The sequence below is a fragment of the Clarias gariepinus genome, chromosome 28 (genome assembly GCF_024256425.1).
Source record: "Clarias gariepinus isolate MV-2021 ecotype Netherlands chromosome 28, CGAR_prim_01v2, whole genome shotgun sequence".
Lineage (NCBI taxonomy): Eukaryota > Metazoa > Chordata > Actinopteri > Siluriformes > Clariidae > Clarias > Clarias gariepinus.
In genome coordinates, this window is record NC_071127.1 from 18,824,832 (window position 1) to 18,896,920 (window position 72,089).

General features: G+C 39.0%; 2 protein-coding genes and 1 long non-coding RNA gene across 3 annotated transcripts in view; 1 reads left to right on the plus strand and 2 right to left on the minus strand.

The window, feature by feature from the left end:
• Positions 1–7,906: 7,906 nt before the first annotated feature.
• On the minus strand, positions 7,907–30,585 carry npvf (neuropeptide VF precursor). The gene is made up of 5 exons (XM_053489713.1): positions 30,432–30,585; positions 14,476–14,529; positions 13,538–13,632; positions 9,286–9,677; positions 7,907–7,994 (listed from the first exon to the last, which is right to left on the minus strand). Exons 1-5 carry the CDS (start codon positions 30,583–30,585, stop codon positions 7,907–7,909), a joined length of 783 nt encoding a protein of 260 aa, XP_053345688.1.
• Positions 30,586–57,497: 26,912 nt separating this feature from the next.
• LOC128515879 (uncharacterized) lies at positions 57,498–58,749 on the plus strand. Its single transcript, XR_008356714.1, has 2 exons — positions 57,498–57,601; positions 58,395–58,749. It is a non-coding gene; the product is annotated as an uncharacterized LOC128515879 (long non-coding RNA).
• A 5,993-nt stretch (positions 58,750–64,742) lies between these two features.
• The window catches only part of oxnad1 (oxidoreductase NAD-binding domain containing 1), a 14,079-nt gene continuing 6,732 nt past the window's right edge, over positions 64,743–72,089 (minus strand). The window contains exons 6-8 of the mRNA XM_053489780.1: positions 70,771–71,001; positions 65,444–65,552; positions 64,743–65,296 (exon numbers count right to left, since the gene is read on the minus strand). Coding sequence (XP_053345755.1) covers positions 65,139–65,296; positions 65,444–65,552; positions 70,771–71,001 — 498 coding nt within the window. The 3' untranslated portion in view covers positions 64,743–65,138. The remainder of the gene's footprint in view (positions 65,297–65,443; positions 65,553–70,770; positions 71,002–72,089) is intronic.

Sequence of the window (72,089 nt, forward strand, 5' to 3'; positions counted from 1 at the left end):
TGTAGGCTCCTGAGTAAAGGTGCTGCTCATGCCTTACAGGCTGTGTGCTTAATAAAGTACTCCCAGCCATTGCATTGGGTAGCAAATAAGCTCACTCGTCTCTCCAGCATTCTTCCTGGCGTAAAAACGCTACTATATATATATATATATATATATATATATATATATATCCTGCGTTGCAGGTTGGTCTTGCGTTGCAATGTTTGTTGACTCATTCAGGCAGGCAGAAATCTACACATAAATTTTTAAGTTAAAATATTGGTGTCATTTTGTTTTAGGTTTTTAACACATACTTTGTGTGTTCATAGCATCATTTACACAAGTTTAAACACAGGTGTCGTCAAAAATAAACAGTAGACCTTATGTTTTGAAACACATGCAAAAATGACAACTTCTGAACACTAAAATGTTAAAAATTCTTAAGGCATCATTGATTAAAAAGTGTATCCACCAGTCAAGGGCCAGTCACTACACTGCTATACATAGACCGCTTCTATTACAAAGTTGGAGTACACTTTCAACATGTGTAGAGATCATCCACAAACAAATTGGGGCAAATTGTTCCTTTTTCATGTTGTGATTATGTAGCAATTTATATACTGTAGTTTTCCCACAGAGGGCAAAGTTTTAAACACCTTGGGGCTCGTCTTGAAAATCACAAGAATGTTCTTTGTTTTTTTAAAGGATGTTCTTGATTTTTGTTTTTGTGATTATGAATGTTAATTATGTAAAAATTTTCTTGTGTTATTTGTGATCAGTTAAATGAGAGAAAATTATTACATTTATTTGCTACTCATTTATCATAATTAGCAACATTTTCATAATTATAGTAAATTAAATAACCACCAAAGTCTAATTAACTGGGTATTTCAAACATAAACCTAACAGAATCTACATATTTCATAACTAAATATTACAATGTGCTAAAAATGCTTAAACATAAATATAACATAATATTGTTACATCTGAGCCACCTCAGTCCTGGGGAGTAAGATCTGGCTCACCCGTCTACTGAGCCGTCGCTTTGTCTCCCCCTAGTGTGTCTGCGTGTGTAACATGTCCTCCCTAATTCCTAGATTACCTGCACCTGTGTCTACCCCGTGTGTGTCCCTATTTATTCCAGCCGAACCCGTAGCCCCTCGTCTGTTCACTGTTTTCATCATGCTTTTTGTTCCCCCATGTGTCTGATCATTGTGTGTTTTTGTCTTAACCCAGGACTGAGGGAGTCTGCAGGCGGAAGACCTTTATGTTTCGCTCACGGAAAAAGTTCAAGTTCAAGGCTGACCCTGAGGCAGCGCTGAGTTCCTCGCAAGGCTGTAAATCCAGTCGTTTGGTGTGACCTAAGTACTCTTCATAAATTCCCGCCTGCAGACCCGGCCTGGGGAAGCTCGTCCCCATTCAGTTTTGTTATCTTTGGTTTCGTTTTGTTCGGTGTTTTTTGGTTTGTGAATAATAATAAATATTCTTAATTATTTCCAGCCCTGCGTTTGCGTTCCTTCCCGCCATAATCATGACAGATGAACAGACCTTTTTGAACGCAGCAGGGACACCCCTCCCTGAAGATGAACCCCCCTACCTTAATTACGTCCGACGACAGCAAGGACAGATTGACGCGCTGGCGAGGTCAGTTCTCGATCTGTCGCGCGGCGTCCAGAGCCTCGCCACTGGCCCGTCCTCACCGCAACGCCGGTCCGCACGCTCTCCACCACGCGCAGCCCCACCGGAGAGATACGCCGGAGACCCCGAGGGGTGCAAGAGATTTCTTCTAGCCTGTGAACTCTATCTGGCCGACTTCCCTGACCTTTCAGAGGGGAAAAAGGTCAGTTTTGTCATTCAGCAGCTAACGGGGCCGGCGATGGATTGGGCCGCGGCGGTATGGAACGCCGGCGGGAGCACCACTTCCAGTTACCCACAGTTTCTCCAGGAATTTCGCGCGGTTTTCGACCATCCGGACCACGGAAGGACGGGGGAACAACAACTGCTGAGGCTGAAACAGGGACCATCTACAGTCGCGGACTACGCCGTAAAATTTCGGATCCTCGCCGCGGAGAGTGGCTGGTGCGACAAAAGTTTGCTCGCCAGGTTCCGAGATGGACTGCACCCCGACCTGCAACTGGAGCTGGCATGCAGGGACGCGGGCTTGTCACTAAATGACAGTATTCAACTAGCGATTAAGCTGGACCAGCACCTCCGTGGCCATCGCAGATCGTATCCAGCGAAAGGAACCAGCGGAGGGTCCGAACCGCGTCGACAGCTCAAGCTCAGCAAAACCCCCGTCGAACCGCACGAACCGAGCCCACCCGGAGCCAATGGACGTGGGCACATCCTGCCTGTCGGCCCAGGAGAGACAACGAAGGCTGTCGTCAGGGCTATGTTTTTACTGTGGGGGGGGCACACACCAGCTTCGTAATTGTCCGTTACGCAACGTAACTGCCCACACCCCACCGCGCACACACCACAGTTTTTGTGTACAAGCCACTTTATCATTTAATAACCATTCTATTTCTGTGTTTCCCTTAATAGATTCGGGTTCGGCTGGAAACTTCATCTCATCTGCAGTCCTTTCCTCGCTGCAAGCTCCAGTGTCGAAGCTTCCACACCCGATCACAATTAAAGCTCTAGATGGCAAAACCTTAGTATATTCACCTGTTGAACATCTTTCCGTGCCCCTCCGGTTAAAATTTCCCGGTCATGCAGAGGAATTAAAATTCTTTGTGATTCCTCAGCTAGATCAAGCCGTCGTACTGGGTTTACCATGGCTCAGTTCTCACAATCCCAATATCGATTGGGCAGGCTCACGCATCATTTCCTGGTCCCCAAGATGCGCTAAATTCTGTACACCGTCCACGTTAACGGTCCAAACCACCACTATTGAAAGTCCGACCGCCCAGGTATCGACCACTGTGCCATCTGAGTACACTTCGTTTAAAGAAGTATTTAGTGTTAGGGCAGCCGCACGACTTCCCCCTCACCGTCCGTGGGACTGCGCGATTGATCTCTTGCCGGGGAAAACACCGCCTTGCTCACGCATTTATCCATTGTCCGTGGCGGAAACACGGGCCATGGAGGAATACGTGACTGAGGCTCTCAGTCAGGGGCTCATCAGCAGGTCCACGTCACCTGCATCGGCAGGTTTCTTTTTTATTGAAAAAAAAGGCGGGGGTCTTCGTCCATGTATTGATTATCGAGGGCTCAATGCAATTACAGTAAAATATAAGCACCCCCTGCCCTTGGTACCGGCCGCTATCGACCAGCTCCGCGGCGCGTCCATTTTTTCCAAACTCGACCTCCGCAGCGCCTATAACCTCGTTCGTGTTCGCAAGGGAGATGAATGGAAGACTGCATTTAGCACGACATCAGGTCATTACCAATATAACGTGATGGCTTATGGACTGGTAAATGCACCTGCGGTGTTTCAGGGGTTCATGAATGACGTGTTTCGACATATGTTGAACCGTTTTGTCATAGTGTATTTAGATGATATCCTAATATACTCGCGGTCATATGTCGAACACGTCCGTCATGTAACTGCCGTCCTTCATCTACTAAGGGAACATGGGCTCTATGTGAAAGCAGAAAAATGTGAATTCCACAAGAGTGAGATCGCATTCCTCGGCTATCACATAGGACCACAGGGGGTCGAAATGGATGCGACCAAGGTAACGGCGGTGCAACAATGGCCGGAACCCAAGACAGTAAAGGCGCTACAGAGCTTTCTTGGGTTTGCTAATTTCTATAGGCGCTTCATTAGGGGCTTCAGCACAATGGCAGCACCGCTCACCGGTTTGTTAAAAGGGAAACCACAACGGCTACGCGCGTTTTCGCTGGAAGCACGTACGGCTTTCCAGCGCCTAAAACACGCTTTCACCTCTGCGCCTATTCTAAAACTGCCTAACCCAGAGAAGCCCTTTTTAGTCGAGGTCGATGCGTCGGAGGTGGGGGTGGGAGCAGTGCTGTCACAGCGCCACGGCCACCCAGAAAAGCTCTACCCCTGTGCTTTTTTTTCACGGAAATTGACACCTGCCGAGCGCAACTATGATATCGGGAATCGCGAACTGCTAGCAGTCAAAGCGGCGTTAGAGGAGTGGAGGCATTGGTTGGAGGGGGCCAAATATCCATTTGTGGTACTAACAGATCACAGGAATCTAGAGTACCTCCAACAAGCAAAGAGACTTAACTCTCGTCAAGCCCGATGGGCGCTGTTTTTCACGCGCTTCCATTTCACCATCACGTACCGTCCCGGTTCAAAGAATATAAAGGCGGATGCGCTATCCCGCTGTTTTCCGACGCCGGATCCGAATTCGGATCCTGAAACCATACTGCCTCCGTCACTTGTCGTGGCTCCGGTAATGTGGGATATCGACTCGGAGATCACCCAGGCGACACGGTCCCAACCCGTGCCGCCGGGGTGTCCACCGGGCCGAACCTACGTCCCGGAATCACTTCGGGAACGAGTGACGATAGAGGCACACTCCAACTTATCTTCAGGACACCCCGGCGTTTTGAGAACCTACCATCTCCTGGAACCAAAGTTCTGGTGGCCAAACATGCGGGAAACCGTGAAAACAGTAGTTTTGTCTTGTGCAGTTTGCGCAACAACCAAAACCTCTCGATGCTTGCCAGTTGGAAAATTAATGCCCCTGCCCACACCGAACAGACCATGGTCCCACGTAGCCGTGGATTTTGTAACGGATCTGCCGGTGTCAAAAGGGTACACTACCATATTAGTCGTGGTTGATCGCTTCTCTAAGGGATGCAGATTCCTCCCATTTGGCCCACTTCCAACCGCCCTCCAGGTGGCAGAAACCCTATTCGATTCGGTGTTTCGCTACTACGGTATTCCGGAGGACATTGTTTCAGATCGTGGTCCCCAATTCATCGCGAGGGTCTGGAAAGCTTTCTTCCAGAAGTTGGGGACCACAGTTAGCCTAACGTCGGGTTATCACCCCGAATCTAATGGGCAGGCAGAGCGGACTGTTCAGGATCTCGGGAGGTACCTCCAGGCATATTGTAGTAGTCGACAACATGAGTGGGCAGACTGCTTATTCTGGGCGGAATATGCGCAAAACTCACTGAAACACTCCTCGACCGGCTTAACGCCGTTTCAATGTATACTGGGGCACCAACCACCGCTTTGTCCATGGGATGCCACTCCCACCGATATCCCCGTGGTGGATCAGTGGTTTAAGAAAGCGGAAAAAGTATGGGAGGATGCGCACACAAAGATCTCCCAAGCAGTTCGCCGTTTTAAAAAATTCGCCGATAGACGGAGAAGGGAAAGTCCTCCGCTCCAGGTAGGAGATCGAGTGTGGCTCTCGACAAAGGACCTTTCCCTCAACCTCCCATGCCGCAAACTCTCCCCTAAATACATCGGCCCCTTTCCCATTGTTACATGCATTAACCCCGTCTCCTTTAAGTTACAGTTACCTGCACATATGCGTATTAACCCTGTCTTTCATGTGTCCCTTCTCAGGCCAGTAGTACGAGGGCCCTTGGACGGAGGCGTCGCAGAGCCTTCGCTCCCCGGGGCTGTGGAAATAGCGGGCGCCCCTGCGTTTAGGGTCAAAAAACTTCTAGACTCCCGGAGGAGAGGAGGTGTTCTGCAATACTTGGTAGATTGGGAGGGGTACGGACCGGAGGAGCGCAGCTGGGTCCCGGCCCGTGATGTGCTAAGCAGAGAGCTCATTACAGAATTCCACCTGACACGGCCGGATCGCCCAGCACCCCGACCTCCGGGCCGACCCCCCCGCCGGCAAATCCCGCGGGTCGGTGGGTCCCGACTCCCTCCGGTCACGCAGAGAGCGCGCCCGCACCTCTCCCGGGCAGCCGGTCCTGGGAGGGGGGGTAATGTCACATCTGAGCCACCTCAGTCCTGGGGAGTAAGATCTGGCTCACCCGTCTACTGAGCCATCGCTTTGTCTCCCCCTAGTGTGTCTGCGTGTGTAACATGTCCTCCCTAATTCCTAGATTACCTGCACCTGTGTCTACCCCGTGTGTGTCCCTATTTATTCCAGCCGAACCCGTAGCCCCTCGTCTGTTCACTGTTTTCATCATGCTTTTTGTTCCCCCATGTGTCTGATCATTGTGTGTTTTTGTCTTAACCCAGGACTGAGGGAGTCTGCAGGCGGAAGACCTTTATGTTTCGCTCACGGAAAAAGTTCAAGTTCAAGGCTGACCCTGAGGCAGCGCTGAGTTCCTCGCAAGGCTGTAAATCCAGTCGTTTGGTGTGACCTAAGTACTCTTCATAAATTCCCGCCTGCAGACCCGGCCTGGTGAAGCTCGTCCCCATTCAGTTTTGTTATCTTTGGTTTCGTTTTGTTCGGTGTTTTTTGGTTTGTGAATAATAATAAATATTCTTAATTATTTCCAGCCCTGCGTTTGCGTTCCTTCCCGCCATAATCATGACAAATATTAAGATTTACATAATATTTTAATAAATCTTATGTTTAGTGGTAAGGACATTTTACTTGACAATCACAAATGAGATGTAGTTAAATGAGATGTAGTAAAATTTACGCAAGTTGTAACTGCTTTTCAGTATATACACACCTATTAGCCATAACATGACAGTGCTACAGCAGGTCATGACAGTGCCAGGTCAAATAACATTTTTATCTTATTACATCTGTCAAGGGGTGGGACATATTATGAAGTAAGTCAGTTCGCAAAGTTCATTTGTTGAATTCACGACAACTTATCTACCAAAAGTGGGCCAAAGAAGAACAACTGGTGAAGCAGCAACAGGCTCAAGAAAGTACAAGACTCATGCGGTGGGGAATTCATGCTGTACCCAGTAGGGTCATAAACATGCATGTCTGGTGCATATGAAGTAGACAGATTCTAGTTAACATAAAAACAATTAACTGTGAACAAAATCCAAACTGGTCTGATGTAATATCAAACACTTGGAGTACAATTCACACACTATATGTAATAATAAATATACTAAAGCTCTTATCACAGCTTTTGTAGAAGCACATAAACATAGACTTTGTGCCTGAAACAATTTGACCTAGGGTAATATGCCCACTCCAGGGAAGATACTGTAAGCAACTGTTAAAACTGTCCTTTTCACTGTAGAGTGGTGAATTTTTTAGTTTTGAACTTGTTGACATGGTTCCTGGTTTGACCCTTCCTAGGATAATGAGCAGGAACTTGACTTAACTGACGTGATTTTCATAGACGTAGTTACAGTATATGATAATTAACTGATCTTGTCCAATTGATTAGAAATAGCTGGCTGCTACTCTCCTGACTGTGATAAATGAAGGAAGTACTTTTTATTTTTCTGCCAATTTTTCAAGGTTACTTTGGTTTTCCTGTGGATACTTGTGTGTGCATGTTAAGATGTCATAACTTCTTTTTGTATTATCTTTTCTTTACATTTTTCATGTTCCTTAAATTGAACACCGATTTTGTTGATGGTAGACAAGGGAACTTTCTTTTGATTATCAGTTCAAAACATTTAAGCTTGGTCTATTGCTATTTCAAAAGACAAAAAAAAAAAAGTTATAATATTTGTATCCACACACAAACACACTGTATGACCTCTGGTCCACTACCATCACCTGTAACTCATGTACCTGCACACATCCAGTATAGTCCTGCAAGACAAACCTGGTTTTACAAGGTGCACTGTAATGAAACAATTGCTGAAATAATTTTTGCTTCTGAATGAATCACTGCTCACTTATGTTTTGCCAAATACATGTTTACTTGTATTTATTTATTTATTTATTAATATTTATTTGTATACCATTTATTTTAATTTATTCATTTCTGATTATTAGGACAGACATTATCAGTCATAACATTATCAGACATTATCAGTCATAGGGGACATAAGTGGACTTAAGAATACAAATGAAACAGGCAGTGCGTTGCAGACATGTAATGTAAAGTTTTCTTAGATTTCTAAGTGAATGTATGTTTTACTATTTAAAGCTGTATCTTCTTTTTCAACCATTTCAATCATGTAGTCATGGTCTTGTATCCTGGGGGAGAGATTAGATATTACAGTTAGTTACATTTTAATAAGCAAGAAATAAATGATAAAATGCTTAATAAATATTTAAACCCTTAAATAGTTTATTTGTATTATTTTATATTATTGTGATACATACATAAAAAAACATCTAAGGACTTTGAGCTTTGAGTGAGCTTTTTCCTCTTCTTTTCAGTAAATTTTGAGGCATGTGTTTATAGAAAGTACTGCTCAAAAGTTTGGGGTCACTTGCAAATTTCTTTGTTTTTGTTTAATGATTTATTTTCTACATTCTACAACACTACTGGGGATTTCAAAACTATAAAATAACACATATGGAATTTATTTACATAAAAATAAATGTAACAACAACAAAAACAACAGTTAGTTGTTATTTTAAGACACAGAGGTCAGCCTTTCTGTAATAGTTCTTGCAAGAACAGTATCATCAAGTGCATTTGCAAAATCCGTCAAGCACCATAATGAAACTGGCTCTCATGAAGGCCATCCCAGGAGGGCGAGACCAAAACCTACCTCTGCCGCAGACGAGAAGTTCATTTAGAGTTATCAGCCTGAAAAATGACCAATTAACAACCAGCACCTGAGATTAGAGGCGTTATGAAGTCTTTACAGAGCAGAAGTAGCAGAAACATCTCACCATTAACTGTTCAAAGGAGATTAATGCATTTTTTGGACGTTTTCAGCATTCCTTTACAATGTAGAAAAAAAAAAAAAAATCAGGAATGATCATGGAGTTAGAAAGTGACCCCAAACTTTTGAACGGTAGTAAAAGTATATATCTGTGACCTATATGCTCATGCCTCACTAATATAATATGCTCCCAATGAGAAGGGTCCTGTTGTATGCACAAATTTTACGATATTGTCCTTTTCTGCTTTCCCGGAAGCACTTAACAAAGAAGCCATAAGATGCTTGTCAACAAAAAGCAGATGATTTTTATGCTACATATGATTTACTTTAATATTAATTACTATAGGTTATTGACACCACTGGACATAATATCAAATTGTATTACTGAAAAGAACCAGTTTTTTTTTTTTTACTCTTCTAAATAGATTACAAATTTGCATGTTCATGATATAGTACAAGGTCAGGGATGGCTCAGTGGTTAAGGATTAGACTACAGATCAGAGGGTCCTGGGTTTAAACCACAGCTTGCCACTGTTGGGCCCTTGATCAAGGCCCTTAACCCTCAATTGCTTAGAGGTAAAAAAAAAAATATATTAATTAAAAAAAGAGAGATAAATAAAGAATGTATAGAATTAACAAGTAAATCTTACCTGTCTTTAAGTGGTGGCATTTGAAGTGTGTGTGCAAACACAGCTCCTGGATTCCTGATCAAAAGGTTTCGCTTGCCAAATCTCTGGGGAAGAGTTGCGGAAGGTGGACTTTCAGCACGGCGGCACATTGTACACCATAGACCAGAGCTAGGCTTGGTGGTTCTTGAGCGACCAAACCTCTGCGGTAGGTTGATAGATGACTTGGGCATCCGTTGCATGTGTACAGAGTCACGGCCAAAACGGAGAGGCAGATTGGCATGAGTATGCGCCGGTTTTGCCAATAATGGATGTAGGCGAAGGATGGTAGGTGAGTCAACTCTGCCGCTGCTGGTTGGAGCCATGCTCAGTGTGGAGTCATCCATTTCTAGACTTCGGGGAAGATCTCCATTGCTCTTAAAAAGATGTTGACAGACAAGCTAAGTATTGTGAAATAACAGATATAGGTATGCTTGCCTTCATTTAGTTTAGAATGTCTATACAGAACATCAGTTTTCATTAATCAAAAATAGTTTTGTTTTTTCCTTTTAGATTAGCCTTTTAGCTGACCATGCAGGCCACTGTGGCGCAAAAGTGAACAAAAACTTAAAACTAGACTGCATTCAGTGACATGGAAGGCGAAAATTATCTTTCTAGCAAGTGTAAAAGTTTGTTCCACAGTTGTATGCCTTAAATTACAGATTTAACCATGCTGTAAAGAACACCACAAACAGTAAAACTATAACTTCCTGTCTTCTTGAGTCATTTCAATTATGCTATAATTGTGCCACAATGATGCCATAAAGCTCCACTTTCTGTTTTTGAGAGCCACTGAATGTATCTTTTGAGTCACTTATAAACAAGGTTAGACCAAGGTTGTCAATAAATGTCTGTTATATGTTTAGGCTATTAAGTTTTTAATATAAGTATTATCAGCAGAAGGTGTTAATTTTTTGGATTTCCTAAATTTTTTGATGACCCTCCACAGGTGCAGTAACAGGATGTTGGTTCTAGTGTTTAAATATTTAAATCTTTTGTGGCATTCAACATTTTCCTAATAAAAGGACACTGAAAAATTTATATATAATATGGTATTAATATGGTTTTAAGACTTTTTTTTTTTTTTTAAGATTATTATTATTATTATTTATTACCTTTATTCTTTATTACCTTTCTTAGTTAACAACTGTGAGCACCTGTAACCGAGCATAAGCAATTTCCCTCTGGGATTAATAAAGTTATTTGAATCTTGAATCTTGAATCTATATAATAAATATTTTATCATACAATTATTATACATAAAAAGAACTAAAATTCTTCTTCATCTACTTAATAATAAAATATTATTATTATTATTATTATTATTATTATTATTATTTTGTATCTATGCTGCAACTGTTTAAAATTGCTGTTTAATTTTTTTCATTCATTTTTACATCTACTATTATGACATTTAAAAATGTTATAAACTGTCTCCTAGATGGCCATGCTTTGCTATATTTTGTGTTTTATAGCTTGCAGTAGCTACAGTCTGCTATTGCAGTGCCACAAAAGGATTGTAACGGTGTTATTTTACTATCCAAAAAAACCCTGCTCAGGAGTGCTTTTTTCTATTTTCTTTCATTATGCTGTTATCATCAGTATATACAAAACACCAGATACACGAGTAACATATCCTGGATGCTTATTTGTGATTTCTTGTGTCTAACCCTAGACTCAGATCCATCAAAAGGAGCCTAGACACTGGTTCCATGGCATTTATTGCTGATGTGAAAAAAAATGCTTTAAAACTGATAGGACAGCACTTGACAGATGGATAATGACCCAAAACATATCACAAAATCAACACAAGAAAAAAAAATGAAATATTATTTAAGGGTCGAGCCAGTCAGCGCACCTTACTCAACAAAGACAAAAATCAAGTCAGAAAGACCCAGACACTAGCAGAAACACAAAACAACTGCAGTAAAATCCTAGCAAGGAAAACTTGATGTCTATTTGTTTTTGACTTTATTCATTAACAGCAAAGGTTTTTGGCATCTAAGTATTATTTATAATCCTTATGTTTATTATTATGCTTCTAAACAATTAAGGTTTTTGTTAAACCCCTTAAGTTAAAGCTCAAAGTCTGCACTTTAAATACATCCTAACTTCTTAGTTAAAAAAAGAGAGAATTGTATCCTTGCCTAAATATTTGTTAAACATGACTGTGGATTAAAATTAATTGAATTAACAAAACAAACCCAAGTACCTGAAAATAAAAAAATATATATAGCCATAACTTGGCCCCCAATCTCGTGCAACATTGTTGTTACTGATGGTCATTGCCTTGCAAAGAGTTCTACAAATTCAGTATATTTTATGTTTTAGATCTTAAAGGTCAGTAGTACTATTAAGAAGGTCCAAGTAGTACTATTTAGTTCAGTTTTTCTCAAACATTTTCTGTCATTCCCCACTTAAGGGGGTGGGTGAATTTTCAAGCCCCACTTGTCAATAAAATGATAACGAAATCAGCCAAGTGTACTATTTATTGAAATATCAATTTCTAAACCAATAAGATCAAATAACACCAAGTTCAAAACAGATCAAATACACGTGCAATTGTTATAACAGGCTTACTTATCTAGAGCATTCTTTCAAAGAAGTCGAGTGGCTTATTAACGTGACTGGGGTGTGTTGTCGATAAGTGTCTTCCTACTTTGTCTCGTGCTGTCTGCTGCCAGCGGTTTAAGACCCAAAACACACACAGGTCTCTCCTCTGCCCCCACCATCCCCACCATGAATCCAAGCGCAACATACAGTGGGCTTCATCATGTTTTCCTTTCGACTGGATTTTTGGTTGATTAGGCTGATAGTGCTAAATCACCTGCTTTTTTGTGGTCCATGTAACAAATGTATCCATTGACGTTATTATGCTCACTACATACAGGACGCTACTGACCCGGTTTGTGTCCGCGGTAAAGTTAGTTTTATATTCGCATCTCCGAATTCAATAGCTGCGTAAATAAACCCGCGAATAAGATACCCACATATATTTCCTCTCTACATTGTCTTTAAGCTCCATCCGCCTTAAATTATACATGTTTAAAAGCATAAACATCGTTATTCTCTACGGCGCAACGAATGATTTACGGATCATCGCAAAAAGCCGCAAAGCAACAAAAAGCGTAGAACAAGATTGATCTTCCCTTCTGTTCAGCGCCTGAAGGATCAAAAAGCAACTTTGTTGCCACACTGAAAACTAGAAATGCCAGACTAGTACTGCCTGATAAAATATAAATGTTTAACAAAAATACAGAAACATCAGCATACACATTGGAATAAATTAAATTACATATATAATACAGAATGTTTCCTTATATATTGTTCCTCTGCAATTAACATGCCGACGTTAAACCGTTATTGTTGCACTATGCACTTTTTCTCTGATGTTATTTTAATTTACTTGTATTAATGATCCATTTCTTTGCGTGTGATTGTTAAGTTCCGAGTGTCCGATCTTTATTGTCAATAAAGAAAAGCATGAATTAGAATAGGTACTTTCCTATTATTTTCCACTAATTCTCTCCCGTTCATTGCGCCCCACCTGTCAGGTCTGTATTCATTGAGCCCCACACTTTGAGAACCATGGATTTACTTTAACTTACTTAAACAACATACTCAAAAAGGCTTAATTATTGTAGAATATTTACTGCATACACAAAAACAGCAGTCAAAATGTTCCTTCCTTAAAATAGGAACCTCATGAAAGCAATCCTCTGGTAAGATACTCAAACCAGCCCATCTAGGACCACCAACAGCAAATTCATGGTAACTTAAGCTTGCTAAACGCTAATGCTAAAGCATTACAACCATTCAAGCTGGTAAAGAAATAAAAAAAAATTTAGGCTGGGAAGAAATAACATTGTCAACTTTGTTCTCCTCGAACTGATTTACACAATTATCTATATTTTGTTGGGTTAAATGGTATTACTTTTCAAACACAGCTGTAATTCTGGCTTATGTATAGTACATATATAATATATAAATCATAACACTGCATTTTTTTCATCAAAACAAACCACTCAAACTTTTTCAAACATACTTTTTTCAAAGTCAATAGATGGTAAAAGAAAAATACTATATAAATCATAGAATTTATTGTTGTACTATAAATCAATATGACATATTATACCTAAAGCTTAATTAATCTAAAGCTTTTAAGCCTAAAATGCAAACAACTAGACCCACTTATTTTTATACTTTTAATGTCATAGTCTGTGGAAAGATTGCTTACCTTTGAAAATATTCTTCTCATGATTGTGTTGTTGTTGCCAGTAAGTGGAAGCTTGACAGTACTGACATCAGGAAAGACCAAACTACTGAGGATGCCTAGTGTTAAAGAGAGTGCAGAGCAAGACATCTTCTAATCTTTGTCAGAATGCAACATAATCCAGCCTATTTATATTTAAACACACACACACACACACACACACACACACAAATAAATAGATTCCATACAGAGCACAAAAATATAGAAAGGAAATTTGCGAGCAGTACCATTATGTGGATTCACTAATTGCATTCTTAGGTGCATCATAGCAACATGAGAAAGGATGTAAAAATTTATAATTTTTTAGGATGGTTCAGGAGGGTAATTTTAGTATGCAGCAAATAGTAGGTTCTGCTCTCTTCCTGATTTCATAATTATCACATCCACTTAGCCATTAAAAGTATTGTCCAATATTTCTTTAAGGATGCTCTAAAACACTGAATGCTATTAAGTACTTGTATAAATAAATAATGTTTAAAGGATTATAGTGAAATTTTATTTATGGAGAATTGATTCAGTTTTGTTGTCACTGCAAAATAGGTAAAATTTAATGGGGTGAATAATTTTGAAAGTACTTGAGGGAAAAAGTTGTTATTTTGAGAATCTGACAATTTACTAGATTGAGCCTATGGGATGCCCACAACATCTTAAAGTTAGGGGCACTGAAAACCTGTTTGGTAGGTGAGGCCCTGTTGGTAGGTGGGTTTTGGAACATGAACTGCATTGCATTGAGCTAAATGTGAAACATGAATTGTCCATTTGGCCATGGTGATTATGTAATTCTAAAAATAATTTTATTTTTAGGGCTTTGTAGGAGAGGGCCATGAATTTGACACAAAAGTAAATGACATATATTGGGTTAGTTTGTATATGCCCAGTAAAGTAGATATTGCTAGCCACACCTGACCCTGTGGATAGACCAGGTCTCGAAAAGCCACCACATAAACGCCTTTTGCCTAGTTTTCCAGACAATAAAAAAAAAAAACTAATGTATTTCCAGTGTATGGCAAATAAAACAATATTGTCATTTCTAAGACATTATCAAATGATCTGCATTTAGTCATTTGGTCAGCATATATCTGATCATAATGGCTCACTTGGCGAGGATGCAAGCAATTGACCTTAAGATTGCTTAAATAGCATAATGAATTCTGCTGCAAATCATTAGGATATCTCCAGTGCACAGTCTGTTTTAACTAATTATACTTTCTTTTAGATGTACTGTATTCATACTATAATATAACATTTTGAGTTAAAATATATTAATATTTGGAGCTTTTCATATCTTGATAATTCTTTGCAAGTTCAGATATGTTTAGATATGACATATGCAGAAGGTCCTTTTCAATTCAATTTTATTTGTATAGCGCTTTTAACAAATTGCCTCTTACGTCTGACGTTACAAGGCGCTGTCTACAGTAAAGGTCCTGAATTAGCTGACATCGATTGCATGCCATAATAGACAAATATATAAATGAAATCACCAAACTGTCACTTATATTTTTTTTCAATTTTCAATTCAATTTTATTTATATAGCGCTTTTAACAATGATCATTGTCTCAAAGCAGCTTCACAAAAATAAAAGAAATTCATAAAAAAAATAATAATAAAAAAAATAATAAAATAATAATAATAAATTGTGTATGTGTGAGAAAAATGTGTCTAGATAATAATGAAATAAATGAATGAAATGTCTCTGATTAGCAAGCCAAGGGTGACAGCGACAGTGGCAAGGAAAAACTCCCTGAGATGGCAATAGGAAGAAACCTTGAGAGGAACCAGACTCAACAGGGAACCCATCCTCATCTGGGTGATAACAGATAGAGATAATATAACATCATGTGTGTTATGCAGCTGAAAGTACAATATAACAGAAATTCTTTAAATTAACATGAAGTCCAGTTTACCATAGGGATGAGTCAGTAGGTGCAGAGGGCAGATGGGGTCACAGGAGCAGGATGTGTAGCTTCAACCATAATAAAGCAGAATCCAGCTGGAGCTGGTCCTTCTCTGGATGCCTCAGGATCCCCGCAGGGTTGGCCTTTGTCTACTGAAGCTGGTACAATCTCCAGATGCCTCGGGATGGGTAGAAAAATACAGAACAGATGGAGAGAATTAGCGTAGTTGCCATTCAGGATAGATATACTGAAGTATGAAGTTATGGAATGAGTTACGCGTATGCCAGATTAAAGAGATGCGTCTTGAGTCTACTTTTAAACTGGGAAACTGTGTCTGAGCCCCGAACACTGTCTGGAAGGCTATTGCAAAGCTTCGGAGCTAAATATGAAAAAGCCCTACCCCCTTTTGTAGATTTTGAAATTCTGGAAATTACAAGAAGTCCAGAGTTTTGTGATCTTAAGGAGCGTGGTGGATTATAGCGTTTCAGAATACTGGTTAGGTATGTGGGAGCTAAACCATTTAAAGCCTTGTATGTAAGTAATACTATTTTGTAATTAATTCTAAACTGAACAGGTAGCCAGTGCAGGGATAATAATATTGGGGTTATATGATCATATTTTCTGGATCTAGTGAGAACCCTGGCGGCTGCATTTTGGACTAACTGAAGCTTGTTTATTGAGGATGCAGGACAACCACCTAGTAATGCATTACAATAGTCCAGTCTGGAGGTCATGAATGCATGAACTAGCTTTTCTGCATCAGATACAGGTAAGATGCTCCTACGTTTGGCGATATTTCTAAGATGGAAAAAGGCTGTTTTTGTGATATTGAAAATATGATTTTCAAAGGACAAGTTACTGTCTAATATTACGCCCAGGTCTTTTACTGCTGAGCTAGTAGTAACAGTACATCCTTCTAAACGCAGGCTGAATTCTGAAAGCTGTTATGTACTGTTTTTGGGCCAATGAGTAATATCTCTGTCTTGTCTGAGTTTAGTAAAAGAAAGTTATTGGTCATCCAATCTTTTATGTCCTGGACACACTCGGTTAATCTAGACAACTTAGGTTTTTCGTCTGGTTTTGTTGAGATATGTAATTGGGTATCATCAGCATAACAATGGAAACTAATCCCATGTCTTCTAATGATGTTACCCAAGGGAAGCATGTATATTGAGAACAGCAGAGGTCCTAAAACTGACCCTTGTGGGACCCCATATTTCACTGGCATTACACCAGACAGTTCTCCATTTAGATCTACAAAATGGTATCGATCAGACAGGTATGATCTAAACCATTTTAATGCCTGTCCCTGAATACCTATGTGATTTTGTAAGCCATCTATGAGAATATTATGATCTATAGTGTCGAATGCAGCACTAAGATCAAGTAAGACTAGTATTGAGATGCAGCCTTGGTCCGAAGCTAAGTTTATAAAGCTCTTCCTGTCCTATACCTGTAAACACTGAAAAACTAAATGTGAAACTTTAGGCTGACCTAGATCATGAGATGCTATTAGAGCATATATTGCACATATATATTGCACATACTGTCTTTAAACGCAATTCGAAAAACTTCGATCTCCATTTTCGCTCGAGGTTACGGGTTGCTCTCTTTAGGGCGCGAGTATGACTATTGTACCACGGTGCAAGTGTTTTATCTCTAACTTTTTTTAATCTGATGGGAGCAACAGTGTCCAATGTACTGGTAAAAATAGTGGCCATGCTGCTAGTCACTTTATCTAGATCGTCTGCATTTAGGGGTTTAATAAGTAATTGGGATAGATCCAGCAGATTACTTGTGAATCTGTCTTTAGTAGTCGGATTCATATTTCTAACAAATCAATAACGTGGGGAGACACAGCTAATCTGTTCTACGGGTAGAGTATATATCAGGAGGTGGAGGTTAGATCTCTATATTAGAGACATCTATACCATGGGATATAATTAAATCTAGCGTATGATTACAGCGGTGAGTTGCTCCATTTATATTTTGTTTAACCCCAAAGGAATTTAGTAAGTCCATAAATGCGAGGGCTAAAGCTTTGTTAGCATCATCTACATGAATGTTAAAGTCTCCTACTATCAACACATTGTCAGAGTTAACCAATAGGTCTGATGTCCAAATTCTTTAAGAAAATCGGCATATGGCCCTGGGGGTCTGTACACGGTGGCCAAAGTAAAATATAGCAAGGGTTTATTATGTATTTCATTGAGTGCAACATTAATGATGAGCACTTCAAATGAGTTAAACCTGGGCCTTATCTGATTAACAGTGAGTACATCATTGTAGATAGTGGCGACACCACCACCGCGACCAGTTAGCTTGTGCTTATAAAAATATCCTGACAGAGTAGACTCATTCAGATCAATATATCCATTTGGTTTAAGCCAGGTTTCGGTGAGGCAGAGTGCGTCAAGGCAATAATTTTATATCATTTCATTAACAATAAGTGCTTTAGGCGCAATGGATCTAATGTTAAGAGGTCCAAACTTTAGAGGTAGATTTCGATTACTTATTTGGCCTTTTTCTGGTTTAATGGTTACCAGATTGTTTCGGCTGGATTTAACAAATTTATTCTTTTTTCTCACTATTCGGGGAACAGACACAATTTCTATAGGACAAGCATATGTAGTTATAGGACAAGCGTTATGTAACCTGTAGTGACAGTGAAACAAACCAAGTATACAATCATAGTTGATTGACAAACAGCTGACAACACTCTTCACTAGCTTCAAAAACAATGTGAAGCATGTCAGTGGTTGGGGTTGTATAGCGCACTTATGGAATGAGATGACAGAGTAAAGGTTTAATACCCCTACAGTATCTCATCTACACGGTTTCGCGCGTAGGTGATTTAAGGAAAATAACACCGCATCTCACAGCAAGTCAAACCGCAAAGGTAAGATAGGTGTACTAAGCATTACAATCACTCAGAAAAATTAAACCTTTTTTTTTTTTAATAGCGAAAATATGAAAAGGGCTGAAGTTTTGTCTAAAGGCAAAATGTACATGAACCACACGGCTCTGCAGACGGCGCCATTCTCAGTTTAGCACAACAACACGCTAAGAATGAGGTTAAGGTTAGTCCAGTCCAACCTTACAAACGTGTGACTTACCTAAGAGATACTTAGCGTAAGAACGTTTCGAGAAATGCGCTATAATGTTAAGAGAGAAGTTAAGGTACAACTTAAGAACTACTTAGCGATAAGAAGCTTTCGAGAAACCGGGCCCAGGTAGTTATTGGAGACAATTGCAGTCTTGAACTATCGAGCAACCGCAGCCAAGTCAAGGCCGCAGATAAACAGCTGTCAACACCAGTCAAGGTCCAGACCAGAACCGTATTTATGGTAGAGTGAAACCATCTCCAGACACCAACCGCATTCCAAAGAGACACACGAGGCATCCATGCGACGAGATCTCCAACAAGTCCTACAAGACAACTGGTCTTTTGCTGACCTTTGTAGTTTTATTTTATTTAATTACTTTTGTGATTGATGCATGACTACTTTGAATGTAATTTGCTCAATTTTAAATGTTCCATGGTGAAGTGCTGGGGACATGTTTTTCATTAAACATTTCTGTTTGTTTAATAAATAACAAATAATTTTGTCTCCAAGTCTCATTATTTGTTGGTTGGTATAGAATATTAAGAGTGGTGGAAATACACATACAATTAGTTTAAAATGTATAATTTAGCTTGGTTTTATTTTAAATTTAAAAAATGCTTTTCACAAGTATGTTGCGTTTTTATTTCTTTTTCAAAATGACTGTTGTATCCTGCATTACTAAAAACATGCATTACGATTATTTTGCTTTAGGCCTAAAATCCTAACAAAGGCTTTTTATTTTTCTCCCAGGGAATGCTTACCTCATACCTTTAAGTCTGCATATTGCTAGTAGTATACAGTAACTGCCTTGCTATATACTGTTTAGGATTAACATCTTAGCATAAATTGGACAAGTTAGAAGGCCAGAATACTGCACATAATAATTAACAGTACACTATGTATTATTAAAATTATTATATGACTCAAGTCTTCTCTATTGCACGGCCAAAAAATAAACAGTAATTAATGATGGTAGAAAGTGTTTGATCTGTGTTTGTGAACCAATGAAACAAAAAGACAACCACATGCTTAGACTAATCAACATGCCAGCATTTAGTGTAGTGAAGATTGACACGCTGTGACATTTGTTCAAAAAATGAAGTACCTTTCTGAGACAAAGGAGGACATTGAGTCAACCCTTTAAACAGACTGGCATTTTGATTCAGGTATTTTCTAATTGCAGCTTGTATTATTTAGATTTTGGCGCTTGCATTCTCCAGATATCATTTAAAGCAATGGACAACAAGCTTACTTACTATTATCTGTCTTTTTATATTTAATTTACAAATGCTATATCCATATTTAAAATACCTTGTTACCTAATTAAATAAAACCTTGTATAATTAGCAGTTGTATTACACATATCTTGAAGATAACTCTTTTTTTTAACTTAAAATAATGCTATAACAAATGTAAAAAAAATGGTTAATTCACATGTTTAAAATGTAATTTATTCTTTATATATATATATATATATATATATATATATATATATATATATATATATATATATATATATATATACTACCAGTCAAAAGTGAAAACATGTAATAATGTCATAGACTCTTCTGATTTTATTTCTTTTCACATTAAACAATGCTGAAGGCACCCTAAATATGTAATAATCAAAACTGAACAGCTGATATTTACATGCGCCTGCTACTTATGCTCTGTAAAGCCTTCATAGGGGCTCTAATCTGAGGTGCGTTTTGAGGCTGGTAACTCGAAATGAACTTTTCTTTAGCAGAGGTAAGTTTTGGTCTTGTTTTCCTACCATGGTCTTCATGTTTCATCATAGTGCTTGATAGCAGGGTTAGCTCACTGGTTAAGGTACTACTACTGAAAGGTCCCTTTGCTCAAATCCCAGCACCACAAAGTTGCCACTTTTGGGCTCTTAAGCAAGGCCCTTAACCTTCAATTGCGCAGATAAAAAATTAGATAGAATGGAATTTGCTGTTTGCCAAATGCTGTAAATGATGGATGGGTTTTGCAAATGCCCCTGACAATACTGTTACAGTTCCAAAACCATTCCAGAACAACTGAATTTTGTGTCTTAAAAAAAAAACAACTGACCCACATGAAAGTGCTCATGAAGCAAGTACCAATGCTATATAGCAAGTAAAAATTCTGTGTCACTTGCAAACAGGTTTTTTTAAACAATACATGATATACTGAAGATTCTTTCATTATGACCATTGTGTTTGATATGAACATGAAATAAATTTTTATATGAATGTTTATAACAAAATGTTAGTAAGTACCAGTGCTATAGAGCAAAATAAAATTATCTGCCTTACAACCTTTTTAAATAAAAAGGTTATATACTGGTGATTGTTTCACTGTTTATACTGTTTATAAAAGTGCTATAAGAGGGAGTTAAAGTCGCTGCTTTTCAAGTAACATGTGATCTTCCTTTCACAGTTATCAATGTATTTGACATAAGGATAGGAAAAAATACAATAATATATTGTTGTTTACATTACTTGAGAAACCAGAGGAGCGGGTTGAACCCAGGCATTTGACCCATTGGCCCGTGTGGGAGTTTCCACCATGGTCACTGGAAGTATAGAGAAACAAAAGAACTGTACATTTTGTTTGAGCAACACAGCCATACTGATAATACTGTACAGCTAGCCCAATTATAGGTATCCCATGACCTTGGGATGGTGGACAGAGGTGCACTGCCAACCGAGGAAAGTTGAGGCACCCTCTCCTTCTGAACAGGCTGTGGAACTGGCTGTGATGGTGAAGACTTTCCTTAATCACTTTCTCAGGTTCAAGTGGAAAGCATGGACTTGGAATAAAACAATGGTTGTAGGCCCACCGTCACAACATCCCTCGTTCACCTTTAAACTCTGCCAGGGTGACAAGATGAATGTGTGGTACCTGGAAAAGTATTGTAATACGCTCCCATGCAAAATTTTTAAAAAGTTCCACAAAAAACTCAAGGTTTGAGTTCCTTAGCTCTTGATATTAAATGAAAAGACCATACAGTCACCAGGGTGAATCTTGGCCAGTATGGCCTCCTTTACGGCCAATTAAGGGCAAAAGCCTCTATGCTCAACGACAGCATACTTTTGAGCCGCTGCCATGAGCTTCCTGCTCCCATACAGAATTTAATGCTCTTCATCACCAAATGCTTAGAACAGAACTGCTACGAGCCCAGTGGGGTTGCGGTCATTGGAACGAGGTTGCCCACTACGCCCCCCTCACCGCAAGTGTCAATGGATCTTAAATTTTTGTTCACAAGCTCTTTCCAAGCATGGCGGTCCGTGACTACAAAAAAATCAAACGGATCCCCTTAAAATTATATCCTAAAACTCTTAAGTTAAGTGGGGGTTCTGTGCATGATGGCTGGCCGAGGGTTCCTGTTGAGGTCTTGAACAGTGAGTGTGGGTTCTCTGGGAGATTGGCTCATTATGACTGCCTCAGACAGTCCCACCAAAAATTATTTGTTCTGTCTTTCCAGGCACTAGAAGGTGCTAAAATCCAAACATCTATAGTATAATTAGAGGCTGAATGTGATCCCTGACATAGTCTTAACAATTTTGTTCCTGTCTCCCTACCAACACAAAAGTGGTCAAAAACTTTCCTAATTTTCCTCAAAACAGGTGCAGCAGTGGTCAGTGAATATCTCAGAGAGCAGTGCAATATTCCTGAGCTCTTTCTCTTAAGAGTGTAAGGGTCCTCCACTAGAGGCCACTGTTTTTATTTTGTAGTTTTTGTTGGCCGACTCAGTTTCCCAGCAGGCACCTCGGTCAGGTGATGCGGGTGCACACCTGAACCGAGGTAGCCATCAATCAATCTATAAATAGCTGTTTAGACTGGGAAACTGGGTCGAGCATTGTTGGTACAACCACTGTCATTTATGTGGGCATTTTGGTTTGTTCTGTTTTGTTATCTGTTTCGTTTGTACTTTGATTTTAGTTGTGTTGACTTGGGCTCTCTTATTGGCAATGTTTCTGTGTGTCTGTGTTAGTGGAGCTGATTCAGTCCTGTCCTCCTGTGTTCTTGTGTTTAGCTAGAGTAGGTAAGTAGGTAGGTGTGTGTTTGGCTAGGAGCGTGTTTAGCTAAGATCTATGTTGTGTTACAGTAACTAGCATGCTTCTAGTCATAGCCCCTCTGTGTCTCTAGCTGTCCTGTGTTTCCTACCTCCCTAGATGCCCAGTGAGCCTAGCCTTTGAGTGTCCCCTAGCCTAGCCTTTGAGTGTCCCCTAGCCTAGCCTTTGAGTGTCCCCTAGCCTAGCCTTTGAGTGTCCCCTAGCCTAGCCACTGGGTATCCCTTGTCTGTGTTTCTGTGCCCCTATTCCCTAGTGTGTTTAAGCTATTAGGTAAGTGTAGCTTAGTGCATGTTGGGGCTAAAGACATGCTTGGCTAGGTGTATGTGTAGCTAACTGCCATGGTTAAGCACTGCTTAACCATGTTTAGCTAAAAGCCATGCCTAGCTGATTGCCATGTCTTTAGCCCTCATCCCGTCCCTCTCTTGGTCTCTCGTCTCTAGTCTCTACGTGTCTCCCGTTTCTCTCTAGTGTCTCCCCTTTCTCTCTAGTGTCTCCCGTTTCTCTCTAGTGTCTCCCGTTTCAGCTCCACGCCTCGTTTGTGTCCTGTTTTGTGTCTCCCTTTGCCTGTGTCTCGCCACAGGGCGTGTTTTGTGTCTCCCCCTGCCTGTGTCTCGCCACAGGGCGTGTTTTGTGTCTCCCTTTGCCTGTGTCTCGCCACAGGGCGTGTTTTGTGTCTCCCCCTGCCTGTGTCTCGCCACAGGGCGTGTTTTGTGTCTCCCCCTGCCTGTGTCTCGCCACAGGGCGTGTTTTGTGTCTCCCCCTGCCTGTGTCTCGCCACAGGGCGGGTGTTCTGTTCCCCTGTCTGTGTCTTGCCAGAGAGCCCCTGTTAGCACAAAGTTAAGTATTGTTTGAGTTTGTTTGTTCCTTTGTTTGTATCTTTATTTATACTTTGTGTTTAACTATTATTAAAAAGACTCTTTTTGGTTACACCACCCCTCTGACTCTATGCCTGCTCCTTCCGCCCACGGCGTTCAACATGACAGAATGCTCGACCCACTAAGGCATAGCAGAGGGGGCTGGGACTAAAGCGGCAGCCTCACGTGGAGGCCACAGCTGCAGCACCCTTCAGCCTCACGTGGAGGCCACAGCTGCAGCACCCTTCAGCCTCACGTGGAGGCCACAGCTGCAGCACCCTTCAGCCTCACGTGGAGGCCACAGCTGCAGCACCCTTCAGCCTCACGTGGAGGCCACAGCTGCAGCACCCTTCAGCCTCACGTGGAGGCCACAGCTGCAGCCGCCGAGCGCCTCGAGGAGGTCCCAGCAGCAGCCGCCGAGCGCCTCGAGGAGGTCCCAGCAGCACCAGCAGGCCTCATGTGGAGGTCCCCACCTTCGTCCAGTAGCCCTTATTCAAGGCTCGCCGCCTTCGGAGCGACACCCCAGCACAGCGTCCAGCACCCGGCTTCAATGTCGGGCACCCACCGCTGCACGGCGGAGGAAAAAACAGTACTGCATCGGCCGCCCGGATTGGGGGACAACACAGCACTGTCTTCAGGGGCTCTACTTCTCAGAGCAATACAGTGCTGCCCCCTTCGCCCGGCCTACAACAGCGATCCGGTGCTGCCTCCGCCACACAGACGACTACGGGAGCTAGCCCGTCGGGGTCGGGTGAAAGGACACGGGACACCAGGGAAGTGCCCTGGGACCACCAATAGCGCTCCGGAGGAGCGGTTTAAGGGGGGGGGGGTACTGTAAGGGTCCTCCACTAGAGGCCACTGTTTTTATTTTGTAGTTTTTGTCGACATGAGCATAAGCACCAACTCTCAATGATCTTAACGCCTACCTGCACCAGGGAAGCTAGACATGTGCAGTTCATTTCTCTCTCATTGATTTCTAATTTTTTTAGCTACAGGCCTCCACTTTGTCCCCAGAACAATCCAAGGTGATCTATTACATAATTCTCTTTGTCATGATCGGGGTATTGTGGCAGGTGTTGAACGCCGTGGGCGGAAGGAGCAGGCATAGAGGCAGAGGGGTGGTGTAACCAAAAAGAGTCTTTTTAATAATAGTTAAACACAAAGTATAAATAAGCACCGACTCTCAATGATCTTAACACCTACCTGCACCAGGGAAGCTAGACATGTGCAGTTCATTTCTCTCTCATTGATTTCTAATTTTTTCAGGTAGGTGTTAAGATCATTGAGAGTCGGTGCTTATGCCCTGAAGTTACAGTTACAGCTGTGCAGAAGTTGTGCCTGCTTGATCATGAGGAGTGCTTGCTAATGTGTCTCAGGGAGGGGCCCTTTTCCACAGGCAGGCCAATATCATCTGATTGAGGTCTGCTGGGTCCATGTTTGGGAGGTAGAACCAAATGCAGGGGATCAGCAGATGAGCAGCACACAATAGCAGAATCCAAGTTTTGTCATGGTCGAAAGGATGGAAGCAAGACTTGAAGGTCCTGGTAATCTGTTAGTGCAGGAATGATCCCAAAATGAGAAGGCTGAAATCAAAGTTCAAATTCAATTCAATTAAATTTTATTTGTGTCATTGTCGCAAAGCAGCTTTACACAATCAAAAGAATTTTTTACATCTGTATGGAATGTAAGTGTGCATGAATCAAGATGAGCAGATCGTCCCTGGTAAGCAAGCCGCCGGCGACAGTGGCAAGGAAAAACTCCCAGAGATGATAATAGGAAAAAGCCACCTTGAGAGGAACCAGACTCAACAGGGAACCCATTCGTATGTGGGTGAAACAGAAAGTAGGATTCGATGTGCATTTATACAGTGTGTTAGGTGGCAGGCAGTTAACCTATAACAGTTGATGTGAATTGATGTAAATATGGAGTCCAGGTAGTTATTGGAGACAATTGCATCAATCTTAAACTATCGAGCAACCGCAGCCAAGTCAGAGAAACAGCTGTCAACACCAGTCAAGGCCAGAACCGTCTTTATGGTAAAGTGAAACCATCCCCAGACACCAGACGCATTCCAAAGAGACACACTCCATGCGACAAGATCTCCAACCAGAAGCGGGGGACCAGGATAAGTCAGACAGGTCCGAAGGGCAGAGGGAGTCTGGATCACTGGCAGCTCAGGAATGACATGTGTAGCTCGACAGAGAGAGGGAAGAGAGAGGGGGAGAGAGAACAGGAGAGGGAAGAGCAGAAGAGGAGAGATAACAGTTAGGTATGGTCGCAGTCACATAATGTATAATGTAAATGTATATATATATATATATATATATATATTTTTTTTTTTTTTTAAACAATCTGTTTATTAAAATGCATTAAAATATAACAATGTAATACAGCAATATTATAGTTACATCGTTTTATATGGAAAAAAAAAAAAAAAACATTAAACAAACAAACAAACAAAAAAAAAAAAAAAAAACCAAAGGGACACAGGTAGTTTTTAAAATAGCAACACAGGTTATTCCAGAAAGTAATACAGTAGGAAGGAGGAGTTGAAAATAGAAAACATGCATAGAAGGTATACAACAAATCATTATTTAACAACGTTTTCTTTAAATAGAATTATGAAAAAGGGGATATGATAAGTCAAGTGTCAAGTTATCTTATCTTCTCTTGTCTCATTTAGTACATTCCCAAAATTCGAATTTGATATGAAGGATATAAAGGGTGTCCAAATTTTCTCAAATGAAGAAGTTTTACCTTTCAATATATAAGTAATCTTTTCCATAGCTAAACAGAAGAACATGTTATTGATCCACTGTACGATAGATGGCTTTTCCACTTTCTTCCAGTACAAGGATATTAGACGCTTTGCTTGAAGTATACTTATATCAACAAGCTTACGAGTGCTTCCATGGTCGATAATATTCTCAGGAATAATTCCCAAAACAAAAATTTCAGGTTTCATTGGTAAATTAACAAAAACCATCTGAGAGATAAATATAGCCACCTCCTTCCAAAACTCTTGTACCTTTGGGCAGTTCCACATGCAATGCAAAAGTGTACCTTTCTCATCTGAGCATTTAATGCATGTGTCTGGAATGTTCTCGTTAATTTTATTTAACCTAACTGGAGTAATGTAAGTTCTCATAATCCAGTTGTACTGAATTAATTTGAGATTACTATTAAATGTTTGTACTTGAGCTTTTGTACATATTTCTTCCCAAACATCCGAGGGTATATTTACATTTAATTCTTCTCTCCAGGAAGCCAATTTAGATTCTGATGATTCTTTAGAGTGTGATTCTAACATTTTATAAAACATAGATATTAGACCTTTAGATTGGGCAGGTTTTGATAACAGTTCTTCGAGAGGTGTCTTATTAGGTTTTGTAAGCTTTGCACCTTGATAGGAAGAAACATAGCTCCTGAATTGAAGAAATTTAAAAAAAATTTTTTGGGAATATCAAATTGCGATACAATTTCTGTAAAGGACATCAGATCCTTTTCCCTATAAAAATCCTCAATTTTCTGTAGTCCTTTATCAAACCACATCTTAAATCCAGGGTCAGATCTAGCTGGTTTAAAAAATTTGTTTCCCCATATTGGAGTAAAACATGATAAGGTATTACACTGACCTAAATATTTATGTACATCACACCAGACACTAATTGTATTAATGAGGATAGGATTAAAGGATACCACATCTTTGTCTTTTCTGAGAAAATTAATGTCTGCCGAATAGAGGTAGAGATAAAGGGGTAATTTTGACTTTATAAAAAGAGATTCAATATCCACCCAAGATATAGATTCAGATTCAGAAGAGAAATAATATAAAGTAGATCTTAACTGTGCTGCCCAGTAGTACCACTGCAGATTGGGAAACTGAAGACCACCGCTATTAAAAGGCAAGTATAATAATGATAACCGAACTCGAGCTCTTTTATTATTCCAGATGAAATTAGTGAATGATCTCCGAAGTATTGTAAAAAAGGAGGTTGGAGGGCAAAGTGGAATATTTTGAAACAGATATAATATTTTAGGTAGTACACTCATTTTTATTATATTTACACGTCCAATTAGCGATATAGGTAAATTTTTCCATCGTTCAATAAATTTAGAGATAGTGTTCAAAAGAGGTTGGTAATTAACCGAAGATATATGGTCTACATTGGCGGTTATTTTAATTCCTAAATAAATAAAGGAATCTACCACCTTGAATTGTGTCACAGTTGGTATTTGACTATCACCGTAATTCAGTAAAAGAATACATGATTTAGATTGGTTTATTTTATAACCAGAAAAATTACCAAAGAGTGAAAGAAGTTGTAATAGAGAAGGGATGGAATGAGCCAGATTTGTCAAGTATAAAATTACATCATCTGCATACAACGAAATGCGCAAATCTATTGTATCTGATCTGACACCTAATATATTACTATGAGACCTTACCGCGATGGCAAGTGGCTCAATTGCTAAAGTAAAAAGAAGCGGTGAAAGGGGGCATCCTTGACGAGTACCCCTTTGAATGTTAAAAGCCTTAGAAATTATATTGTTAGTGAGTACTTCAGCCATAGGGTGCATGTAAAGTATCCTAATCCATTTGCAGAACATTTCTCCAAATCCAAATCTTTTAAGGACCTCAAATAGATATGGCCACTCCACCCTATCGAAAGCCTTTTCGGCATCTAAGGATAAAATAGCCGTATCGTAAGCCCCCTTTTTAAGATACAAGACATTAAGTAAGGTTCTAACATTATGAAAACCCTGCCTGCCCTTTATGAATCCATTTTGGTCTCTGTGTATTATCTTAGGTAGTAGTGTCTCCAACCTCCTTGCTAAAATTTTACTTAGTATTTTAACATCTGTATTAAGTAGTGAAATTGGTCGAAATGAATCGCATTTTGTATTTATTTTGTTAGGCTTGGGTATTAGCGTAATAAGAGCATGTCTTAAGGATTCTGGGAGCATACCATTTGTAAAGGATTCTTTAAACATATCTAAAATAGGTCTGGCAAGCTTTCTTTTAAATTTCTTGTAAAAATCTACATTAAGGCCATCTGGTGTTCGACCTGCAGTTAAATTGTCAATGGCTTCTATGATTTCTTCTTCTATTATGTCCCTATCTAAAAACATTTGTGTCTCTTCAGAAATAGTAGGTATAGACAGACTGTCGAGAAATTCTTTTTGTGTACTATTATCTGCATACTCAGAGGAATATAAATTCTCAAAAAAGCATTTAAAAGTGTCATTTATCTTTACTGGGTCCACTGTAATATTGCCACAATTGTCTTCAATACAATTTATAGTTCTTTCTGATTGCTTTTGTTTAATTCTCCAAGCTAACAATTTCCCTGCCTTTTCACCTTGATCGTAATAATTTTGTCTTAACATCATTAGACTAGCTGCTGCTTTTTTGGCAGATAGTTCATTATATTTAGTTCTAAGATTCAACAGTTCTTGATGAGTATTTGAGTCCTTTTTATATGATAAGGTCTTTTCTATAAATTTGATTTTAGTGTCCAGTTCAGTCAATTCTTTCTGAAAGTTTTTTGATTTACTACTTGTGACACTTAGAATGACACCTCTAATGAAGACTTTAAAAGCTTCCCACCTGATACTAGCTGAGGTTTGTGTTGTATTAATGTCAAAATACATATCTATCTGCTGTGTAATATGTTTATTGAATTGATCATCTAGGAGCCATTTGGGATTAAATCTCCATTTTGGGGGATTTCCTAAAAATTTAGGGTCGATGTAGTTAAATGAAACCGGGGCATGGTCTGAAATTACAATAGAATCATAAGAACAATCAGTAATATATGACATAAGTGTTGCAGAGATAAGAAAATAATCAATTCTAGAATAGGACTGGTGTGTTCTAGAAAAACAAGAATACTGAATATCCTTAGGGTGCAAATGTCTCCATATTTCAACAAGGTTTAAATCCTTTATAAAATAATTTAGGGTCTTTCTAGTCTGTTTATGAGACTGATCATGGCCAGATGAACGATCTCTAATTGGATCCAATGCGCAGTTGAAATCTCCCCCCATCACATAAAACCCAGAAAAGGTGGACAAGGTTAAAAAGAGGTTACTATAAAATTTGGGTATGTCTTCGTTAGGGCCATAAACATTAACAAGATTCAGTCGTTTAGATAATAATGTCCCTAGAACAATTAGATATCTACCTGAAGGATCCTGTATTATCTTATCCATCTGAAATGGGATTGATTTATGAATCATTGTAACTACCCCTCTCGCTTGAGAGCTAAATGAAGCTGCAAATACCTGACCAGGCCACCTATTACGTATTCTATATATGTCTTTGGGCATTAGGTGTGTTTCTTGAAGAAAAACAATTTTAGACTGTAGTTGTTTTAATCTAGACATCACTTGTTTGATTTTAGAGAAGGTATGTAGCCCCCTACAGTTCCACGAAATAAATTTAACCCCAATTGTATCTGTCATTTCCTTCTATACTATGAAATAATCCAACACACTTCCATATTTTAAAACGAAAAATCACCTGTACCTTGTAAATATCATACTTAGAACAAACTGAAATAAACAACATGTTTAGATACATAATCCAATTTAAAGTAAAGAAAAGAGAAGAAAAAAAAATAATAAAAAAATAAAAAAACAATAAAACACGTACTTTAATTACTCAACTACGAATTGCCGAGAACCACCAGCAAATCCGAACTGTTCCTTACTTCTAACTTCCTTAACTGGATCTACCCAATTTACCTTAGGGAAAAGATCCGTACGATGGAACGCATCGCATTTGAGCCCCGCTGTACAATTTACATCATCCCCTTATAAGGAATCCAGCCTATTGCTTTGTCTATTGCTTATATGTTCTTAAAAGTGAACAAATAACAGAAAAAAGCGTCATCTTACAAGCTCATTAGAAAGTCGTTAACTTCTGACGGACTTTGAAAGACGTGAGCCTGGCCATCAACGGTCACTCGGAGGCGCGCTGGAAAGATGAATCCATACATCAGTCCCTTAGCTCGCAGCTTTTTCTTTACTTCGTCGAACTGCCTTCGTTGTTTGTTCACTTCAGCAGAAAGATCCGGAAAGAACATGATTCGGTGATTTTTGAACAGTACATCTTTTTTTGCTCTGGCCGCACGCATCACATGCTCCTTGTCTCTATAGTCCAAAAATTTCACGATCATCACTCTCGGGGTTAAATTCCCGTCTGCTGCAGCCTTTCGCATATAACCGATCCTGTGGGCCCTCTCTATGGCCAGTGGCTTTCGGAGTGGTCCCATATCCAGTGCTTCAGATAGCCAGCTTTCTAAGAACGTACATGCATCGCTGCCCTCGGATTTTTCTGGTAAACCTAGGAGCCTCAGATTGGAGCATCGGCTGCGATTTTCCAAATCATCTATTTTCCAAGTGAGCGCAGTGACTTTTTTTTCAAGAGCGCTGGTCGTTGATTGAAGTGTAGAGACTGAATCTTCCGTTTGAGAAATGCGCTCCTCTGTCTGCGTTAATCTTCCGAAACACTCTGCAACTTGATTTTTTATTTCTTGTACTGCTGAAAGGACAGATTCGAACTGAGACTTCATGTCAACTTTCATCGAGTTTATTGCTTGTATTATACCACTTGTATCAGCGTGTAATCCGCCTGCTTGGTCTCCACAAACCGACGATGAATCTTCGTCGCCATATGTAACGTGCGTCCCCTCTTCCATACTTTCGGAGTCGGATGCATCTTCTGTAGTTTCTGCTTTCTTCGGCTTTTGCTTTGCTCGTTTAGGTGACATCATGTGCAGTAATCACTTATAAACAAAGTGAGTTCGAAAGTTAAACGTAACTGGGATATATTTGAAAAATTTACAGATAGATTACAGCGGGGCTAACTCTTGCGTCTTCTCAGCAGAACGCCATTACCGGAAGTCCATGTAAATGTATATTTACTGTAGAGTGCAAGCAGAGACTCCAGCAGGACTAACTATAACAGCGTAACTAAAAGGGGAGAGCCAGAAGGAAACACAGACATGAGGGCTCCCTGAGATGTAAAGCAAACAATCACCTCACCGTCAGCAAACCTGAGTGATCAATGAGAGTAGGGAAAACAGAATCTAAACATACAGTTCACCTCAATACTCTACATCCATGAGTCCCCTAGATTTGCTCTTTACCCAAGACAAATCTATTAATAAAAATGCTTGATTAAATAAATAGGTTTTTAGCCTGGACTTAAACACTGAGACTGTGTCTGAGTCCCGAACATTATTTGGAAGACTATTCCATAATTTTCGGGCTTTGTAAGAAAAAGCTCTGCCCCCAGCTGTAGTTTTCACAATACACGGTACTGACAAGCAGCCTGCATCCTTTGATCGAAGTAGGCGTGGCGGTTCGTAAGACACTAGCAGTTCACTCGGATACTGCGGTGGGAGACCATTTAATGCTTTATGTGTCAAGAGTAGTATTTTAAAATTAATGCGAAATTAAAGCCATGAGTGCAGGGCAATCAATGCAGAAAAAAATGCTAATTGTTGAGAAACGTAATAAATCACTGAGCAGAGACATGGTTGAGTAGGCAGAAGCGAGAAATTAAAGCAGCAATATTATTCAGTGCAGCGATGAATTCAGAAGGTAAAACCATAACCATGATGATAGACCATCAGCAGGCAGTGGGCCAGAGGGCAGGAGGTTAAACAAGTGATGACGCAGATATGATCAGTCTTTCAAAATCCATTTGGCTCTACAGTGGATATTTTACTGCAGAGCAACTTGTTTACCACTTTGAGATATAGTACACCAGTACAATTTGTATGTTGGAGAGATATAAGGACACCAGCAGTTTTTCTTCCAGATGATTTTAACTCAGAACTCTCAGGAAGTATAGTCACTGCTTTGTAAACTGCACTTTCTGAGTAATAATGAGTAATTGTTTTTGTAATGTTCAGTGTCATGTTGTTAGCTGAGCACCATGCTAGTGTAACAGGTATAGAAGTTAACCTATTAATTATAGTTGTGTTGCCTGTTAGAATGTACCCAAAATGAAACTTCCGGGTCGATGATGGAGTAAGACGTGGGTTTTATAGATCTGCTAATATTTATTTAAATTTCAATAAAACAAGACAACATAAAGCTCGTAAGTGCTCTTGAATCCTTATTAGTGCGGCGTTCATCATCGATGGCAATTTGAATGTGTAGAAATGCCACCGAAGAAGCCTGTAAAGAAAGATGTCGCTGAGGGAGAAAGTTTGGCCGAGACCACGGGCGCGCTGGAAGATGAGGCCAGATCAACAGCAAACAACCCGGTACTGCTTGCAATTGTATCTCTTTGAGTGGAGTTGGGCAAGGTTAAAACTGATATTAACGAAAGTTTGAAAGGAGATATAGCTACGCTGGAAAAGAAAATTGATGCGAAGTTTGATGCAATGCAGCTAACCATAAATGAACATCATACAACTCTCGAACATCTTGAACAGAACGCTACGACCTCGGCAGATACGTTTACGAAATTACAAGCTCAAGTTAAAAGTCTGTCCGATCAGGTGTCAGAATTATCGGAGAAATGCATCAATCTGGAAGGCCGCTCTAAGAGGCAAAATATAAGAATCGCGGGAATCCGAGAAGGAATGGAAAACGGTCAAGATGCTAGAGAGTTTGTAGCTAAACTGCTCATGGAGGTGCTTGGGTTGGATGAGCTGCCTGTCTTGGATTGCGCGCACCGAGCTCTTCGTTCCCGGCCTGAGGACAGTGACCCATTGAGCAACTCATCGCACGGATACACCATGGCCATACCATGGAAAAAATCATGAGCAAAGTGTCATCAAAGAGAAAGCTAACCTTCAACGGTCGCTCGATTCAAAGACTATCCTTCGGCGGTGGTCAAACGTCGGGCAGCTTTTGCCAGGGTGAGACAGATCCTGCGGGATAAACCCGGTGTGAAGTTTGGAATTCTGTATCTAGCAAAGCTGCGAATGACTTATAGTGAAGGAGAGAAACTTTTTACCGACGCGAACGAAGCATGGAAATTTGCAATCGAACAGTTTGGCACAGATAAGTAAATGCGGAATAATAATTCCGAGGGATTAAGCTTGTTGTTTTGTTAAAGTCTCTGTTACTTACTATCGGACTTTAAGGAAGTCTCTGCGAAGTAAAATGTGAAAATCGGTTTTTCTTTTCTATTCGTTTTTTATTTTACCTTTTTATTGCCGTCTTCTTCGTGGTAAGTTGTGCTGTACATTTGTTTCTGTAACAGCTAAACATGTTCTGTTATCAAACATTCAGTTGGGTGTATGGGTCAGTGCTATAGGTTTCCATGGTAACATCTGTCGGTCTGCAGGTAAATTGTTAGAACTCTGTTGTAATCACAGGTTATGTTTAATAAGGTAAATGCAAAGGGGGCTCTTTGAGTTTCTCCACTTGGAATGTAAAAGATCTAAATGAACCAGTTAAAAGAGAAAAAATATTGTCTCATTTAAAATCTCTGTTTTCAGATATTATGTTTCTACAAGAGACTCATTTGAAACGTACTGCTCATGGTAGACTGAGATGCAAATAGACTGGACAAGGGTATCATTCCAATTTTTCTGCTAAATCTAGAGGAACAGCTAGCCTTATCCGTAAAGGAGTCCCTTTTAAACATAATTTGAGATACCATTTCAGATAAAGAGATACGTAATTGTTGTTGGGGAAGTATTTGCTGTGCCATTAACACTAGCCTGGATAAATGCAGAGGGTTGTGTCAGGAAGGGCATCCGACGTAAAACATTTGCCAAATCAATGATGCGAATCACGAATATAATTCCCATACCGGATCGGTCGTGGCCCGGGTTAACAACGACCGCCACTGGTGTTGTTGACCTACAGGGTGCTGGTGGAAATTGGGCTACTGTTGGTCGAAGAAGGAGAGGAGGAAGGCGTGTTCGAAAGCAGAGAGAGAAGAGGAAAGGCAAGAGTTTAGGAGTGATAGTAGGGACTTTGAATGTTGGGACTATGACAGGGAAGGGAAGAGAGTTAGTTGATATGATGCAGAGAAGGAAGGTGGATATACTGTGTGTCCAGGAGACCAGGTGGAAAGGTAGCAAGGCTAGAAGTTTAGGATCAGGGTTCAAATTGTTTTACCATGGTGTGGATAGAAAAAGAAATGGAGTAGGAGTTATTCTAAAAGAGGAGTTTGTAAGGAATGTTCTAGAGGTGAAGAGAGTATCAGATAGAGTGATGAGTCTGAAGCTGGAAATTGAAGGGATAATGTTCAATGTTGTTAGTGGTTATGCCCCACAGGTAGGATGTGAGTTAAAAGAGAAGGAGAAATTCTGGAGTGAGTTAGATGAAGTGATGCAGAGCATCCCCAGAGGTGAAAGAGTGGTGATTGGTGCAGACTTCAATGGACATGTTGGGGAAGGGAACAGAGGTGATGAAAATGTGATGGGCAGGTTTGGTTTTCAGGACAGAATGTAGAAGGACAGATGGTGGTGGACTTTGCAAAGAGGATGGAAATGGCAGTAGTAAATACTTTCTTCCAGAAGAGGCAGGAACATAGGGTGACATATAAGAGTGGAGGCAGAAGCACTCAGGTCGACTACATCTTGTGTCGACGTTGTAACCTGAAAGAGATCAGTGACTGCAAAGTGTTGGTAGGGGAGAGTGTAGCCAGACAACACAGAATGGTGGTGTGTAAAATAACCCTGGTTGTGAGGAAGGCGAAGAGGACAAAGGCAGAGCAGAGGACAAAGTGGTGGAAGCTGAGTAAGGAAGAATGTTGTGAAGTCTTTAGGGAGGAGTTGAGACAGGCTATGGGTGGTCAGGAGGGGCTTTCAGTTGACTGGACAACTACAGCCAATGTGATCAGGGAGACAGGTAGGAGGGTACTTGGTGTATCATCAGGTAAGGGGAAAGTGGACAAGGAGACTTGGTGGTGGAATGAGGAAGTCCAGGAGTGTATACAGGGAAAGAGGCTAGCTAAGAAGAAGTGGGACACTGAGAGGACTGAAGAGAGTAGACAGGAGTACAGGGAGATGCAGAATAAGGTGAAGGTAGAGGTGGCAAAGGCCAAACAAAGAGCATATGAGGACTTGTATGCTAGGCTAGACAGTAAGGAGGGAGAGGTGGATCTGTACAGGTTGGCGAGGCAGAGAGATAGAGATGGGAAGGATGTGCAGCAGGTTAGAGTGATTAAAGATAGAGATGGAAATGTACTGACAGATACCAGGAGGGTGATGGGAAGATGGAATGAGTACTTTAAGGAGTTGATGAATGAGGAAAACAAAAGAGAACAAAGAGTAGAAGAGGTGACTGTTGTGGAACAGGAAGTAGCAAATATTAGTAGAATTGAGGTGAGAAGGGCGTTGAAGAGGATGTGTCAGTGTGTGTTGTGCGATAAAAGAGTATAAGCGAGAATGAAAGGAAAGGTGTACAGGACAGTGGTGAGACCAGCAATGCTCTACGGCTTAGAGACAGTGGCGCTGAAGAAAAGACAGGAGGCAGAGTTGGAGGTAGCGGAGCTGAAGATGTTGAGGTTCTCTTTGGGAGTGACAAAGATGGATAGGATTAAAAATTAGTTAATCAGAGGGACAACCGACGTTAAATGTTTTGGAGATAAAGTCAGAGAGGCCAGATTGAGGTGCTTTGGACATGTTCAGAGGAGAGATTGTGAATATATCGGTAAAAGGATGGTGAGGTTGGAACTGCCAGGCAGGAGGTCTAGAGGAAGACCAAAGAGGAGATTTATGGATGCAGTGAGAGAGGACATGAAGTTAGTTGGTGGGAGAGAAGAGGATGCAGAGGATAGGGTTAGATGGAGGCAAATGATTCGCTGTGGCGACCCCTGAAAGGGAACAGCCGAAAGACAGAAGAAGAAGAAGTTTAATTCAATTCCAAATATTTTAGATACAAATCTCGTAATTGGGGGTGATTTTAACTGTGTCCTAGACCCATATTTAGACAAATCATACTCCTCAAAATTAATTAGTTGAAACTCCAGTAAATTTTTTAATTCATATATAACTAACTCTAATATGTTTGATGTGGAGAAACCACATAGAAATTGGAGGCTTAATTCTCAGTTACTTACAAACAAAATCTTTATCAGTCATTTAAAACAGGATATAAAAACCTTTTTTCAATTTAATGACAAGCCAGCCATCGCTATGGGGGTGTTATGGGATGTTTTAAAGCATACATTAGGGGTTGTATTATTTCTTATCAAGCAGCTCAGAGAAAGAGACATAGGGCTGAATCAGAGGTATTAGAAGTTCAAATTCTCAAATTAGATACAGAAAATGCTAAGCATCCATGTATCAAAAAATATAAAATAATTTGTGCACTTAAATATAAATTGAATAAAATTCTCTCTTCTAAAATTTCAAAATCCTTTCAGTATGTCAAACAAAAATACTTCGAATTCGGTGATAAACCTCAAAAACTCTTGGCTAGCCAACTTCGTAAAACGGAATCTGAACGAGCAATATACAAAATTGAATCAGATACGGGTGAAATCCTTACTTCTCCCAAGGATATAAATAGTAGGTTTCAAAATTTTTATGAGACACTGTATACGTCTAAAGGAAATATAGATCCTACAGTAATTGCTCAGTTTTTAGACCAACAGAATCTACCCTCGTTAAATCAAGAGCAAGTTGAGGAGCTAAGTGCGGAAATTACTGTTAAAGAGATTTCAGGTACCATAAAATCACTTAAAGGATGTAAAACTCCTGGTCCAGATGGATTTTGTAATGAATTCTATAAGGCCTGCAACGAACTACTTTTACCTTATTTATATAGGGTTTATAAACAGGCATTTATAGATCAGTCTCTGCCATCTTCTCTAAATTAGGCAATTATTACTGTAGTCCCAAAAAAAGGAAGAAACCCAGAGGAACTTGGTTCTTATAGACCGATCTCTCTCTTAAATTCAGATAAAAAAAATTCTGGCAAAAACTTTGGCATGCAGACTAAACACAGTAATTAAAAACCTGGTGCATCCAGATCAAAACGGCTTCATACCAGATCGTAACTCTTCCTCTAATCTTCAACGTCTTTTTAACATAATTTACTCTTCCAGAGGCTTGCAGCAAGATCTAGCTATTCTGTCATTGGATGCAGAGAAGGCATTCGATTAAATTGAGTGGCCTTACCTATTTGCCGTACTGAAGAAGTTTAATCTAGGAGATAATTTCATTTCGTGGATTAAATTGTTGTCCTCTAGTCCGCGTGCAAGAATTCTCACAAATCAAACATTGTCTTTTCGTTTTTAATTACACAGGGGTACAAGACAAGGGTATTCACTATCACCACTTTTGAGCCTTTAGCTGAGGCTATTAGAACGCAAACTGGAATTAAAGGTTATAAAACTAGAAGTACTGATAATAAATTAGCATTATATGCAGATGATTTAATTTTATTTATTTCTGAGCCCAGGAGTAGCATTCCAAATATCCTTAATATGATTAACTATTATGGTACATTTGCCGGATATAAAATTAATTGGAAAAAGAGTATGTTGATGCCAGTCAATATTGAAGATTCTTCTTGGCTTCAGCATTTGCCCTTTAAGATTGTGTCAGAACAATTCACATACCTAGGAATTGAGGTGACAAAAAAGTTTTCTAATTTAGATAAAGCCAATTTTCAACCGCTCTTGTCTAAACTTAAATCCATGATCAATTTCTGGAGGACACTTCCTATGTCTCTTGTAGGTAGGGTAAACTCGATTAAGATGATATTTCCCCCTCAATTTTTTTATTTAGTCCTGAACATCCCTGTATTTCTGCCCAAATCTTTTTTCAAAAAGCTGGACTCTGTCCTGGTTCCCTTTATCTGGAACTATAAAGCCCATAGGATATCTAAACACCACCTATGTACACCCAAAATACAGGGAGGGCTTGTTCTGCCTAATTTTCTTTACTACTATTGGGCTGCAAACCTAAGGGCCTTGACTTCATGGATAGACATTACTCCGGTGGGGGAGAATTGGTTGGTGTTGGAACAGGAGGAATGTCTCCCATATTCTATTAATGCAATACTTTTTCACCTAAAGGTATAGTTAGTTCACTCTATAATCATAGCCCAGTTGTTCATAATTCTGTTTGTATTTGGAAACAGTTAAAGACACATTTCAAATTCACCCAAATTTCATTTTTGCTCTCTATCTCAGCTAACCCTTCTTTTTTTCCCTTCGATGTTAGATACAGTAGTGCATTTGAGTTTTGGAAAAATGTAGGGTTATGAAACATTGGGGATTTATATATAAATGGAAAATTTGCATCCTTTTAGCAGCTGTGTGACAAATGCAGTATTCCTACTAATCACTTTTTTAGGTACCTTCAAATAAGAGACTTTTTTTGTCTCTGTTCAAGAAGTCTAACATTTTCAATTATGTCACAGCTACACCCATGTATCTGGACACATTTCTGGAAAGTTGTCTTAGAGATAGTAGTACCATCTCCTTGCTCTACAAGGGTTTAGAACAGATGAAATGTCCATCTATGGAGAACATTAAATCTGCCTGGGAAGCAGAACTTGCAGTAGAAATTCCAAGTACAATCTGGGAACAAAGTCTTGAACAGATTCACAGTTGTTCCATTAATGCAAGACATTGTCTCATTCAGTTTAAAGTGCTTTATAGACTTCATTATTCCAAGTGTAAATTAAGTAAAATATTTCCAGAAGTGTCTCCATTATGTAACAAATGTAAGTTTTCAGATTCCTCCATGTCTCATTGCTATGTCTTGTGTTTCTGGAACGGAATATTTCAAGCCTTTTCAGACACACTGGACAGTCACATTGAACCAGATCCTATATTAATTATATTTGGAATTTTTAAGACTTACACAAGTACAACAACAGTTTGTTTTATATGGGTTGATTTCTGCCAAAAAACGTATTCTTCTGTTCTGGAAGAAAAAAGAAGTTCCAATTCTTAAATTATGGGTAACAGAGTTGACGAGCACTTTACATCTTGAAAGAATAAGATATATCCTGAAAGACAAGATTTTGTTATTCGAAAAAATTTGGACCCCTTCAAACTTTTGATTAATATGTTTATTATGCTGCTTTTACCATTGGATAGCACTTATGGGTCATGTTGTTATGTGGGAGGGATTGTATTTTTTTTTTTTTTGTATTTTTTATTTTAACATTATTATTTTTCTATTATTTTCCTTTGTTATGTTTAAATGTTAAAATGCAAGTTTTATTGGCTTGTATTCAAAAAAAGTGTAATTACAAATGACTGTCTGTTAAAATTTCAAATAATAAAATATTTTAAAAAAAGAGAATGTACACAAAATCATTCTTTTCATATACCTGAATTGACTGCCTGATTAAGATGAGTTTTTTTACCCTTTAATTGCTGTTATGTCATCGTAAGCCAACACAGGTTCCTGTTCTGGCCCCTCCTCTGCTTTTTTCTGATTAAACTGAATAGAAGAGATGTTTCTGGCTCCTGCTATTTTAAATGTAATCCTTCTTTTATTGTTGCTTTTATGTTTATATCCACACTCCAATTTGTGTGTATAATGCTATTTTATGTATTTGTGTGAATATTTTCTGTCAAATTTCACTTTTTGAGTTCTATTAATACTTTTGACCTAAACATGTGGGAATCGGTTACAGTGGCGTGCATCACATTATTTTTATAGATAAAATGGGGGCATCTCATTACCATGGAAAACATACCTGACACAAAAAAACACAAGCATAGAAGCTTTTTGTGTTCTTCTGTATCAGGTATGTGTCATGTCTGCTCACAGAGGGGGCGAACGCAGATGCAGGGGTTAAATGCACACACTTTTATTATATGAACATTCAATGTTCATAAAGAAAAGGAAACAACTAATTTTTCCTCCCCAGGCTGGGTCTGCAGGCGGGCTAAAAGAAATCAATTAACAAAAAAGGGAAACACAAAAGAAATAGCTCCTTCTGCCTCGCGTCGACCATGAAGGGCTGAAACCCCCTCAGCCTCGACTTTGACCTTGGCGGAAGTTTTCAAAAACACACCATGCCCGCTCTGCAGACACTGCTCAGTCCTGGGGGAATAAGATGCACAAATACACTAAAGACAAACATGCATACGGTGAACGGACAAAGGGCTATGGGTTAGACCGGAATAAATAGGGTGACACATGAGGTAGACACAGGTGAACTTGATTTGGTGCTAAAGACATATAGTGAAACAAGTACACACGTAGACACACTAGAGGGAGACTAAGCGGCGACTCACTAATCCGGCGAGCCAGATCTTATTCCCCAAGGCTGAGGTGGGCCAGGTGTGACAGTATGTTTTCCATGGTAATATTCCTTTATTTTATCATTTTTAAAATTTATCATCCATTTTCATATGTTGATGTTTTTAGAAGTTAAAAAGGTTGGTGTCAGCTCAAATATGCATGTTCTTGCAGGAAAACAATATCCTCAAAGAATTTCAGTCAGGTTTCAGGCTCCATCATAGTAGAAAAACTCTCACTCACTCACTCGTCTTCTATACCGCTTAATCCTGTATTCATGGTGGATTCACACACTACAGGCAATTTGGGAACACCAATTAGCCTAACCTGCATATCTTTGGACTGTGGGAGGAAACCCACCAAGTACGGGGAGAACGTGCAAACTAAAACACAAATGATTTGTTTTTATCTTCGGACAAGGCTGCATCTTGATTACTTGATCTTAGTGCTGCATTCAACACTATAGATTATAATATTCTCGTAGATTACTTACAAAATCACATTGGTATTCAGGCACAGGCATTAAAATAGTTTAGAGCCTACCTATCTAGTCAATACTAATTTGTAGATCTAATTGGAGAACTGTCCAGTGTAATGACAGTGAAATATGGGGTGCCACAACGGTCAGTTTTAGAATCTCTTCTGTTCTCCATATTCATGCTTCCCCTGGGTAACATCATTAGAAGACATGGGATTAGTTTCCATTGTTATGCTGATGATACACAGTTATACATCTCAACAAAACCAGATGAAATACCCAAGACGTCTAGATTAACTGAATGTGTCCAAGATATAAAGGATTGGATGACCGATAATTTTCTCTTACTAAATTTAGATAAGACTGAGATATTACTTATTGGCCCAAAAACCGGTACACAACAGCTGTCAAAATTCAGCTTGCGGTTAGAAGGATGTACTATTACTACTAGCTCAACAATGAAAGACCTGAGCGTAATATTAGACTGTAACTTATCCTTTGAAAATCATATTTCCAATATTACAAAAATAGCCTTTTTTACGTTAAAAATATAAGTTTAGAAACATTTATCCATATCTGATGCAGAAAAGCTGGTTCCTGCATTTATGATCTCCAGACTGGTCTATTGTAATCCATCACTAGGTGGTTGTCCTGCATCCTCAATAAACAGCTACAGTTAGTCCAAAACGCCACCACAAGGGTTCTGACCAGATCAAGAAAATTTGATTATATTAAATTAAATTCAATTCAATTAAATTAAATTTTACTTGTATAGCGCTTTTAATAATTGTCATTGTCGCAAAGCAGCTTTAGACAATCAAAAGAATTATTTAAGTTTGTATGGAATGTGAATGTGTATGAATCAAAATGGTCAGATAGTCCCTGATGAGCAAGGAAAGGCCACAGTGGCAAGGAAAAACTCCCTGAGATGATAATAGGAAGAAACCCTGAGAGAAACTGGACTCAACAGGAAACCCATCCTTATTTGGATAGAACAGAAAGCAGGACTTGATCTGCATTTATACTGTGTGTTAGGTGGCAGGCAAGTTTAGCATAATAGTTGATGTTAACTGATGTTAGTTTATATGGAGGCCAGGTAGTTATTGGAGGCTAGGGTAGTCCTGAACTATTGAGCGACTGCAGCCATGTCAAGTCCTTAGAGAAACAGCTTTCAACATCAGTCAAGGCCAGAATTGTCTTCATGGTAGTGTGAAATCATCCCCAGACACCAGATGCATCCCAAAGAGACACAAGGGTCATCCATGTGATGGAACCAGAAGCGGGGCACCAGCATGAGTGAGACAGATCCAGAGGGCAGAGGGAGTCTGGATCACTGGCATCTCAGAAACGACATGTGTAAGAGAAAGGGAAAGAGAGAGAGGGCTAAAGAGAGCAGGAGAGGGGAGAGCAGAAGAGGAGAGATAACAGTTAGGTATAGTCGCAGTCACATAATGTATAATGTGAATGTATATTTAGTGTACACATATTCCATAACATTGGGGCTTTGTAAGAAAAAGCTCTGCTCTCTGCTGTAGTTTTCATAATATGCGGTACTCACAAGCAGCCTGCATCCTTTGATCGAAGTAGGCGTAGCGGATCTTAAGACACTAGCAGTTCACTCAGATACTGCGGTGCGAGACCATTTAATGCTTTATATGTCAAAAGTAGTATTTTAAAATCAATGTGGAATTTCACATTTAAAAGCATGTACTAGATTTTTACTAGCATTGTTTAGTGACTGTATATTCCTTAATTTGGCAATATTTTTGAGGTGAAACAATGCTATCCTGGTAATATTATCCACATGAGTTTCAAATGAAAGACTAGAATCTATAATCACATCAAGGTCTCTTACTGTTGCACTGATAACACAGAAAGGCCGTCTAAAGTTACAGTGTGATCTAAAATCTTGCTTCTAGCTGCATGCAGTCCTATGACTAGAATTTCTGTCTTATCAGGATTAAGCAAAAGGAAGTTAATTAGCATCTCATATTCTTTACACATTTCTCAACTTTAGCAAGCTGGTTTTCTCATCTGGTTTTGCTGAGACGTATAACTGTGTGTCGTCAGCATAACAATGTAAACTAATACCATGCTTACTGATTATGTTGCCCAATGGAAGTATGTAAAGGGGAAAAAGCAGACCCTTCAAACCCTGTGGAACACCAAACTCCACTAGAGAACAAGCAGAACAATTACCATTTTAATCATCATACTGATAACAATCGGTCAAATAGGATCTGAGCCAGGAGAGGTCTCTACCCTTAATTCCTACCACGTTTTCTAATCTGTGAAGAAGAATACTATGATCAGTGGTGTCAAAACCTGCACTGAGGTCGAGTAATACAAGCATAGTTACACAACCCTGATCAAAGGTGAATAGGAGGTCATTTACTACTTCAACGAGTGCTGTCTCGTTAAAGTAGTAAGAAAACAGCACTCGTTAAAGTAGTAAATTACCTCCTATTGGTCCTATTGGCTCAGACACAGTCTCCCAGTTTAAAAGTAGACGCAAGACGCATCTCTTTAATCTGGCATATGCATAATTCATCCCATAACCTTGTTCTCCAGTACATCTAAATGCACACTCCTATTTAGTGCTGCTAATATCCTGAACGGCAATTATGCTAATTCTTTTCACCTGTTCTTTATTTTTTTACCCATCCCAAGGCATCTGGAGATTGTGCCAGCTGCAATAGACAAAGGCCAGCCCAGCGAGAATCCTGAGGCATCCAGAGAAGGGCAGCTGGATTATGCATCATTATGGTTTGGATCTACACATGCTGCTCCTGAGCTCCCAGTGATCCAGCCTGCTGCGCCTGCTGACTTATCCCTGTGCTAAACTGGACTCCATGCAAACTTGGGTTTAACCCAAATGAGGGTGGGTTCCATGTTGAGTCTGATTCCTTTCAAGGTTTCTTCCTATTGCCATCTCAGGGAGTTTTTCCTTGCCACCATCGCCGATACCCCCGGCTTGCTTATCAGGGACAATCTCATTATCGTAACACTTTTTTTCTCACTTATACACACTTTCATAAATTTTCTTTTCATTTTATGAAGCTGCTTTGAAACAATGACTATTGTTAAAAGCGCTATATAAATAAAATTTAATTGAATAGAATTTTTTTTTTTGCTGCTCTCTCCTTTTCTGATTAAACTGAATGAAAGTGGTAAAACGGGGGGATCTTATATTTATAACGGCTGCTTGTGTTCTTTTGTGTCAGACAGAGAGTAAGAGAAGAGAGATTAAACACCTCCAGTAAATTGCCATCTGTGACCCGCGTCTGATTCACAACACGGAAAGTATCCAGTTACACAAACTCTTTCAGGCAATCATACCTGAAGGCCAATTCACTTTCTGTAATGAATTTCCTAAATGGTCATTGCTGCATAGCTTATACACACTTGCGTATATACATGTCAAACTCGGTACAATTTTAGATCTACACATTGGTACACATCCTCCACACACAGGCACAATTAATTTTTATTTTAATTTTTTTGCTTTTGTGGGTCTGATACTCAGAAAAAGCGTTTCCCAAGGTCTAAGCATTGTACGAGCTTAGAATAACGGAAAACTTGTAACAGTGGTTATGTAGACAAAGAAATATGAGTATTTAGGGCAATAATATGATGCACAATGCTAAAAAAGTTGTTTTTCTCCATACATGATGAAAGGTATGGTTTTGTATTCTTACTGATAAGCCCTTTCTCTTTCAGAGTGTCTGATGCTTAGAAAACTCGTTTTTCCGAAGACTAAGCAGAGCTCAGGATAATGGAAAACTGTAATACATGGTTATGTAGACAATGAACAAGTGTTGAACCGTAGTACGGTGGCCGAAAAGGGCAAAGCATCTTTCCCATAGATGTGTATGATTTTTCCCTTATATGTGTATGATTTTTGTCTTGTAAGTGTATGATTTTTCCCGTTTATGTGCATGTTTTTTTTTTTTAACTCTTTTGGGGAAAATAAGAAGTAATCTTTGTAATATACATCCAAATATGGATTTATAAGCCAGCTTATATGATTATGCTAACCGCAAACAATTAGCTCCATTGTTTCTGTAAAATGCTTGTCCAAATATGGAGTTATAAGCAAGCTAATATCACTATGCTAACCGCTAGCTTACTGAAAGAGCAAAGAAGACTATTAACTTTTGCCTACTGCTAATTAGCCCTAAGCTAATTCTTAGCTGCTCCTGTTATACAGTAGGTAATGTTACAGATGATAAATGTATTGTCGTATGCAACCTTTTTGGAGTTCGTCAGTGCTATTATAGTGCCATAATGTGTACTGCCATATAATGTAGTTGCAATATAATAGATCTTCTGAATGATTAGCTATGTGCTTACATAATTTATGTAAGAGTTAACAAAAGTGGCTTTTGCTCAGATTCTATTTATTCTATTATAAAGTCATTAAATATGCATTCATACTGCTTATAACATGTTTGCTTGTGTGTTTTCCTTCTCACAGTGAGCTTCTCTCTAAACAAGCTTCAGTTACTGTAGTCCAGAATGCAGCCGCGAAAGTTCTCACTAGAACCAGAAGATACAAGCACATCACCCCTATCTTATTTTCACTTCATTGGCTCCCTGTGAAATTTTACATTGGTTTAAAAATACTACTTTTGACATATAAAGCATTAAATGGTCTTGCGCCTGTCGTGGCAAATTTGCTGTGTACTATGCCAAATTTCCAAAACAAAATCAATAACTACTCAAGCACTGAAATAGCAAAAGAGTTTATTGCAGCCAAAAGTAAATGGACAGCACTGGGCCAGCCAGACAAAAGACAAACAGACAAACTGCGAAGCTGTCTATCTCTCACCTCCTCTCACTTCCCTAATTTTACATGGTTTATATACCTTCATTTAACACTTACATCATTGTTTGCTCCTCCTTAAGTCAAGAAATCACTTAATATTTATTAGATGTAAGCCAATTTTGCCTAGGTTAGGTTGATGTAGCGCCTCCCAATTGCGTAATCTCCCTTTTTCTTTTTTTTCCATCTCATATTTATTTAAATCTGGGCCTAAGAAGTCTTATGCTTTCCCTTTTTTGGAGAAAATTTGGTTTGTTCCTTTTTCTTGACCAGAGCATTGACCACCGCTGGTGACTTGAGGTTTTGTTGAAGCCGCAATCAATTTTTCTAAAATTTCCTCATCAAGATGTGTAAGTGTTCTATTTTCATAATTATATTAAATTTTTTATTATTCTCATCACAGTATACTTTGTCTTATTTGTTTTTAACTGTCCATTATATATTTTTTTAGAGACTTTAGCTATTTTAGAGACATTTATAGAAATTATTTGTCTATTAGTACTTTAACATATGTTCTGGTTATTCATTTAGATTATGCTTATAACTAATTAATTTAACAGATTATTTTAAAGATTTTTTCCCTTATATTTTAACTGAGATAAGCATTGAGGTATATTTAATCAGCTTAAATCTGATTAAAGTATTGAAATGACTTTAATCAGATTAATTCAATCAATTGATCATGTTTGTTAGTATTTAATTTTTGTTTACGTACTTATTATTCCCATATTACGAATATAAGGTTAGTTACTCTGATCATTGCATGATTGCATGATTATTTGCCAGTTTTGAACTTACACTACTAAAATCAAGATTACACGATTACATGTATACATATATGTATATATTACAATATTAGTTTAATTTGGTTACTGGTTGGTAAAGTAAAATGTAGTTGTGCATGTTGCAGTATGCTTTGTTTTGTTATATTGTTTTTTAATATGTGCAAAGTGCATTTGTTCAGATTTTCTTTAATATATATATATATATATATATATATATATATATATATATATATATATACACACATACACATATATACACATACACATATATATACATATATATATATATATATATATATATATATATATATAAATACATATACCATTTATTGTTCTAAAATATTTATTGTTCTAGTTCGCAGGCAGCGCTCTTCTCGTACATCTTCTCGTCTAAGATTCCTTCTGGGAGCAGGTGGCTACATCTTCCCTTTACCCAAATCGTCACAATTTGCGTCTGATTCGAGCTCTGATGGGCCTAGTCCGCCACCTGGAAATTGTGATTTACTTCAACAATTTACCTGATATACTTCTTATATTTTTCTTAACAATTTGATAAATCTGATCTTGTTTATCTGTTTTTCAAAGCAGAAGTCTGGCTTTTTTGCACTTTGTCCCAATTAAAGCAGAACCGAAAGTTTATTTTTATATTTTGGATCACTGCCTGCACTTTCTGAATTTTCCATTTCAATAAAGTTGCACAACTTCTTGCACTCTGTGTGTACGGGTTGTTCTTGGGTCACACTTTGCACATTTTATTTAATTTACATTACCCAACCATCGTTAATCATCTTAAGCGTAAACGTAGTAAATATTATTAGTATTATTATTAAAGATTACAGGTTATTATTTTTCCTGATGTTAGTTTTCTTATCTTATTGCTCTACTATCTAACTCCTGCCTTCTGCCTGCATGTTTTTCTCACTTCCTCAATCTGTCGTGCAGGCTGCGAGGATTAAGGCCTCTTGAACTAAGGCCTTCTGAGTATTTGGTACCTTCCACTCAACTTCAATTATAGATCGATAATTTTTTTCCACATTCCCCCCTGAAAGCCATGAATATGGCTTTACTCAAATTTTCCACATTCCCGCCTATTCCATGATCAAGGAGAAGCTCTAGTAACAAGTTCTAGATTATAAACACATTTATGATAGAATTGATACCTTTAACAATTGCTACTTTTTCTTCCCTTTCTCGGATAGACCTTGTGGTCTCTACCTTGTAATCAGGAGAAATTATAGCTAATTTTAGGTTCTCTGCTCAGGGGTAGGCGAAAAAACCTCATGGACTAAATTTGAGGAAAAATTCCTACCCTGCCAGTGGCTTCGCACTCGACAATGCATTGGCATCTGGTCAGAGGACTCAACAGTAATAAACACTACCGATCATTGTAGCACATAATCAGTTGTAAAACGAAATATCAGATATCAAATATTCAAAATAAAACATTAAGACAAAAATCAAAAAATGATTATAAAGTAAAATCATTCATACCTAACTTGATTACAGTGAATTTACATTTACCAGGAGTTTATGGTTTCTATAGTCGGCATGATTCCTGCCGACTACGATATTGTTGGTAACGACGATAGCGTTTATGCATCCAGGTTGGAAAGTTGCTTACGTGCGTTGACCAAATGTTTTTTATGCATCCATAGTCCGCTTTGGTTTTATTGGTATAGTACAGATCAGAGTTATCCCGCGTGAATGTTCTATTTGGGGAGGTTGTTGGCAGGCTTGCCAACCAGGCTTGTTGCTTTGGGTTAGAGTTCCATAGCTCAAAATCGTTGATTGAGAAAGAGACAACGTTAAATGTCCGGTATTGACGAATGTCTTCCGAGATTAAGTATATTTAATAATTTTCTGTCTCATAATATTCAGAGACAGATACTGTTCGTAAGCAGTACCATTGAGTTGTGGTAAGGCATAGTTCAGGAGTGCTCTTTATGAAGTATCTTGTTACAGTCTTACGGTTTACCCACGTGTCTCGATTCAATATTAGATTTACAAAGTCAAGTAGGAGTTCAGTAGGCCGAAGGAGCTCATGCACCGTAGTCCATTGTTTCAACTCTGTAAGGCTACGATCCGATGTGTATTGTCCTCTCCAAGGTGCAAAACTTGTGTCAGAGCGATGTAGTCTTGCTTGTTGGCAGACGTAGCATATGGCGCCTCCTCCCAAATTTTGGCATTCTTTGTGGATCAACTCATGTATGAACATGTCAACAGTGAGATGGCAGTCTCTGCCTCCTGTCGCCATGATAAAGTTCTGGTCCTGCACACACTAAACTACATGCATACTAAACAATTTCATAATATAAGTTCACAAGTTCAATCAAGAGTTTACATTTCATCAGGTTTATAGTTCCATCAATATTTTGTCTATATGTGTGAAAATTCTTTTATATGTATATTTACATGGTTATTTGTTTACTGGTTATACAGTTATACAGTTATGTTATTTGTTTACAGTGTGCTCTCCTCTACTCTTTCCATGACCATGCTAGTCCTCTCACTAGGTATTGTGTCATAGCTATGTTCAATAGGTGATTCATGTAATTCATGCGTTTCCGTTTCATGTATTGACATTACGTATTGTCCTAGCAAAGTACTTCCGAGTTTACTAATTAACCTTCTTATTAAGGGTATAACACAACAGATTATTAGTAATGTGGCTAATAGGATTATTCCTATCATGGTACCTATTCTGATTAAGTATGCTTTCCAGTCAGTTGAGAAAAACCATGGTGTCCATGTTGTATGTGTTTTAATAGTATTTTTTACATGTTCATCTCGTAGGGCTTTCATTCTTTCGATAACTAACGTTAGAGCTCCATGTGGGCCAGTGAGTGTGTAGGGGGATTTGTGTACAGCATGAGGTTTCTATTAACTCACATACTCCCTCATCTGGGGGTCTCATCATATCCATGGCAAACCGATTTTGTACTGCCATGAGTGTGGTAGCATGCAATTGTCCTTTAACCAAGTCTAAAGCAGAGATAGTATAATTGATAAATCGTTGTTGATTGTACCATACATAATTAATCCATTAAGTATTACGTACAATTTGAAACCAGGGAAATATGCCAGTTGTGAGTCCTGTTCCTGTCATATCCATTATAATGTGTTCCTCTGGATTCCCTACTGGAGTTCCAGACCAATCGATTTTAACATTTGGATCAGGTGCCCATTTTTGAATTTGCAAAATTGCAGTTTGTCTTTGCTTACCTTATGTCCATTTTCTGCCAGCATAGTCAATACTTTTACTGTGTCCTTTTGACATTGTTCTTTTGTTGGACTGCAAATCAAAATGTCATCAACGTATATTAACAGACGACTTGGTATCGAGAGCGTCGCTAAATCGCGTGCTAACACCTGGTTAAAGAGGGAAGGAGACTCCACATATCCTTGTGGTATGGATTTGTACGTATATTGTTGCCCTTCGTAAGTGAATGCGAATAAGTACTGTGAGTCAGGATGTAGAGGAATGCTAAAGAGGGCAGAGCATAAATCAATAACTGCGTACCATTTAGGCCCCTCAGGGATATTTGACAATATTGTGTGTGGATTAGGAACTACAGGAGTGTCTGCAATGACTATATTGTTAATAGCTCTGAGGTCGTGAACTAATCTCCACTTTTGTGAGTTTTCTTTTTGAAGCGGAAAAATAGGGGTATTACAAGGACTTGAAGTAGGAATAAGTACTTCAGCTTACACTAATCTTAGAATTGTGGGTCTGATGCCTTCAATTGCCCTGGACGTCAGCGGATACTGTTTTATGTATGGGAGCCGGGCATTGGGTTTAACCTGGATTTTTACTAATCCTGCTGATTTGACTAGTCCTACATCTGTATGATGCCTTGACCATACTATTTCTGGAACTGCTTGAAGTATTTTGTCCTCTGTTTCTTTTTCTTCCTCTTTAATAACTGACATCTGTGAAATTGCCATGTCTTTATCTTGTAATTCTATGTCTACATGTGTGGCAACAACTCTGCCTATGTTTTCTTGTGATATATACATGAACTTTTTATCAGGTGATAAATGTATGCATGGATTTAACGTTGGTTCCCTATCATTTATGTGTTTGGCTTCCTCAACCATCTTACCTAAATCTTTTTGTTCAAAGTTTTCCGCAATCATCAGAGAGACATGTGGCGCTGCATGTTCAACTTGGTACCATTCTTGAATTTTCTCGGGCAGTAGTGCAATGGCTGACACTCCTTGTGGGCCGATTATAATCTCCATGGTTTCCATGTCCATTTCACAGCCTTCTATTACGTCTTCCCACAATGTAGCGAATTCTTCATCATGGTTTGAGTCATACTTTATGGTGCAATGTAGTGGTAAGTCTGTTTCTTGACAATCTGGACGTAAGTGCGTAATCCATGGTTTCCATTCTTGATAAGTATTCCAAAGACCAGAAGGTTGGTTGTATTCTAACCAGTATACCACATTCACTTCTTTCGGTGTTGTATCTGGGTTGTGAATGAGTAAACATTGTGTTACTAAGGTTTCTGGAAAAGTCACCCTGAGTCCCGTTGGTCCACAGTGTATCTTTGCTCCTAATTTACATAATGCGTCTCTCCCCAAGAGATTCATAGGTGCATGTGGGGAATACAGCAGTGGAGCATTGATAGTTACTCCGTCTAATGTTAGTTCTTGAGGTTCAGTAAACCGTAAAGTCTGAGTTTTTCCCGAGAAGCCCACTGTTTGTATTGCTTTACGGGTCAGGGGGAGTCTAGAGCCTGCTTGTCCAATGCTTGAGTACGTAGCTCCGGTGTCAATCATAAATGGTGCCTCTAGATATTGTCCTATTTTCACTGTCACCGTTGGTTCTTGGGCCGGATACAAAGTGGTGACAAACTGCATAAGTTCCCCCTTATTAGGCTTCTCTGGGCATCTTCAATAGTTGGGGTTTTGGCCTTCTGAGGGGCCTTCCCATTGTCCACTTTGAATTGGTGGAGGTAGTTGATCATGTCTTTGGTTTGGTTGGTTTTGTCCCTTCCATGTATCTGGCCAGCCAGATTGTTGTGTAGCTGGCAATGGCGGGGACATTTGGGCTTTCTGTGGCCCTTGAGGTCCTCGGGGTCCTAATGTTTGACCTTGTTGCTCGGCTCTTTCCACTCTGTCTCCCCACAGAAATTGAACATGGGGACAGTCTCTTCTAAAGTAGCGTAAATCACCACAAGCCCAACATCCTCTTCCTCTGCCTCTGCCATATTGGGCTGGTCTTGTCATTCGATATCTTGGCGTAAATGAAGTCATCGTTTGCATTGGGGGGTTGTTTTGATAAGGCTGAGTCACGGGTGGGGAAGTTGGTTGTGGATTTACCATAAGTGCAGCCTGCTTGGTAGCCGCTTCTTTTTCTTTCTTCTTTTCTTTTTCTTCTTGTTTGTTTCTAACTATTTCTCCCAGTTGCGATTTGCACAATTGTGTCATCAAATTATTTGACATTTCTTTCGTTTCGAGTTTTGCCTTTCGATATTGATTGACAAAATGGATTATATGGGCTTGGAAGGTTTTCCAGGCCATGGTGTTGAGGCCGATTACTCCATCCAATTTCTCCTGCACTGAAAGTGGCAAAGTTTTCTTCAACATCATTCTAAACAGGCCTCCACTTGTATCATTTTCCTCCCAATGACCACCAGTTTCATCTCTCCAAGCATCTTGGAAATTTTGTATGAACTTAACTACATTTTCTTCTTCAGCCAGTTTAATAGTTTCCAATCGTCCTGGATCCATCTTTGTTGGGTACATTTTCCTTAGGGCTCCCCAGATTGCATTTCTGTTGGGTCCCAGTGGGTAATGATCGTATCTAGCATCTTCGGCCTCAGGTGGCATTCCAGCTTCTTGCAAAACTTCAGTGGTTTTATTTTTTCCGATAGTTTGACCTAATATGGCCTTGATGTCTCCAAGGGCCAGTTGGTGGCCCATTGTTTTTTTCTTCAAATTGGGTGATCCATCTCTGTGCTCCCTCGCATAGGTCTGGAAGTCTACCTATGAGTCCAGTCACATCCATAAAGCTCCATGGCACATAGTGTAGTGCTGTTCCTTTTACTATTAGTGGACACTGGGATGAAGAGGCTGTAGGTACATCTTCATCCACCTGTCTTTTCCTTTCCTCTTCTCTTCGGCACCTTTCGTGTTGAAAGCAAGCGAGTGTTGTGCTGCTGTATCGATCCGGTTGTCTCAGAGTGGATCTGTCTCTCAGTGCTCTAGTAGTTTGAATGGCTTTTTCCCCTTCCACCTCCATATCTATCTCTATGAGGCTTGTTACATTTGAGTCATGATTTTGTGCCCTTAAGCTATGTGGAAGCTTTTCTCTTCCTTGTGGGTCTTCAGTTGCACGTCTCTGTTATTAGGTTCTGATACTTCCTTGGTTGCAGTTCAGCTATGTTCGTGCGTTGCATTTAGTCGAGTTATATTTTTAATACTGTCTGCCATTTTATTTAAAACTTTTACTAGGCTTTGACTTTCTTTAAGGGCTTCTTTTTGTTCTTCTATCAGTCCTATTTGTCTTGTTAAGTCGGTAGTGTTTCTTCCATTAAGATCTTCAAAGACTCCATGAAGTAACTTATCTTCCTCTTCTAGTGGAGTTATCTTCACTTCTCCTTCTAGCTTGACTAATTTTCCCTGATTGTTTTCTGTCATATTTTTTCTCTCTTCCAACTCGGAACGAGTATGGGCAAAACTCTTTGGTCTTGTGCTTGCTTCACCTTGCTGAGGGATAGGTAGTTCTTTTTTCAGGCATGAACTTTCACCAGGACATGAGACCCATCGAGGTTTCATTTTAGTGATGTCTTCGGTTCCTTGCCCTCGTGGTGAACTAGTGCTCGGGTATTCATTCCAGTATGTCTGAGCATTTTTATTCATCATGTTTTTCCATGACTGCTCTTCAGGTAAAAATTTAGATTTCTTCACTTGGTAACCTTTTTTCTGCAATATTTTTTTTAACTTGGGGTTGAAGATTGAGCTCTTCTTCCAGCTCCTCTACCAGCCGACATTAGATTTGGTTCCTGCTCCTTTAACCGTGCTAATCCTTTCAGTGTACCATTGACTTGTAATTCTACGTTTGTCCATTCATCTTCAATTGTTGTTACCCCCATCATAGGGATAGTAGGATACACTTTATTCTCCTGGGGCTGTTCAGTGTTATAGGGTGGTGGCCTCATGCACATCTCTGGTGGTGGCGGAAATGTTTCTTCCTGTCCATCTTGCCTTTCTGTAGTTTCTTCTTGTTTGGCTCTGTTCTTTTGTTCATTTTCCTTGATTTCCTTTTCTCTTTTTAATATCATGTTCATCATTTGTTGTTCAGTTTTTTCTTGTTGCCTTTTCTGCCTACGTTGTCCTTCTTCCTTAAAATAGTCTATTATCATTAACTTAAGTTTAAGTTTTTCTTCCATTTCTTTTTTCTTTTTTCTGCTCCCCAGCTTATGATCTTTTGCCTCAATTGGGTACATGTTTCTATGTTAAACGACCCATCAGTAGGCCATTGGTCTGAGTATCCTTTTGTCTTATCATGCCATTTTTTCATATATTTTCTGATTTCTTTTTCGAGTAGACGGTGTTGCTCAACTATGATTTCTACTGGTTTTTCCATTCTAATTTAATTATTTTAATTATCTAAGTTAATTATTACTCTTGTTACTAAAGTTTACTGGACCTTTTTTTTTTTTTTTTAAATCCTTATTTATTATCAAATTTTTATTGAAAACTGGAAAAAATGACAATATATTTATTCCTTTGTTAGTAACAGTATCCTCTGTTATCCACACCATGAAAGCAAGTCCCCTTTTGAATTCAACAATGATTTGCAATTCTTTCTATGGTACACTAGATGGCGCCATAAAAAATTATAACATAGCAGTAAAGACTACATCAATGGCGTTCCATTGCAGTTTCCTCACGTGTTTCCTCTATTCCGCCTCTTAGACCTTTCTAAATTAAGATCTAGCACACATTTTCACAGAAGCTTGTGAGCGGTTTGTTCCGCTTTTTCTTAGCTGGTTGACTTTAAGATATATTCGTGCACAATTACAGATTTAAATTTCAGTAATAAGTCTATCAGTAGCAGTTGTCGTCCTACATTATTTATATATGCATATAAAACAATTTATATGTTACTATGTGAAGTCTTCTCCCTCAGCAACCAGGCGTCCAAGTTGGTCGGCCAAATTTTCCTTGCTTGCCACAGGAGATTTCCTTCTCTCAATGTTCGTGGTGCGTGTGATTCGTGTGCGCTGCGGTGTGCCGTTTCCTGATTCACCCACAGCCACGTCTGCTTCAACTCAAACACAATGTAACGGATATCGGTTATAATTTTAATTAGATTATTTCCTTTTTATATCAGTTATGTATTGCATAATATGAGCATATATGATTTTATTATTATTATTCTAATTAATACACATATTCAGTTCAGTTTCTCATTTCTATACGGTTGTTTAATTAAACAGTTCAGTTCATCTACCAACACTTAATATATACGTTTTCTTTTGCAGCCTTCTTTCTTTACCCAAATAATATCGCCTCACAAACATGTGCCCCCCCCCCCGAGTATGTGGGATTGAAAATACTATCTGCATTGGCAAGCATATCAAATCTACGTTCATAGCAGTTAATGCAAGAGCTATTAAACGTTCTGGAAATGGTGCGTTCCTAAATAATTGCTCTTCCATCATTCGCTCTGTACCTCGTGATATTCTGAGTAAGTGCTGGTTGGACATAGGTGCTTGTGAGGGAACCATTTGGTAATAATATGGAATCAAAAAATTGGCATGTGTGTGTACAGGGTTGGTGCTTGGTGACTGTGTTACTCGTGTCCTTCTTCTCAGATTATTGTGTGCTCTATTATCCCCCATTACTCTACTTGTCTCTGGATTATCTCTCCAGAGCTCATATAATATATTAATGTGTTTTTCTATGTCTCCGGATTATCTCTCCAGAGCTCATGCAGCCTCTGCCGTCGTGCGCAAATACCTCTATCCAACTCTGCCAGATCCCACTTAAGAGATGTTCCAGGAGTGGTATAGCTGTATTTGTCACCACAGACAGGAAGCTATTCTACCTATGTCTCCGGATTATTTCTCCGGAGCTCATGTAACTTCTGTCCTCGTGCGCAAGCACGTCTATCCAACTCTGCCAGATCCCACCTAAGGGATGTTCCAGGAGTGGTATAGCCGCCCTTGCCACCACAGACAGAAAGTTATTCTACTTATATTACTTATGTTACTTATTTTACTAACATTACTCTTATTTCTATTCATGTATGTGCTAATACACTATATGTATATTTGTATGTATGGAACTAATAAGTACAGTATGAATATGTTGACATTAAATTTATTACATATATTTTTATAGCACTATATGAGTGTACTTAATCAATTTAACCAATAACCATCTTCTGCTACCACATATTCAGAAATTCTATTTTTATCCGGTTCTTTCTTCACTTGCTACACGTTTCACAATTCAAGACATTATACCAATCGCAACATCATAAAATCACAGAATTACAACCACAAATCAAACTTATCTATTCTAATTTTCTAATCATGCATTCCCACCAGCCACCTGATCAGGACTTTTCCACCTGTCACCTAAGCCCTGCTAAAGGAATTTTCCAGTCCCTAGAGCAGCGGTTATACAGGAATTTTCCGCTGGAATTTTTCCACTCGCCCGTTTAGCCCTATCTATCATGCCAATCATTATACCTGGACGTACTATGGTATCATGATGATAGCGGTATCCACGAGATTTCCTTTCACACCGTAGTTGTATACTACATATTACCACGGTACCTAGGTATATTGTAGTACACGGTTACTTGTTCCATGCCAACGCATGCACGCACCTACACAATCACACACCCTACCTACCAGTATTTCTTATATCCACTCTTCCAATCAACACTATTTGTTAATTGAAGGCAGCCCTACTTATAAAATGTTACACACTTGCACAATACAAATAACAACAAGCTCAGCAAGCACAAAAGCACAAAGCACATCAACAACAATTTATAAGCGCATACTTTTTTGCTATTTCTTCAAATTGCATTTAACATTACATTACACATTACATTACTTAATTTCCACATAATTTGGTTCCCGGGGCCAGCCAGTACAATATGCCCCCCCCAAGAATCACCCAACCCCCACAGACAGCAGAAAAACTATAGCAGAATTTGAATAACAGGTTTCTGCTTACCTTGTCCCTATTGCCGGCAGTTCCGCTGACTGCGTAGGGTCGCCGACCCCCAAGGGGCTGCAACGACCAGCCGGGGTATCCTATGCCGACTACGCCAATATGTCGTGGCAAATTTGCTGTGTACTATGCCAAATTTCCACAACAAAATCAATAACTACTCAAGCACTGAAATAGCAAAAGAGTTTATTGCAGCCAAAAGTAAATGGACAGCACTGGGCCAGCCAGACAAAAGACAAACAGACAAACTGCGAAGCTGTCTATCTCTCACCTCCTCTCACTTCCCTAATTTTACATGGTTTATATACCTTCATTTAACACTTACATCATTGTTTGCTCCTCCTTAAGTCAAGAAATCACTTAATATTTATTAGATGTAAGCCAATTTTGCCTAGGTTAGGTTGATGTAGCGCCTCCCAATTGCGTAATCTCCCTTTTTCTTTTTTTTCCATCTCATATTTATTTAAATCTGGGCCTAAGAAGTCTTATGCTTTCCCTTTTTTGGAGAAAATTTGGTTTGTTCCTTTTTCTTGACCAGAGCATTGACCACCGCTGGTGACTTGAGGTTTTGTTGAAGCCGCAATCAATTTTTCTAAAATTTCCTCATCAAGATGTGTAAGTGTTCTATTTTCATAATTATATTAAATTGTTTATTATTCTCATCACAGTATACTTTGTCTTATTTGTTTTTAACTGTCCATTATATATTTTAGAGACTTTAGCTATTTTAGAGACATTTATAGAAATTATTTGTCTATTAGTACTTTAACATATGTTCTGGTTATTCATTTAGATTATGCTTATAACTAATTAATTTAACAGATTATTTTAATGATTTTTTCCCTTATATTTTAACTGAGATAAGCATTGAGGTATATTTAATCAGCTTAAATCTGATTAAAGTATTGAAATGACTTTAATCAGATTAATTCAATCAATTGATCATGTTTGTTAGTATTTAATTTTTGTTTACGTACTTATTATTCCCATATTACGAATATAAGGTTAGTTACTCTGATCATTGCATGATTGCATGATTATTTGCCAGTTTTGAACTTACACTACTAAAATCAAGATTACACGATTACATGTATACATATATGTATATATTACAATATTAGTTTAATTTGGTTACTGGTTGGTAAAGTAAAATGTAGTTGTGCATGTTGCAGTATGCTTTGTTTTGTTATATTGTTTTTTAATATGTGCAAAGTGCATTTGTTCAGATTTTCTTTAATATATATATATATATATATATATATATATATATATATACACACATACACATATATACACATACACATATATATACATATATATATATATATATATATATATATATATATATATATATATATATATATACATACATATACCATTTATTGTTCTAAAATATTTATTGTTCTAGTTCGCAGGCAGCGCTCTTCTCGTACATCTTCTCGTCTAAGATTCCTTCTGGGAGCAGGTGGCTACATCTTCCCTTTACCCAAATCGTCACAATTTGCGTCTGATTCGAGCTCTGATGGGCCTAGTCCGCCACCTGGAAATTGTGATTTACTTCAACAATTTACCTGATATACTTCTTATATTTTTCTTAACAATTTGATAAATCTGATCTTGTTTATCTGTTTTTCAAAGCAGAAGTCTGGCTTTTTTGCACTTTGTCCCAATTAAAGCAGAACCGAAAGTTTATTTTTATATTTTGGATCACTGCCTGCACTTTCTGAATTTTCCATTCCAATAAAGTTGCACAACTTCTTGCACTCTGTGTGTACGGGTTGTTCTTGGGTCACACTTTGCACATTTTCTTTAATTTACATTACCCAACCATCGTTAATCATCTTAAGCGTAAACGTAGTAAATATTATTAGTATTATTATTAAAGATTACAGGTTATTATTTTTCCTGATGTTAGTTTTCTTATCTTATTGCTCTACTATCTAACTCCTGCCTTCTGCCTGCATGTTTTTCTCACTTCCTCAATCTGTCGTGCAGGCTGCGAGGATTAAGGCCTCTTGAACTAAGGCCTTCTGAGTATTTGGTACCTTCCACTCAACTTCAATTATAGATCGATAATTTTTTTCCACACGCCGCAGTATCTAAGTAAACTGCTAGTGTCTTACGATCCACCATGCCTACTTCGATCAAAGTACTGCTTGTCAGTACTGCGAATTATTAAACCACAGCTGGGAGCAGAGCTTTTTCTCACAAAAAAAAAAAAGCCCCAAAGTTATGGAATAGCCTTCCAAATAGTGTTCGGGACTCAGACACAGTCTTAATGTTTAAGTCTAGGCCAAAAACCTATTTATTTAATCAAGCATTTTTGTAAATAGATTTGCCTTAGGTAAAGGAGCAGAGGGGACTCGTGGACGTAGAGTATTATGGTGAACTGGTATGTTTAGGAGCCCTCATGTCTATGTTTCCTTCTGGCTCTCCCTTTTAGTTATGCCTTTATAGTTAGTCCTGCCGGAGTCCCTGCTTGCACTCTACACTAAATATACATTCACATTATACATTGTTCGACTGTGACCATACCTAACTTTATCTCTCCTCTTCTGCTTTCCTCTTTCCTATTTCTTCTCCCCCTTTATCTCTCCCCCTCTCTCTGTCGAGCTACACATGTCGTTCCTGAGCTGCCAATGATCCAGACTCCCTCTGGCCTCCGGACCTGTCTCACCCATCCTGGTGCTCTGCTTCTGGTTGGAGATCTCGTCACATGGATGTGCTGTCTGTCTCTTTGGGATGCGTCTGGTGTCTGGGGATGATTTCACTCTACCATGAAGACGGTTCTGGCCTCAATGTTGACAGTGGTTTCTCTAATGACTTGACTTGGCTGCAGTTGCTCAATAGTTCAGGACTGGAATTTCCTATGAGTCTACCTGAGCCTCCAATAACTACCTGGACTCCATATTAACATCAATTACCATCAACTGTTATACTAAACTGCCTGACATCTAACAAAAAGTATGAATGCAGATTAATTTCTGCTCTCTGTTTCACCCAAATGAGGAAGCAGAGCTCCAGAGCCTTGGTCTTAATCACCTCCCTGACTAAGGCGCTTCTCCCCCGATCGCTCAGTTTAGATGGCCGGCCAGCTCTAGGAAGAGTCCTGGTGGTTTTGAACTTCTTCCACTTACGGATGATGGAGGCCACTGTGCTCATTGGGACCTTCAAAGTAGCAAAAATTTTCTGTAACCTTCCCCAGATTTGTGCCTCGTGACAATCCTGTCTTAGAGGTCTACAGACAATTCCTTTGACTTTATGCTTGGTTTGTCTCTGACATCCTTGAGATATTTCTGCAGTTTAATTCAATATAGACAGGTGTGTGCCTTTCCAAATCATGTCCAATTAATTGAATTTACCACAGGTAGACTCAAATTAAACTGCAGAAATTTCTCAAGGATGATCAGGGGAAACAGGATGCACCTAAGCTCAATTTTGAGCATCATGGCAAAGGCTGTGAATACTTATGTACATGTGCTTTCTCAACTTTTTTATAACACTTTGGTACACATAATATCTGAGAGTTTAGAGACATGGAACTCATTACACATTTCAGTGATTGGACGTGTTGTCATTAAAATGTTATGCCTGACAAAATTTTTATTTCTTTTTCAGTCTATCCCGTAGCCATCACCACCCGGGCGCACCACACAACCTGTGTACCAACCTTATGAGCATGTTAAGACCACCTTCAACGTGTCTTTCTGGTGGGTCTGGTCAACAATGATCCGCCCCAAAACCCGCACCATCACCAGCTGTATGCAACATACAACCGGTGTGCCTTTTGAACATGTTAAGATCTCCAAAAAGCCTTGGTTGCTGATGCCACTCAATTTGGGCCTTGTTTGGTGGTGATCGTAATTGTGCACGTGTTTGAGCTGGTTAGAATTTGTGTATAATGTGTAGTGTGTGTAGAGAGAGTAGTGTGTATGTAATGTCTACTATCACTATTATTTCTCTTCATAAATCTGATCATTACCTGGTATCCTTCACCATAACCCTTCCTATTCTATGTAAACCTTACCACCAAAATTTCTCTTTTTCCCGCAGAAACCTTCACTCTGTCTCCCCTTCCTCTTTGTCTTCATGCACCTTATTATCCCTCCCAGATCCAGACTTCTTCTCCTCTCTACCACTAGAGACTGCGACTGAAAATTTCCTCTCCTCTCTCTCCTCATCTATAGATCTCCTTTGCCCACTGTCATCTAAGCCAAGGAAGACGTCTTGTCCTGCTCCTTGGCTATCTGATGTACTACACAACAACAGGAGAGAATTAAGAACTGCAGAGAGAAGATGGAAGAAATAGCAACTTGATGCAGATCTCATCTCTTACCAGACTCTTCTCTCCAAATTCTCATGTGATGTGACTTCTGCCAAAACTACCTTCTTCAGAGAAAAGCTGGAAGCCTCTGCACACGATCCTGGCAAACTCCACATCTTCTTCTCACTACTTAACCCACCGACTCCTCCTGCCCCTTCCTCTCTGACTGCTTATGATTTGGCCACATTATACGATGGGAAAATTGCAGCAATTCGCCAGTCCCAACCAGACTCCTACTCCTGCTCCCAACCAAACTCCTACGGCAGACCTTCCCTTCCCTTCCTTAGCAGAATTCTCCAACCTGTCATCTGATGAGATTCAGCAGATCATCTCGTCATCTAACCCCACCACCTGTTCATTAGACCCAATCCCTTCCACAATGCTCCAGGCCATCTCACGAGACCTCCTTCCCTTCACCACAACCATCACCAACCATTCCATATCATCTGGTCATGTTCCTGCTGCTTTTAAGAAGGCAAGGGTTATCCCCATCTTTAAGAAACCTTGCCTGGACCCATCAGAAGTTAACAACTATCACCCTGTATCACTTCTCTCTTTTATTTTCAAAATTCTTAAAAGAACTGTTTATGACCAAATGTCTCTTTATCTTTCACAGAACAACCTTAATGATCCCAACCAATCTGGATTCAAAGTGGCACAATCCCTGCCCTTCTGTCAGTCACTGAGAAGCTCCATGCTGCCAGATCTGCTAAACTGTCATCTGTCCTCATCCTCCTGGACCTGTCAGCTGCATTTGACATGGTGAACCACAAGATTCTATTATCTATTCTTACAAGCCTTGGAATTTGGAACAGTGTGGCAAAGGTTTGCTTCTTACCTAGAGGTAACATGGAGAGGATCTACATCTGCTCCACTAGACTCTCTACTGGTGTCCCGTAGGGCTCAGTACTTGGTCCTCTTCTGTTCTCCCTCTATACCCGATCTCTTGGTAAGGTCATATCATCACATGGATTTTCATACCATTGTTATGCAGATGACACCCAACTTACTCTCTCCTTTCCTTTCTCTGACACTCAAATTTCCACCCGGATCTCAGCATGTCTGGCTGACATCTCATCCTGGATGTCTGCTCATCAGCTGAAGCTCAATCTGAGTTTAACCGAACTGTTGTATTCCTTGTGACTCATCCCCAGGTCAAGACCTTGTGAACAACCAAATCACTCCTTCAGCCACCGCCCGCAATCTTGGGGTAACCGTGGACAATGATCTGTCATTTTCGCCCATTCCATCAAGAATTCGCCCATTTCTTTCTTCACAGGCTACTCAGGTGCTTGTTCAGTCCCTTGTTATTTCAAGACTAGACTACTGCAACTCACTCCTGGCAGGCCTGCCTCTGTCCAGATTCTGATTCGTCCTCTGCAACTGCAGCAGCACATTTTGTTTTTAACCTTCCCAAGTTCTACCACACCACCCCACTCCTCCGCTCCCTGCACTGGCTTTCTGTAGCTGCCGGCATTAAATTCAAAAACACTAAAAATGGCCCAGCACCCACTTACCTCTCTGCTCTAATCACACCACGCACTGCACCACATTCCCTCCGATCCTCCAGCACTGCTCGCCTCATCCCACCAACTCTCAGGGATCGAGGGCGGCATTCATCCAGGCTTTTTTCTGTTCTGGCACCTAGGTGGTGGAATGAACTTCCTCTAGATGTCCGTACAGCAGAGACTTTGTCTATCTTTAAACGGCGACTCAAGACGCATCTGTTTCTCCAGTACTTGGACTACCCCCCCCAAAAAAAAAAACTCGTCCCAGTTGTGTTGGACTAATGGCACTTAGTTTTTACCCTAGTTGACCTAGTGTAAGTATGTATCCAGTGATGTAAACTTTAAAGCACTTCTTGTAAGTTGCACTGGATAAGAGCGTCTGCTGAATGCCTAAATGTAAATGTAATGTGTGTCCATTGTGTGTGTTTTGCTGATGACCCAAAATATCTGACCTCATGTCATGAAGGCCCTGAGCCACACTCAGAGCCCAGACTCCCAGGCGTCCTAATGGCAGCCTGTGCCGATTTCCATGAGTGGTTGAGCATGTTAAGACCCCCCAAAAGAGCCCTGCTGATTAAAACAAAATTAACCCTTAGAAGAACAAGAGAGTCCTCATACATTTATAACATCAGGAGTATTAAAACATTATCAGAGCGATGAAGTCTGTCATGTTGCCATTGTCCTGATGTTATAGTGCTGGTAACAATGAATTTAAACTAGGAAAAGCCGATATGAAATTTGGTCAGACAAAGGATTGAATAAAATAAAAGATTTATATAGTGAGGGAATTCTAACGTCTAACTAACTGACAAATACTGTATAACCTATAAGTTTTATAAATAAACAAAGTCTTTTTCTGAACCGTCACTGTACCCCACCCCCTTCCCCGCCCCATTGTCCTCTGCTGAAAACTTTACCATGAACCAGAGCAAAGGTGATATATTTCTTACTAGTTCTAAGAAAAACTCCCTTTCATATCTATCTGCATAGGAACACGATCTGCAAACTGACATTTCAGTAGAGGCCTGGATAGAGACCGGTCAACTAGCCCAACCTCAATCTATTAACTCTAGATTTAGGTTGTTACAATATAAATGGCTATTTAGAACATGGATAACTCCAGTAAAAGGCTATAGGTTTAATCCAAATAACCCTGATAACTGTGTTAAATGTAATAGTAAAGTACCATAGTTACACTTTCATTGTATGTGGGAATGTAAGAAAAAAAAAATTGGGAAATAAATATTATACTGAATTTCAAGTATTATAGAAAGTGATTTTCCTGCTTATATTTTCTGAAAATGTTTTGTTGAATGGAAAGAAGAAAAAGCTAATTAATTTTTGTTTGTAGCAAGCTAAGCATGTTTTTGCTTTAAAATCAAAGGACATTAAAATGCCTTTCCCCTCCTATATTACTACACAATTGCTTTTTTTCTCCGGTCCAATACAAAGAAATTATATAAGGCGCCATATAAGGCTTAAATCAAACTTCACTCGCACACACATAAAACAGCCACATATACATATATACTACCAAGTGCGTAAAACTTACATATGAAATGCGCACCTGCAAACACAAACTACCATGCTTACACACACAAAATCTCTGTTGTTTCAGCACTTGGTACTGTATTTAAAGCATTTTTTTAAACTGCAATTTTGAACTAACCTTGTTTTATATGTTAAACAGGATTATGACTGTATACATTAATACAAAAAAACTAACATTTGCACAAACAGGATTCCCACTAATTGATCAACTATATTTTTAAAAACATGATAGCTCACAATAAAGCAGCTGTTCTGAACAAATTGCATGCTAAACTCTAGGAGAAACAAATGCAATCCAGACAGAAACCGGGAGAAGAGTAAAGTTACTTGGAAAGAAAGACGGAGAAGCTAGAACTCGCCATCACAACTTTATTCTTATTCAGTCAGACATTCTATTTATTAGGACAAAAATAAATAAATCCAGTAGCAAAACATTTTTTTATGAAGAAGTATTTTTTCATATAACATGATATGACCATAAATACAATTCAATTTTATTCAATTTTATTTGTATAGCGCGTTTGTATGGAATTTGAATGTGTATGAATCAAAATGGTCAGATAGTTCCTGCAGGAAATACATAGCTAAATAAGAGCTTAGCATAATTTGTGATTGTTTAAGTAAGATGTTTGTAGAGAAGGAAATTATATTGCAAATTATATTGTAAAGTTGTGCAGTTCGTGGAGTTATGAAATTGTGCATTAAACAATAAAATTATGTTTTCTGATGGTCCATTTCAAGTCACAGAGGCACTTGATAAGCTGAAAAGCTACCACCACTTCTCATAACGGATTCTGTCCACAGACAGGCCAAGACTTTGCAGGTCTGTACTCACACTCTCAATCATGGGCGGCGGCCCACACAAATAACATAATGTGCGCCCAGGGTTAACATGGTGCCTAAGCACCTCCAGTGATATTTTTCCACCTGCAAGTGAAGACACACAGTCAAAACATCTCCTAATAGTAAATCAAGGATACATATTGTCTGCTGTTCCAAACTAAGAATTTTATTCTGTAATGACTCAAATATGATAAACTTAATTGAAGCTAAATGAGCTTATGTGGAACTCACTAGCTACGTAAGGCTGGAGGGCCGACTCAATTTCAAAATCTTGCTGTGTCACTCGGAAGTTACATGAGAATTTATCTGGAAATTCATAACAGAGATCAGTGATGCTGTTCTGAAAGAGAAAAAAATGATAAGGATGGTAAGAATGGTGAATTACGTTCTATTCAAACATTATAATCAACTTTATTGGGTAAATGGTGTGCCAATGTGCCATTTAACCAAATGAATCCTAAGCCATTCTCAGGGTAATTTTCCTACTTTTAGGTTTAAGCTCAAATCTTGGAAATTACAGAAGCTGTGTATACATGCTTTATATATAATTTTTTTTCAGAGCAGACTTAGCCATTCATATTCTATATTCCAAATGCCTAATTGTAAATGTAAATGTAATGTGTGTCCATTGTGTGTGTTATGCTGATGACGCAAAATATCTGACAACAATATATATGTTGAGTGATCCCATGACGTGCATAGTAAAAATTGCTCAGCTCAATGAGATCTAGAAGTGTCCGAAGTTTTACATTTATACATGCAATTGTGCAAGAGCTATGCAACAAAAGCTCCTGTGAAGGCCCTGAGCCACGCTCAGAGCCCAGACTCACAGGCGTCCTAATGGCAGCCTGTGCCGATTTCCATGAGTGGTTGAGCATGTTAGAAAGAGCCTTGATGATTAAAAAAAAAAATCCTTAGAAGAACAAGAGGGTCCTCGTACATTTATAACATCAGGAGTATTAAAACATTATCAGAGCGATGAAGTCTGTCATGTTGCCATTGTCCTGATGTCATAGTGCTTGGTAACAATGAATTTAAAAGCCGATATGAGATTTTGGTCACACAAAGGATTAAATAAATTGTATAGTAGGATAATAGTGAGGGAATTCTAACGTCTAACTAGCTGACAAATATAACCTATAAGTTTTATAAATAAACACAAGTCTTTTTCTGAACCGCCACTGTACCCCACCCCATTCCCCGCTGTGTATACATGCTATATATATATATATATATATATATATATATATATATATATATATATATATATATATATACATACACTAACATATATATATTTTTCAGAGCAGACTCAGCCATTCATATTCCATATTCCATCACTTAATATAATGGTACTTCTATTGTAATTCCATTGATTTTGTATTTACCTCATAAATGTATTAATGTACATCAATTAATATGACAATAAAAATAACTGTATTTTATAAAAGTACTACAATTTTACATGTAAAACAACAACAAAAAATTCTTTTTATAATTGTGTAATGGAGATTGTCTGGAATCCGGCAATAGCAGAACTATGATTTTTGGATACTCTATGATTTAGTAATTTTTGTAAATGTGTGCATTTTTGCATAATTATTACAATTTTATATACTATTTTATTAGGGATTATTTTACATGTTAATATTTTAATGTCAATCTTAAAATTTAAGTTAATATTTACTTATCAGCCTTAACATTAAAATGTCTTAGGTTTTGGATTCCCCCTGCGCCACTGGGGCACATCTTGCCCCCTTAGAGTGTGGCTCTGTAGGGCCTTTGGGGGTGTTCTGTGGTGTCTTGTACCAGGACATTGGCAGCAGATCCATTGACAGTGCTGAGTTGTAGGGTGGGGCCTCTGTTGTTCTGACATGTTTGTGCAGAGTATACATAAATACTCATTATATCTCAATTGGACTGGGATCTAAGGAGTCGTTGGAGGCCAGTTTGGTGGTCTTGGGGTCTTTGCCTGAGGGGCACCATGAATGGATGTCTGTGGTGCACTGGGTGTTATGGTGTCTTTCTATCGTGCAGAGCATTTTTAGGGGGGTGGTAATTGTGCTACCTTGGCTTTTCTGTGGGATCTATTCAGACTGGCTAGTCTTTGGTCCCCGTGGGCATGGGTGAGCCTTGGGTGCCCATGATCCTGTTGGCGTGTATAATTGGTGATCAAAGTTGCTTGGTTGACCTGGCAGTGATGTTAGTGTTATGGCTGATTGGTTCATATACAGTGGTGTGAAAAACTATTTGCCCCTTTCCTGATTTCTTATTCTTTAGCATGTTTGTCACACAAAATGTTTCTGATCATCAAACACATTTAACTATTTGTCAAAGATAACATAATTGAACACAAAATGCAGTTTTTAAATGATGGTTTTTATTATTTAGGGAGAAAAAAAATCCAAACCTTTATGGCCCTGTGTGAAAAAGTGATTCCCCCCCTTGTTTAAAATTACTTAACTGTGGTTTATCACACCTGAGTTTGATTTCTGTAGTCACCCCCAGGCCTGATTACTGCCACACCTGTTTCAATCAAGAAATCACTTAAATAGGAGCTACCTGACACAGAGAAGTAGACCAAAAAGCACCTCAAAACCTAGACATCATGCCAAGATCCAAAGAAATTCAGGAAGAAATGAGAACAAAAGTAATTGAGATCCATCAGTCTGGTAAAGGTTATAAAGCCATTTCTAAAGCTTTGGGACTCCAGCGAACCACAGTGAGAGCCATTATCCACAAATGGCAAAAACATGGAACAGTGGTGAACCTTCCCAGGAGTCGCTGGCCGACCAAAATTACCCCAAGAGCGCAGAGACAACTCATCCGAGAGGCCACAAAAGACCCCAGGACAACATCTAAAGAACTGCAGGCCTCACTTGCCTCAATTAAGGTCAGTGCTCACGACTCCACCATAAGAAAGAGACTGGGCAAAAACGGGCTGCAGATTTCCAGGGCGCAAACCACTTTTAAGCAAAAAGAACATTAAGGCTCGTCTCAATTTTGCTAAAAAACATCTCAATGATTGCCAAGACTTTTGGGAAAATACCTTGTGGACCGACGAGACAAAAGTTTAACTTTTTGGAAGGTGCGTGTACCGTTACATCTGGCGAAAAAGAACATCATACCAACAGTAAAATATGGTGGTGGTAGTGTGATGGTCTGGGGTTGTTTTGCTGCTTCAGGACCTGGAAGGCTTGCTGTGATAGATGGAACCATGAATTCTACTGTCTACCAAAAAATCCTGAAGGAGAATGTCCGGCCATCTGTTCGTCAACTCAAGCTGAAGCGATCTTGGGTGCTGCAGCAGGACAATGACCCAAAACACACCAGGAAATCAACCTCTGAATGGCTGAAGAAAAACAAAATGAAGACTTTGGAGTGGCCTAGTCAAAGTCCTGACCTGAATCCTATTGAGATGTTGTGGCATGACCTTAAAAAGGCGGTTCATGCTAGAAAACCCTCAAATAAAGCCTAATTACAACAATTCTGCAAAGATGAGTGGGCCAAAATTCCTCCAGAGCGCTGTAAAAGACTCGTTGCAAGTTATCGCAAACACTTGATTGCAGTTATTGCTGCTAAGGGTGGCCCAACCAGTTATTAGGTTCAGGGGGCAATTACTTTTTCACACAGGGCCATGTAGGTTTGGATTTTTTTTCTCCCTAAATAATAAAAACCATCATTTAAAAACTGCATTTTGTGTTCAATTATGTTATCTTTGACTAATAGTTAAATGTGTTTGATGATCAGAAACATTTTGTGTGACAAACATGCAAAAGAATAAGAAATCAGGAAGGGGGCAAATAGTTTTTCACACCACTGTATTATTTTGGATAATATTAATTATTTAGTAAGTTATGATTTTTCTAATCATTAAACAATGTGATTTATTGGAAACAAAAAACCATGAATATGTACTGTGCATAAAGTTTTGCATACCCTGAAAGAAATTGTTGAACATTTATTTGAAAAAATAAATTGACTGATAATGCAAAATGTTTTTTTAAGAATAATTCATGAACCTAATCTTTGTAAAACTTAATAACTTAAGTCACTCAAAGTTTAAAATACCATTAAGCCACTTTGGGGAGATCTCAAACATGCAGTTTATGCATGACAGCCAAAAAATCTACAGGAACTGGAGACATTGTGCTAAAAAGAATGGACAGCCATATCACCTGAGAAAAATAAGGACATCCTGCACAATTATTACAAAAGACTGAATGCCATCATTGTTGCTAAAAGTGAGCAATAACAATATTTCTGCATTCTCTTTATTGTCATGCTTGATGATTGTGCCATTCTGTGCCTTCCATATTTACTTAAGTCCTATAAGAAATAAAATAAATTTGATTTGCCTTCTCACTCACAAATAGTACACATCTTGCAAATTCTTTAAAGGAATGCAAACTTTTCAGCACAATTGTACATATGACACAGCTGAGAATATGTAGAGTAAGTACAATGTAAACTTGTCCTGTGATCATGCCATCAAGCAAAGTGTGGTGTAATATAAACACGATGGAAAAGATGTAAAGGTTATTTCAAAAAAGAATTACTCCTCAATGCTTTATTTCACATAAACAGTTTGGATTTTCTGAAAGTGCAAGGTTTGCTGTTAGGATACTTTGATTTATTCAACCAGGTAGCAAAAGTGAATGTAAAAATGCATTAAAAAATGTGTAAGTATATCTGGTTTTCAGTACTTGTCTTCACAAGAACATATTATTACTGTTAGAATCATCTTCTTGAAATTATTATTAGACTCCAAGAGTGGCATTTGATAACTATTCAAAAACAATTCAACTATTCAAAAATTCAAAACCGCAATGATTCAAACACCAGCAACTGTAAAATGTCTAAAAAATGTCTACCTTTTGCGAAGTAAAAAAAATTAATCATATAATCTATAATGGAATATGGTAATACATTTTTTTTTTTAACAGATTTTTTCCCCCAAAAAAACAGAAAAAAATCTCATGATAACCTGTTGGCACAAGTGTACACAACACTTATCTATCACGTTATTAAACTATTTATTATTTGCTTGTGATACAGCATTGTTTAGGTAGGAGTATACCAAGTTGGCATATCATGATTGTTAAAATTATTTTATTGCATCCTTCCTTACAAAAATGCTACATACCTATTAGGACACTATAATTAATTCCACATGTAGGATTTAGATGTGGGCTCTGACTGTGCCATTCCAAAATGATGATCACCTTCTTCTAAAACCATTCCTTAGTTAACTTGGATTTGTGCTTTGGGTCCTTAGCATAGTAGAAGATGAAATGTTTCTTAATCTTAAAATCTTTAAGATTCTTGCAAGATTTGTGCCAAATTCCGAGCACAGTCACATGCCCTATTGTGAAAGGCTGTGCACATCCGCAACATGGTTTTATTTTTATTTTATTTTATCATGAAATTGAAATGTAAAATCTTTTACCTGGGTGTGTAGGCTTTTATATTCATTATACAGTGGCTCAATGAAGAAATTATCCGATATGTGATTAAGAGGCTATAGCTTATTCTCATAGACACTTATAAATACTCACTTTAAACAGCAGCTCCTTTGTGTTCTTGGCACTGTAACAGAGGTGCGTGTGTCCTGGTATGTATGCATTTGGCAGTCGGAGAAGATCTGCAGTGTGCATTAGGATGGAGTAAAGCGGGTTGATCCCAACGCCACCAGCCACCAAAAGCAGGTCCACTGTGCAATCAGATGGCATGGGGTCGAAGTAAAAATCCCCGCCAACCCGCACTTCCACATGCGAACCTAATGTACACTGATAGTAGAAAAGACAAAGAGAGTTCAATCAATTCATTTTTTATAATAAACTGCAAAGTGATAGCTTGGGCTGTTAGTGTAAGTCAAACTTCTAATCTTTGCATTTAAAAAATGTCTTTTAAAATGTTTAAAAACAGTGACCGCGCTGTTCTGGAGACCGTTAAAAAGAAGCTACATACATGTAGTGTTAATTACAAAATAAATGTAATGTTACATGTTACTGATAATGTTTATGATTAAAGACATTAAAAAAAATGTCTAAATGAATTGTTTTTGGTTTATTATATATATCAAAATATACAAAATCTTAAGGCCAGGAAAAATATTACAAGTATTCACACTTCACACTGGTGGATCATAACCAGGTCGTAAGTACTTCTTCAAAATGCCAAAGGAAGAAAAAAAAAAAAGAAAAATAGAGAGAGTAGGCAATTTATTAAAAACTGCATTTAAACTAAAACAGGCTGATCATCAGCTAATCAAAAGTTTATGACCATAGTCCTTAAAAGTTCAAATCTGTGCAAAAATATGGCTTTAATGTTATTGTCCTTCAGATACTCACACTGTCATCTCCTGAAAAAAGGTTCAGGAGAAATAAGGTTTTTGAACGTGGCAGGATTGCTAAGCTGCAGAAGCGAGGGCTCTCGCAATGCACCATTGCTGCCGAGGTTGGACAGTCATTTGAAATTTCTTAAAGGAATTTTGGGACAAAAAAAATCAAGTGGCAGACCCGGAGTGAGCCGGAGGATCTGACGGGCTGCCCGTAAAGACACGGGCCAATCCTCGACCCAAATTAAGGCCCTTAATGATGCTGACTGCAGCCTAATAACCATAAGACTGCATCTGCGAGAGAAGGGCGTAAAGAACAAAATAACGTCTGCGAAAGCCACATCTCCTCCCACACCACAACTTGCCTGTTTGGCGTTTATACCAAACATGAGACGTTAAAAGATGGAAGAAAATGAGAATGAGATTTGGAGGATGAGAAAAAAAGAAAAAATCTGGATGTTCCTGATGGCTTCCAACGATACTGGCATGACTGATGGGGATGCCGCTGGAAATGTTTTCCACGCGGCACTGTGGAGG

Coding starts and splice junctions, on each gene's coding strand:
- npvf (XM_053489713.1), bottom strand. CDS start 30,585: ATGTTCTTTCCGGATCTTTCTGCTGAAGTGAACAAACAACGAAGGCAG. Junction 14,530..30,431: donor CCAGGCTCACGTCTTTCAAA/GTCCGTCAGAAG, acceptor CTGGAAAACTAG/GCAAAAGGCGTTTATGTGGT. Junction 9,678..13,537: donor TGAGAAGAATATTTTCAAAG/GTAAGCAATCTT, acceptor CATCTTTTTAAG/AGCAATGGAGATCTTCCCCG.